At 34.8% G+C, this 72,089-nt stretch overlaps 4 protein-coding genes across 4 annotated transcripts; 3 read left to right on the forward strand and 1 right to left on the reverse strand.

Annotated features, from left to right (window-relative positions):
* The first annotated feature begins 21,614 nt into the window (after positions 1-21,614).
* LOC120178246 (uncharacterized serine-rich protein C215.13-like) lies at positions 21,615-22,265 on the forward strand. The gene is made up of 2 exons (XM_039184164.1): positions 21,615-21,644; positions 21,888-22,265. The coding sequence occupies exons 1-2, from the start codon at positions 21,615-21,617 to the stop codon at positions 22,263-22,265; spliced, it is 408 nt and encodes a 135-aa protein (XP_039040095.1).
* A 4,910-nt stretch (positions 22,266-27,175) lies between these two features.
* On the reverse strand, positions 27,176-28,952 carry LOC120178247 (zinc finger protein JAGGED-like). Its single transcript, XM_039184165.1, has 4 exons — positions 28,924-28,952; positions 28,008-28,099; positions 27,762-27,896; positions 27,176-27,666 (listed from the first exon to the last, which is right to left on the reverse strand). The coding sequence occupies exons 1-4, from the start codon at positions 28,950-28,952 to the stop codon at positions 27,176-27,178; spliced, it is 747 nt and encodes a 248-aa protein (XP_039040096.1).
* A 6,634-nt stretch (positions 28,953-35,586) lies between these two features.
* On the forward strand, positions 35,587-42,842 carry LOC120178248 (50S ribosomal protein L15, chloroplastic-like). Its single transcript, XM_039184166.1, is given in 6 exon segments — positions 35,587-35,670; positions 35,890-36,072; positions 41,912-42,029; positions 42,077-42,148; positions 42,151-42,224; positions 42,535-42,842. Coding segments are annotated over 6 exon segments (762 nt in total). The 3' UTR covers positions 42,766-42,842.
* Positions 42,843-51,710: 8,868 nt separating this feature from the next.
* Positions 51,711-53,814, forward strand: LOC120178171. The gene is made up of 3 exons (XM_039184109.1): positions 51,711-51,936; positions 52,800-53,005; positions 53,328-53,814. Exons 1-3 carry the CDS (start codon positions 51,835-51,837, stop codon positions 53,593-53,595), a joined length of 576 nt encoding a protein of 191 aa, XP_039040040.1. The 5' UTR covers positions 51,711-51,834; the 3' UTR covers positions 53,596-53,814.
* Positions 53,815-72,089: the final 18,275 nt, after the last annotated feature.

Genomic DNA, 72,089 nt, shown 5'->3' on the forward strand with positions numbered 1-72,089 from the left:
TAAAAAAGAAAACAAGGCTTTATAATAATGCGGCATCGTTTTCTTGTAATTAATTTATGATTTCAGTTGCACCTAATTAATGAAGTTGGGCAATATTAAGCCAGACTTGAAGAGAAAATAGTAGCAGGTGGACCCCTCTAAATTTGGGTTGTGCAGTCCAATCAACCCGAATTTATTACCTAAAATCATTATTAAATTATATCTTTTGAAAGTGATAAAGGTTGCCCATCCTCTACAAAAGCTATTAGGGTTGAATTGAACCTTAGCATCAAGCTCACCCCTAACGTCATTGCCTTTTTTTTTTTTTTTTTTGGAGTCAACAAAACTCGACTTAATTTGAAAAATCGATTTTTTTTCGATTCAACTTTCAAGAAAATTTATCTCGAATTAATTTCGAGTTGTAATTTTATAAACTTGACTCGATTAAAAAAATTCAAGTTCAAATTTAGTTATAAAATACAACTCGAATAATAACTTGAATAACTTAATTTTTTTAGTAATTAGTAGATTGATTTTTAAGTTTGAATCAAGTTCTTCGTCTCAGTACTTGACTCGGTATGATATATGTACATCACATATGAAAAAAATATGAAAAATATATATGTATTGTAAATGATTATAAAAACTTATTTAAATTAAAATTAAATAATATCATATTATTATAAATGTTAGTAATACGTAATAACAATATCATACATTGAGTGAGAAATATCATTGGTTTGGGTATTTATAGTGTTCATTCTTCCCTCCCTTGTTGAGTGATAAAAAACAATGAGCAATTTCGCATGCTACTGTAGTCGCTGTCTGACTTGACTCATAGTCGTGGCAATACATATGGTTCAACAATTTAGTGAATCTTCTACCTTTTTTTCTTTTTCACACAAAGTGACAGTGGCATCCGCTGTCTGGCTCGATTTAAATTTTAGAAGATAAATAGAGAGGCTTTGTAAGCTTCTCAATTCACTCTGAACTTCATATATCCTATCAACACTCAAAGCTCTCTAAGCTTCCTACATTTCCTCTGGTTATTCAAAAAGAGCAATACCACCGGAAGTTCACTTCTGTTTCAGTTGTACGAAATTTTGAAGTGACCGTGTTAATCTCGGAGACAATCCGCCTGAAACAGCGATTACACACATCAAGGTAAATTTATTTCTAAGGCAATAGTTAACTCCAAGACACGGTTTCAATTGTTTTGTTATTTTAATTATATTTTATTTATTCTGTCAGTGATAATGCCTCGTTTTGCTGTCTACATTTCCTACAATTTAGAAACAAATTAAATTACTATAAAATGCGACTCTACTTAGCAAACTGATTTTCCAAACTTGATGCATTCAATGGTTCAAACTATCAAAGGTGGTCCAGTGAATTCTGATTTTCTTCAAGCAATTTGATCTCGATTACGTGCTGCTAAATCCATCACCGTCTACTCGGCGGACTACTTCAGTTGTGACTGCTGCTGTTGGTGATGAGACCCCGCCTGATGTCGTTGCCGTTTTTACCGTTGTTGTTGCTGCTGTTGCTGCCGTACTTACTGTCGAGAAGTACGAAAAGGATAACAAGACGGTGCAAGGTCATCTTCTATGATCAAGATACCGTCGTTACTGCCGTCGTTACCCCCTGATCCCTGATTTACAGGCATTGCTAGGTTCATCTCGGCATCCTGCTATGGCGTTTATGCTATCGACCATCCGGGATTCGCCTTTCTGAAGGATTGCATGGTTACATCAATAGCTTTGACGATTTAGCCGACATTGTCATCGAACAATATGCAAAAATCAAAGGTATGGGACTTGTTGTGATTTTGTACTGGGAGAGGTTATTTTCAGAATCTGTTGTAATTTCGGTAAATGTTATTGATCTTCTGAAAGACCTGAAGTGAAAGAATTGACTTGCTTCATATTGGGACAGTCCGTGGGTGGAGCTCTTACTCTCAAAGTTCAAGGATCCACATGGATGGGATGGAATGATCCTTGTAGCTCCAATGTGCAAAGTAAGTTAAAATCCAGTGCAATCTGAAGTTCACATTCTGTATCATGAACTCGCTTTCGAAGTTAAGTTGGTACGTTTGTCACCGATAAGATTGAAGATGATGTGAAGCCTTCGAAACCAGTTGCGAATTTCTTAACCTTTCTATCTAAACTTATGCCAACAGCAAAGCTTGTTCCACAGAAAGGTTTAACCAATTTGATGTTCAGAGACCCAATAAAAAGAAGATGGTTACTCAATGTGTCCTTCGTTCACCCTATATGGAGTAGCTTATATAGTTTCGATGATGCTGATGATGTTGTATTCTCCTGTCTTCTCATTCAGGCTGTGTACAATGTGATTTGTTACGACGGCCGGACGCGGTTGAGAACTGCAGTAGAACTCTTAAATGCCACCGCGGAAATCGAGAAGCAGGTCGAGAAGGTCAGTTTCCGATTAATTAGTTTCATATTCATTGTCTACAAGCATGCAGGTTGCTTGTACATTGGTGCAACATACAAATGTTGTTCCATTTCTCATTGTCTACAAGCATGCAGGGTGCATGTACAATGCTGCAATCTGAATTCGAAACTTGTAACAAAGAGTAGTTGAGGGAACTGGCAGAGTATTTTGCAGGTTTCGTCCCCACTGCTGATTCTTCATGGAGCTGCGGATAAGGTAATGGATCTGGTGGTGAGCCGGTTTCTTTACGAACACACATCGAGGAATGACAAGACATTGAAGCTATATGAAGAAGGATATCACTGCATTCTATAAGTGGAACCTGAAGGCAGAATTTTAACTGTACTTAATGACATTATTTCATGGCTGGATGCTCGGTGCTAGGTTGCCATCTCTGCAACATTCTGGAAGCAGATGCTCGGACAAAATGAAGGAGGCGCCAGTGACCAAAATGCAAAATTCTTGGACTAATTTCTTTACAATATCTATTATTAATAGAAAAAATGATAATAATAATTCGTATATAACAAAATGAAAGAGGCGTCATGTATAACTTAATTCTGCCTTTAATTCGTATATAAGGCATGCAATTCTTTCTTTTTCTTTTTCTTTCTAATGTTTGGTTTGTACAATTGTTTAGCAAAACATGCTTGAGCTTGGCAATCTCGCGCATCAAGTTGCTCCAAAATAAGAGAGATTTGCAGCTCAAGAATATGAGAAAAGAGATAGCCCAATTCTTGCAGGCTGGCCAGGAACCAATTGCTCGGATTCGCGCATCTTTTTGAACTTCTTGTTTGTTGATGGACTCATTGATCAGTTTATTTCATAATAATTTTGATTACCATTTTTTTCTTTGTTGGATTAGGTAGAACATGTTATCAGAGAGCAGAACATATGGGCTGCATACGAGATACTGGAGCTTTTCTGTGAGTTTGTTCTTGCACGAGTTCCAATTCTTGAAAACCAGAAGTAAGTTCAATTGTAAACGAATTTAATAACTTAGGTGTTTAATTTATTGGTTTTGCCTAATGGTTTATTGTTCGTTTCCATTCCAGTACTTCACTATGCTCTTATTTAATGTGAAGCAGTTTTTATTGTTTTTATTTTTCTTTTAAGTTGTATCAGAAGATAGAAGTTAAACACCTAGGCTGAGCAAAGCTAGAGGCTGAAATTTATCTTGTAACATGCATATAAATGCAATTTAGTTTTCAAGCTGATTGTGAGTCGTGAAGTACAGTTCTTAAGTTTCTTCTCAACTGTTGCTAGTTTGATGCATGTGCTATTGTAAATTCTTACGCATGATCAACAGTAACCTCATGCATCCGGTTTCCTCTAATTTGTTATTGATGGAAGGTAGATGCTTCAATAAAACCGAAATGTAAGAACCTAAAAACTCGAGGGTCAAATTTATGATATACGGCTACTGATTTCTATGCCCTAAATCACTTAATAATACATAATTTGATGAATGTTTCAAGTATATATGAATGTGCAAGAGTTGGAGAAACGTAGAACTGCTTTGGAGAGGCAATTGCGTGTCACCCTGTATATGCCACTCATATCTGAGGTCCTGCAGTATTGATCATTGTGGGACCTTTATGCTTCAACAGTTGGACAAAAAATGAGGCCAAAAACTCCGGAAAGCTGCTTCTGAATGGTTGCATTATCATTGCGCAATAGAGTGTGCTTTGATTAGAAATGAAACAATGTGTAATTATCAGGATGTTCTTGTATACCAAGCAAGACATGAGTGCAATGTCTCAGGCTGTGTGAAATAAAAAACAATGTGATTTTCGGTTGTATTCTTTGGTAAGATGCATGATACGTCTGCATGGAGTGTATAGGCTGTGATGAGATGAAGAACCAGAGAATTTGAGTTAATGTTAGAAAGAAAATACATTCTCTTACAGCAAATCTTTCAATTGGATAAAATACACTCTTACAGCAAAAGAGCAACAGCTTCTGATTCTTTTTCAGTTGCTTCAATAATATGTGTGCATGCATGTGTGATAGCCACTCATTTTTTCCAAGTTGTGTTTTTAACTTCCTCTTAATTGATTGATTTTTTTATTAAAAACAATATGATTTTAGAAAATCTCTCGTTTCGAAAATTGGAAAATTCTTTTAGGATAAAAAAATAATATGGTTCGAGGAGTCGCCACCAATCTTTGATTAGGGTGTGATTGAGCACCCAAAAAACGTTGTCATTTTAAATAAAAATTAATTTTAATTAAAACGACAAATTTACGTTCTACGTTACCAAAATCTGGGTTCGGGAGTTGGTTACGCGTGGGGAAGGATTAACACCCCCACAACGCCCTAAATAGGTACATACTCGATTAATTAATGCATTTGTAACGAAATTTACAAATTCGAATTTAACTTGGTTTACGATTCCTTAAAACAACAAAATGCGATATTTATGATATTCAAAAGCAACAAAATAAATTAAATTAGGATTACCAAGCCATTAGAAAGATAAATAATATTTAATTATTTAAAAATATCGAGACCAGATCTTTAGTTCAGTTCTAACGACCTTTTCTTGAAAAATTTAAATAATCGAATATTTCATTTTCTTTCGTTCACAAATTTTACAGTGATAGATCCAAATTTAATTAGGCGATACTGACAGGATACAATTTTAATTTAAAATCGCCAAAACAACTCTCTAGTAAGTTAGGAGAAGCCATTCCGATAGTTTTAAATTAAAAGAGTATTACCCTTAATCCGATTATGTGATTAGGTTAAGTCATGTAAACGAGGCTAACATTCTTTAAACGTTACACCTAAATATGTACATACTAACAACATGCTCAGAATACTATGTACATGCATACATTTAAAATAAATCTAAATTAGCCCTACAAACATGCATGAAAAAGTAAACAAGTGGCTAAAATATAAAGAAAATAAACAGTGAGCTCTTTTCATAAAATTTCATTTCCAAGTACTGAAAACATAATATAACCAAATTGCTACATATGACTAAAATAAAAATTTCTGAAACTACATATACAATGTAAAAACAACGCTAAAATAGCCATGATATAATACTGGACCAAAAGGAAACAAGCTAAAAATTATGAGGCAAAATTAACATTACAATAAAGCTCAATTTAGGGACCAAAATATAACATGTTGAACCTACTGAACCTTACACGTGATTACCCCAACCATATCAAAACGTGGATTCCCCTCAGCTATCAAGACGTTGCCGTTTTGGTGGCTATCTAAACGATATTGTTTTGGCATTTTAATATATGGTATCCTAGGGTAAGTTTAAAACCCTAACTTCACTCTCTCCTTAGCCCTAAACAGATAAACCCCTCGCCCCCAGTCGTTTTCCATTTTCTCTTAAACCAAACCCCCTTTACAACCCTAAAAACCCAAGGCCTCCACGGCCTCCGCCGTTCAACAGCTCCGATGAGGAGCCACACAAGCCCTGATGATAACTCTAAGCAGACATTTACCTAAAACCCAACCCTAGCACGAGGCTCAACCCCTCGAAACCCACTCTGTTTCGATCTCTACCCATGCTCAACATCAACAGCACCATCTAAGCCTACGAACATGCCACAAAGACAACTATAATCCCCGAAAGCCTAAGATTAACCCCTTCTAATAACAAACCTAACTCATACGACACTAGTAGTCTCAAGGCATGAAGTTCTTACCCTCAATGCTTCAATGGGATTTGACTTACAGTGAGGATGATGATGTTTTTCCTCGAATAATAAGGGTAAAAATCTCTCTCTGACTCTGTTTTTGCTTTGCTTGATGTATTTCTTTCGTGTCTTTCTGTTCTGGTTGCTATGGATTGTTTTGCTTTTGATTTGGGTGGTTGCTGATGGATTTGATGTGTTTGTTGTTTTTTTTTTTCGTTCGTAATCACTGATGGCTTCTAGCTCTCTCGTGTTCTCTATTTTGGTTTTCGATGATAGTTGGTCGATCCCCCTTTTTTTATATGTGTTTCCTGGTTATATCCCTCTCCTTCCTAATGGTTGGTATCCTCGTCCTTATTTCTAGTCAGTATCTTAGTTTTTTCTACTTCATCGTGTTCTGTTTCTCGTTTTTTGCATTTTCAGGGCATGAGCTCAGTCATGGCGAGCATGGGCGATGATAGTGGTGGCCTCAGTTTCGGTGGGTGGTCGACAGACGTGGTAGATAGATCCTCGTGCTGGTTTAAGCTCCTGGGAGGATTGAGAGCCGTTGGATTGTGAAGCCAGATCCAACGGTGGAGGCTCAACTGCGCATGGAGATGGTGACAAGAAACCCTAACGGGCTACAATATTAGGCTTCAATCATCCAAGTCAGGTTGATCTATACCGGGCTTGGGCTTGTTGTATTTTAATGTAGGCATGTAAAAATAAAAATAAAAATAAAATATTTAGTGCATTTTTAATTGTTTAATTATTTAATTACTTACTGCATATATATATATACACACACTAAAAATTACATAATATCACACTTATACTAATATTAATAATAATAAGCTCAAATCAACTTCGAATAAGACCCTGGATAAATCGAGCATCTACAGCTGCCCCTCTTTGCTCATTGTCATGTAACGAGTATAGAGGAAAGATCAATAGATGATCAAATTTGTCCAGTCATGAAAAATTCAAAAGATAAATCCGCTTCACTACAACTTCAGGATAAGTGAGACTTGAAAAATTCTTCGAAATCGAGTTCGCTCCGTATCGCTTTAGGGAGTATAGAACTTGAACAATCTTCTACAAATAGGTTCACTCCCTCTTTCTTTAGGGAGTATAGAACTCGAAAATCTTCTTAAAATAGGTTCGCTCCCTCTTTCTTCAGGGAGTATAGAACTCGAAAATCGTCTGCAAACGGGTTCGCTCCCTTTTTCTTCAGGGAGTATAGAAATCAAACATCTTCTGCAAACGGGTTCGCTCCCTTTTTCTTCAGGGAGTATGGAACTCAAAAAATCTTATAAAAATGGGTTCGCTCCCTCTTTCTTCAGGGATTATAGATCTCGAAAATCTTCTGCAAACGGGTTCGCTCCATTTTTCTTCAGAGAGTATAAAACTCGAACATCTTCTGCAAACGGGTTCGCTCCCTATTTCTTCAGGGAGTATGGAACTAAAAAAATCTTCTAAAAACGGGTTTTCTCACTCTTTCTTTAGGGAGTATAGAACTCGAACATCTTCTGCAAACGGGTTTGCTCCATTTTTCTTTAGGGAGTATAGAACTCGAAAATCTTCTGCAAACGTCACTCCCTTTTCCTTCAGGGAGTATAGAACTCAAAAAATCTTCTTCTTACGGGTTCGCTCCCTCTTTCTTCAGGGAGTATAGAACTCGAACAATCTTCTGCAAACGGGTTCACTTTCACATTCTTCAGGGAGTCTGGAACTCGAACAATCTTCTGAAAATGAGTTCGCTCCCAATTTTTTCAGAGAGTATAGAACTCAAAAAATCTTCTTCTTAGGGGTTCGCTCCCTCTTTCTTCAGGGAGTATATAACTCGAACAATCTTTTGCAAACGTGTTCGCTTACTCTTTCTTCAGGGAGTCTGGAACTCGAACAGTCTTCTGAAAACGGGTTCGTTCCCTCTTTATTCAGATAGTATAGAACTCGAACATCTTCTGCAAACAGGTTCGCTCCCTCTTTCTTCAGGGAGTATAGAACTCGAAAATCTTCTGCAAACGGGTTCGTTCTCTTTTTCTTCAGGGAGTATGGAACTCAAAAAATCTTCTGCAAACGGGTTCTCTCCCTCTTTCTTCAGAGAGTATAGAACTCGAAAATCTTCAACAATCGTGTCTACTCCCTATTCTTTCAGAGAGTATAAGACTCGAACAATCTTCAACGATCGTGTCTGCTCCCTATTCCTTCAGGGAGTATAAGACTCGAACAATCTTCAACAATCGTGTCAGCTCCCTATTCCTTCAGAGAGTATAAGACTCGAACAATCTTCAATAATCGTGTCTGCTCCCTATTCCTTGAGAGAGTATAAGACTCAAACAATCTTCAACAATCGTGTCTGCTCCCTACTCCTTCAGAGAGTATAAGACTTGAACAATCTTCAACAATCGTGTCTGCTCTCTATTCCTTTAGAGAGTATAAGACTCGAACAATCTTCAACAATCGTGTTTGCTCCATATTCCTTCAGAGAGTATAATACTCGAACAATCTTCAACAATCGTGTGTGCTCTCTATTCCTTCAGAGAGTATAAGACTCGAACAATCTTCAACAATCGTGTATGTTCCCTATTCCTTCAGAGAGTATAAGACTTGAACAATCTTTAATAATCGTGTATGCTCCCTATTCATTCAGAGAGTATAAGACTCGAACAATCTTCAACAATCGTGTCTGCTCCCTATTCCTTCAAAGAGTATAAGACTCGAACAATCTTGATGCTTCAATCTCTTCAATTATTATTGGGAAACCTCTAAATATTTAAGTCATAATGCAATGTCATGATCCTATTCATGCCTAAAATGTATGCAAGTATGCAATTCAATGCATTTTCTTCTTCGAAGGAACACTATCTCCTTTGATTTCAATGGAACTCGGTTTCGTCTTGGGCATAGAACATTTGACCAGTTCACCCCAGTTAACAATCTCTATACCATAACCTTCAGCTTGACATGGCTTTGACTTCTTTCTTTCTTAAAACCTGCCAGTATCCATGACCACTTCTTGATAAATGACAATCTCTTTGGTTCATCTATTAATGACTGGGATTTTCTATGAATCCCAAGGTTTTAGCTTCCCACAACCATACAAGCTTACATGTTAAAACCATTATTAGCTTCAGAATACCTGCATTTTCCAAAACCTTTTGCATAACAATACAAAACGATCTCATGTACCATAAGTTAAGCTATGCGTTTTAACTTTTTCCAAAATTAAATGCTTGTAGCAGGGAAATTGAAAAGGCAAAATGTCTCTTTATTTATATAAATGCAGAGAATTTTTAGGCAACTACATGGCAAACTTTTGATTTGAAAAACAAAAGGATAGGCGTCCTCAAATATCAATAATGCAAATGCTTTTGAACTGGCATGCCATTAGAATGACTCGAGTGTAGCTTCTGTCAAAAAGACCTCCAAAATTGTGATGATGCCTAAGAGTGTGAAGCTTTCTATGAACTCCCAAATCTCCCATTATTGGATGTCCTAAACCAGTATTGAATCTCATATGCATTCAATTTCTCCCATGGTTGCTTCTATCGAGACTCATTAATCTTTGGTCTCAATCCTGATCACCAACTGCTATTGTTGTTACCCATGTTAGGAGCTTTTTCTACTTCCAAAAGCAATTCAGATCCTCCACCATGCATGAACTCTGAATTTAAAACTCAAGTCGCCTTTTACGAGTTTTCAACTCGAGACCTCCTTTGGTTGCAAGACGCCCTTTTCGAGTTTTCATCTTGAACCCTCCTTTTTGCTTCATTTTTTTCTTTTCTTTTTTTATTCATTCTTTTCTTCCTTTTTCTTCTTTTTTTTTCTTTTTTTCATTTTTTCATTTTTTTCATCTTCAAGCAAAATACCTCTTAACTGTGTCAGAATTCACTGGATAGGGTAATTCTGACCCATCCATCTCAGTTAAGACTAGAGCTCCCTCAGAAAAGGCTTTCTTGACAACATAGGATCCCTCCCAATTGGGCATCCATTTCCCTCAGAAATCCGTTTGAATAGGTAATATCCTCCTAAGCAATAAATTTCCTTCATAGTATTCTCGAGGGTGAACTTTCTTATCGTGCGCTCGTATCATCCGCTTTTGGTATATATGACCATGATAAATAGCTTTCAATCTCTTTTCTTCAATCAAATTCAATTGGTCGTATCTGTCCTGCACCCATTCTGCCTCATTTAGCTTCACCTCCGATAAAACTCAAAGCGAGGGAATTTCCACTTCAATAGGGAGGACATCTTCCATCTCATAGACTAAAGAAAACAGAGTTGCCCCAGTTGATGTTCATACAGAAGTACGATAGGCAAACAGAGCAAATGACAACTTCTCATGCCAATCTTTATAATTCTCGATCATCTTCTCTATAAGCCTCTTAATGTTCTTATTAGCCGCCTCCACTACCCCATTCATCTTTGGGCGATAAAAATTAGAATTGTGATGCTTTATTTTGAATTGCTCACATACAGATTTCACCATCTTGTTGTTTAAGTTCAATGCGTTGTCAGAGATAATCCTCTCCGGTAAGCCATATCTACATATGATTTTTTTCTTTAAGAACTTACTGTGGAGTGGGTAACATTATCATAAGAAGCTGCTTCTACCCATTTGGTGAAGTAGTCTATTGCTACCAGAATGAAATGATGACCATTTAAAGCCTTCGGTGAAATTTTCCTAATAACATCCATGCCCCACTTAGAAAACGGCCACGGAACTGTCATCACATGCAACAGATGAGGAGAGGTGTGAATTCTATCTCTATAAATCTGACACTTGTGATACTTTCGTGCATAATTGATGCAATCAGTTTCCATAGTTAACCAATAATACCCAAATATCATAATCTGCCTGGCCATTATATACTCATTAGCATGGGTACCAAATATTCTTTCATGTACTTCTTCAAGAATCATTTTGGCTTCTTTAGTGTCCACACACCTTAATAAGACCTGATTCATGCGTTTCTTATATAGGGTCTCACCATCGATCACATACCCTGCTGTCATTCTTCTAATGGTCCTTTTGTCATTCTCAGTCGCCTGTTCATGATAACTTTGATACCTTATATATTGCAGGATATCATAGTACCAAGGTCTTCCATCTTCTTCTTCTTCAATGTTAAAGCAGTGGACTGGATACTCATAAGCCTTCATCTCAATAGGCATTATATTTGCATGCTCGATCATCTTAAAGGTTGCTGCCAAAGTAGCCAATGCATCTGCCATTTGATTTTCTTTTCTGGGGAGGTAATTGAAAGTCACTTATTCATATTCTTCAATAAGTTCCAGGATTAATTTACGGTATTGCACCAGTTTGGGATCTTTTGTTTCCCATTCTCCTATGAGTTGGTAAATTACCAAAGTTGAGTCCCCATATACCTTCAGCATTTTTACTTTAAGTTCAAAAACCACTCTAAGACCCATAACACAAGCCTCATACTCAGTCATATTATTTGTACAATCAAAATTAATCCAACTGGTAAAAGGATAATGCTCTTCATTTGGTGAGATTGCCCCAATCCCATGCCCCAATGAGTTTGAAGCACCATCAAAGTTCATCTTCCAGTATTTACTGGCGGATGCAGTTGTTTCTTCCACATAAATAGCTAATAAATCCTCATCTAGGAAATCAAAGTTCAAAGGTTCATATTCTTCAGACGCTCTACTTGCAATGAATTTTGCTATGCCACTCCCTTTAACCGCCTTTTGGCTTATATACTGGATATCAAATTCGGACAACAGGATTTGCCAACGGGAAAATATTCCAGACAATGCAGGTACACCCATTAGATATTTCAAAGGGTCCAACTTGGATATAAGCCAAGTAGTATGATACAACATATACTACCTAAGCCTTCTGGTAGCCTATATTAAAACATAACACAGTTTTTCAATTGGTGAGTATCTGGTCTTACATTCAGTGAACTTCTTACTGAGGTAATAAATAGCCCTCTCTTTCTTCGCAGTCTGATCGTGTTGTCTCAACACACACCCCATTAAATTTTCATAAATTGACAAATAAAGAATTACAGGCTTGCCTGAGATGGGTGGTGCTAGGATTGAAGTATTCGACAAATATCTCTTCACCGCCTCAAAACCCTCTTGACAATCCTCACTCCATAAATGAGAATAAGGAATTTCCAACAGTATTGTCCACTAAAGTGTCTATATGTGGCAAAGGAAAATTATCCTTTGGACTAGATCTATTAAGATCTCTATAGTCGACACACATTCGAACTTTCCCATCATTCTTTGGTACCGAGACAATATTTGCTACCCACTCAGGATATTTGGCCACCGTAAGAAACCCAGCATCAAATTATTTCTTCACTTCTTCTTTAATTTTTAGAAGCATCTCAGGTCTCATTCTTCTCAGTCACTATTGTACGTGCTTACAATCAGGCTTTATTGGTAGTTTATGGACAACCAATTCTATATCCAAACCTGGCATATCTTCGTACAACCAAGTAAATACATCCTTGAAATCTTGAAGTAATTCTATCAAACTCTGCATTCCCTCAGCAGACAGGGTGGTACCAATCTTTACTTCTTTTCTATCCTCATCCATACCCAAATTCAAGATCTTTGTATGCTCTTCGTGAGGTAGAATCTGTTTATCTTCCCGTTCCAACATCTTTAGCAATTCAGAAGGTAGTTCACATCCCTCATCATCATCACAACCTTAGATTTCCCCTTGACATATGGGCATCTCGAAATCAATCTTCGGGTTAGGGTCATACGCATTTGTATCATTGATATCTGAGTTCTTGAAAGAATAACGGAAAAGATGATATATATACATATATATATATATATGGGAGAATCTTTTCCCATATAAATAAATAGAAAGGAATAATATATACATATACAACCAAGAATGATATGCATGGGAAAATGTTTGTCATTTTGAAATTAACATAACACATCTTTTATTGAAACACAACTTAACCCTTTACATCAAATCACTTACTGTCCCAGGGTATGAACAATAGGGAAAAGTTCTAGCGTATTACTCTGCAAAAGATTTGTAAACTACAGGCAGTTCTTCCGCAGTCCAGTTGTTCAACACAAAGCCCGGTGGTGCTTGGTAAATGCCCATAACTCTCATTTCTTCGAACCCCTCATCGGTTATAACATTAATGCTTTAATCCTCCAAGGCACTCTCAACTACCACTTTACTGCTTTCCAAAGTCCCTTGAAACATATGCCCTCCTGACACGAAAGTGCTGCTTAATGGCGGGAATATCATGGGTTCCCAGCTTGGGTCCTCACCAGTCAATTTTACTTTCCTTAATTATTGACTCTTCTTGATGTTTCTCAGTTTTTCCTTTAAAGTTGGCTGATACCCTAAACTAAATATGTCTCTTTTAGTTATAGGGTAGATCAGACCCACCGGTCCTTGCAATTTACGTTCTAACCTTTTACCAATTTTCGCTCCTCTTCAAAGGGTCAGTTTAAGTCCCATTTTGGTACAGTTTGACAATCTAGGCTTCGGGATTTCTTTCCTTCGGCCACGAACATTGCATTGACAAAATCTAACAATCTAAAAGAACACTTGACAACTTGTTCTTCCACTTCAACGTATGAAGCCGTAGTTAAAACCGAAGCGATAATATCTTCTTCAGCGTGAATTCATATCAACATTCCATCTATTGCGAACTTTAGCCTTTAGTGCAAAGTTGATGGAACTGCCCCGACCTGATGAATCCATGGCCTTCCCAACAAGTAATTGTACGTAGGCATGATGTTCATCACAAGAAATTCCACTTCATATATTGTTGGACCAATAGTCAAAGGAATATCAATCTTGTCTAACACTTCTCTTCTCATTCCATCAAAAGCTCGGACCATACTTTTACAGTTTCTCATCAAGGTAGTTTTTTCAAAGTCACTATGGGCATTACATTTAACGCTGACTCGTTGTTTATCAATACTCTGGATAAAATATGCCCTTTGCACCTAACCGTAATGTGCAGAGCCTTATGATTACCAATCATCCCTGAAGGGATCTCATCCTCAGAAAAAGATAAAAAGTTATCGGCTTGTATGTTGGCAACTAGTCGGTCTAGTTTCTGTATAGGTAACTCCTTCGGGACAAAGGTCTGGTTTAGAACTTTTAACAAAGCATTGCGATGAGCCTCTGAACTCAAAAGAAGCAATAAGACAGAAATATGAGCAGGCAGCTTTTGTAGTTGTTCAACAATGTTATATTCACTATGTTTCAAAAATTTCAGAAATTCCACTGCTTCATTCTCTGTTACTGGTTCATTGATAACGAGTTTGTCTTCCTTTATCTGCACATCGACACACTTTTCTTTCTCGACAACAATCTTCTTCCCAGGCTCTTTGAAATAACACCTACCACTCCTAGTTAAGTGTCCTACTTCATTTATTTCTTCTTGTTACTTTGCCACCTCTCCTATTCGACAATCATACCTCTAGGTCACTTGTTTATCATCTTTGTATGGGAATAGAGATGGAGGTGTGATAATCACCTTTGGGGTCACCCTTCAAGACACTCGATTCTTGGGAGTAATGATGAGATGACAACTAGCACTATAGACCTCTTTGGACGACCCCTCAGAGGCATAAACTTCTGCTTCTTTCTTAGCCACTTCTTTGAAGAACTCAATTTCTTTACTATCCATAATCTCTTGTACTAGCTCTAAGAAATCAAGACACTGTTGTATATTATGTTCTGTGCAATTATGGTAGTGACACATCTCTTCATTGTTGAACAATTTACACGGCAGGCTGGTTTTTAATAGTCATACTTTAACCATTTGGTACCATACCCAAGACATGGGTGATACCACCTCATTAACATTCCTTATAGTTCTCATTCCTCTCTCTTCAGCGACTGTGTTAATCCCAGCTCCTGCATGGTTTGGCAATGGATTCTGGGCTATGCTTGGATGTTCGCTGTCACCAAAATTGATGGCGTTTCTTTTTCTCAGAGCTTGGACGACCTTTTTGAACGCAGGACAATTTTCAATGGAATGTTCGGGAATCCCCACATGGTATTCACACTTAATGCTAGCATCATACCATTTGGGATAAGGGGGTTGTATAGGGTCTACATGATAAGGCAAAACTATATGTCGATCATATAACTCGTGGAATAACTCTTTATAAGTCATAGGAATCAGATCAAATTGAGGTCTCTCTTTCCTCATATCCCTTGCTCCTTGTCTATTGTCGATTTGGGGTGGTGTTACTGTTCCCTGAGGTCGGGACATTGTGATGTTATGGGAATCATATTGCCTCATGTTGCTGACTTCGTTTTCCTTTTTCTTCATCGGCGGTTTCTTGTTGGGCTCTCCTCCCTCGAACTTTCCGCTTTTAATCATCATTTCAATCATTTCTCCCGCCGTAACTATATCAGTAAAACTTCAAGAAGGATTATCAATAAAGTGCAAAAAAAGGGAGCTTTCAAGGTATTGACAAAAAGCAGGTTTGTTTCCTCCTCTACCAATGGTGGGTGGACTTGCACTGCTACCTCCCTCCACCTCTGAGCATATTGTCTAAAACTTTCATTATGCTTCTTCTCCATTGCTTGCAACACCATTCTGTTAGGCTTGACATCCTTCACATGTTTATACTGGTCAATAAATGATTTGGCCAGATCTTTTCATGATCTAACATCAGCTCTTCTTAGTTGATTATACCATCGCAATGTTAAACCTGTCAAGCTTTCTTGGAAGCAGTGGATCAGTAGCTGATCATCCCCGATGTAACCAATCATTTTCTTATAGAACATCGTAATATGAGATGAGGGACATCTGGTACCGTCAAATTTCTCGAAGTCGAGAGTCTTGAATTTTGAGGCAGGATCAAATCAGGAACTAAACTCAATTCCTTAGCGTCAAGTTCATACAAGGTGGTGTCTTCTTTCATAGCTTGGACTTCGCTGGCTAACTGTTTATATTGCTCTTGTAATAGCTTGTTTTCGTTCTTTTTAGCTTCTTCATCAAGGTCTGGGACCTGATGATATGGATTTTCTTCGGGATGTGAACCAGATCCCGGTTGCAGATTCTCAGCAGCACTGACATGATTTATGTGTACTTTGGTAGGGACAGACATTCCTTGGATATTCTGAGATTGTATTGGGGTGAACTCTGGAGGATAAAGTGGTTCTTCAGTTCTTAGCTCAGGGCCTTTTCCATGTTCCGGATTTCTCCCTTCCAACATACTTGCCAACTTAGAAAGCATATCCTTTTGAGCGTTGATCAAGTCTTCTTGTATTTTCTTTAAATCATCTTGCAAATGTAGTTGAGTTTTTTCAATTTGAACAATCTTATCTTCCATGGCTCTCTTCCTTGTATTATAGTGATGCTTGGAATTTCCCAGTATTCTGTAATGTATCCCTTATTGTTAATTTTAATGTTTTGAGGATGAATGTAAACTATGTGGAAATAAAATGATAAAAGTGCAAACAAAAATGCAAAACACAAAACTTAAATTGCAAATAAAATGTGAATGCATACAGAAAAACATTGATTCATAAGACGTGATCAGTCTTAGAACAACTTTCATTTAGGACAAAAGTATCATCTTTACAAGAAAAATCCATTACAGAAAAGGCCTAGCTCTAATGCTTAACTCCATTATCTTATTGACAAGCCAATCAACCCTCTTTTCCACATCTGATGCTGGATTTGTGTAGCTCTGGATGAATCTTGCTTGGATGTTTATCTTTCTCAATTGCCTCGCTACACCACTCAATTGATTCATGGTTTCATTGATTACGTGATTCATACTTGTTCTACAGTCTTCAAAGCGATCGTTTGAGTTCTGCCATTGCTGCCTGGTACCTTGGACGATGCACTCAAGACCAGCGATTTGTGTCTGGCAGCTTCGTAAGGCAACCTCTAAATCATGAATCTTTTTTTACAAAGTAACGTTCTCCTCGAGACTAACCCTTAGATCTGTTGGGTAGCACTGACTACTTTCTGCAAATAAGGAACTTTCAAGCTGTACAATATAGGCATTGTACTCTTCATTCTTTGCCTTGGCCCGAGCTAACTCTTCCTCATGCCTTGCTTCCATTTCCTGCATCTCTTGATTGAGTACCTCTATCAGCTCATTCTTTTCTCTGCATCTTTGTATCCAGAGGAACACTTCATCTTGTTTGCCTTGGAGCACAATCTCTCGATGTTGTCTTTTTAATTTCAAATCCTCCAAAATTTCACGTAACTCTTGTAGATCGTTTTGCTTTAGACTGACTGGAGCAACCTCTAGCAGTACCGATATATAGTCTTCAGTTAGACTATCGCCTTTCTTCCTCTGAGTTTCCTCGGACCATGACCTCATTTCTGCGTTCTTTATTTCCTTGTTATGAAAGCTCTTGTCTATTTTATGACTACCTTCTACTTTGATGACCACGTCGCGAACCAACACCTTTCTTGATGAATGATAATGCAATGCAGAAATAATAAATAAAACACAGAAACACGAACAAAAATAAAAAGTGTTAGTATATACAATGAATAATCGAAGAATAAAAATAAACAATATAAAGATAGAAAATATATACATCTTAAATCTTATTCACATGGTATCTACCCAACATGATATCTACCTAATCATGCTCTAGTATATCCTTCCCAACATGGTATCTACCCACATGCTTTGTTGCACAAAAATCCTAACCTCATGATATCTAATTCACATGCTTCGTACGGAAATATAAAACCTAACTGCATGTTTTTCTAGTTCTCATACTTTTTACAAAAATAAATTCGAGGAAAAAGTTAGAATGAGTTTCCCTTTCGTGTCTGCGGACAGAGATACAACATAAGGCGAACAGAGTTTAGGTATCACTAACAGGGTCCTCGATTTGTCCTTTGCTAGTGCCCCCTTGGACTTGCCAGACCCTCGATCCTCACCCATTATAGGCTTAAAACGGATCGAGTTCAATTCAAGAGGATACATTTCCCTATGTCCATGAGAGGAAACTCAATGTTTCACTCGTAAATATAAGACATGTACCCTAGAGGTTACTTGCTAAAGCCCATACGGAGAAAAGTAATTTTTCTCACTTAAGAGTAGCGTTCACCCTAACGGGACAGAGCACAATTAGAAGGCTATAAATATCGAATGGTTATAGAGATAGTAAGGGGAAACTCATAATCCTTTGCCTCGATCCAAAATGATCAATAAACTAAAATGAAGGTCAGAAAACTGAAACATGGAAATCATACGTTAGTACAACTATTTATTCGTTAACCCAAATCACAAACTAAAATGCAAATAAGAAATTTAAAACAAACAAGGGATCAAAAACCAAATTAAAGCGAACTTACAACTTTCGTTTGCAAATACAATTAATCGACTATCGACCTGACTCTCTAAAAAAAAGTCCCCAGCAGAGTCGCCAAGCTGTCGAAACGATTTTTAACGTGGTAGGGCGAGACTTTGAAAACCGCGTTATTTTCAATTTCCTCTTAATTGATTGATTTTTAATTAAAAACAATGTGATTTTAGAAAATCTCTCGTTTTGAAAATTTGAAAATTCCTTTACGATAAAAAAACAATACGGTTCGAGGAGTCACCACCAATCTTTGATTAGGGTGTGATTGGGCACCCAAAAAACGTTGCCATTTTAAATAAAAATTAATTTTAATTAAAACGAAAAATTTACGGTCTACGTTACCAAAATCTGGGTTCGGGAGTCGATTACGCATGGGGAAGATTAGCACCCCCACATCGCCCTAAATTGATACCTAGTCGATTAATTAATGTCCTTGCAATGAAACTTACAAATTCGAATTTAACTTGGTTTACGATCCCTTAAAACAACAAAATGTGATATTTATGATATTCAAAAGCAACAAAATAAATTAAATTAGGATTACCAAGCCATTAGAAAGATAAAGAATATTCGATCATTTAAAAATATCGAGACCAGATCTTTAGTTCAGTTTTACCGACATTTTCTCGAAAAATTTAAATAGTCGAATATTTCTTTTTCTTTCGTTCCCAAATTTTACAGTGATAGATCCAAATTTAATTAGGCGTTACTGACGGGATACAATTTTAATTTAAAATCGTCAAAACAACTCTCTAGTAAGTTAGGAGAAGCCATTCCGACAGTTTTAAATTAAAAGAGTATTACCCTTAATCCGATTATGTGATTATGTTAAGTCATGTAAACGACGCTAACATGCTTTAAACGTTACACCTAAATATGTACATACTAACAACATGCTCAGAATACTATGTACATGCATACATTTAAAATAAATCTAAATTAGCCCTACAAACATGCATGAAAAATTAAAGAAGTGGCTAAAATATAAAGAAAATAAACAGTGAGCTCTTTTCATAAAATGTCATTTCCAAGTACTGCAAACATAATATAACCAAATTGCTACATAGGACTAAAATAAAAATTTCTGAAACTACACATACAATGTAAAAACAACGCTAAAATATCCATGATATAATACTAGACCAAAAGGAAACAAGCTAAAAATTATGAGGCGAAATTAACATTATAATAAAGCTCGATTTAGGGACCAAAATATAACATGTTGAATCTACTGGATCTCACACGTGATTACCCCAACCATATCAAAACGCGGATTCCCCTTAGCTATCAAGAAGCTGTCATTTTGGTGGCTATCTAAACGACACCGCTTTGGCATTTTAATATATGGTATCCTAGGGTAAGTTTGGAACCCTAACTTCACTCTCTCCTTAGCCCTAAACAGATGAACCCCTCGCCCCTCCAACCGTTTTCCATTTTCTCTCAAACCAAACCCCCTTTACAACCCTAAAAACCCAAGTCCTCCGTGGCCTCCACAGTTCAACAGCTCCGATGAGGAGCCACACAAGCCCCGATGATAACTCTAAGCAGACATCTACCTAAAACCCAACCCTAGCACGAGACTCAACCCCTCGAAACCCACTCTGTTTTGATCTCTACCCATGCTCAACATCAACAACACCATATAAGCCTACGAACCTGCGACAAAGACAACTATAATCCCCGAAAGCGTAAGATTAACCCCTTCTAACAATAAACCCTAACTCATGCGACACTAGTAATTTCAAGACGTGAAGTTCTTACCCTCAATGACTCAACGGGATTTGACTTCCAGTGAGGATGATGATGTTTTTCCTCGAATAATAAAGGTAAAAATCTCTCTCTGACTCTGGTTTTGCTTTGCTTGATGTATTTCTTTTGTGTATTTCTGTTCTGGTTACTATGGATATTTTTTGCTTTCGATTTGGGTGGTTGCTGATGGATTTGATGTGTTTACTATTTTTTTCGTTCGTAATCACTGATGGCTTCTAGCTCTCTCGTGTTCTCTATTTTGGTTTTCGATGATAGCTGGTCGATCCCCCTTTTTTTAGATGTGTTTCCTGGTTATATCCCCCTCATTCCCCGATGGTTGGTATCCTCGTCCTTATTTCTAGTCAGTATCTTAGTTTTTTCTACTTCCTCGTGTTTTGTTTCTCTTTTTTGCGTTTGCAGGGCATGGGCTCAGTCATGGCGAGCATGGGCGACGGTAATGGTGGCCTCGGTTTCAGTGGGTGGCCGACAAACGTGGTAGACAGATGGGAGGATTGAGAGCCGTTGGATCGTGAAGCCAGATCCAACGGTGGAGGCTCAGTTGCGCATGGAGATGGTGACAGGAAACCTTAACGGGCTGCAATGTTGGGCTTCAACCATCCAAGTCAGGTTGTTCTGTACCAGGCTTCGGCCTGTTGTATTTTAATGTAGGCATGTAAAAATAAAAATAAAATATTTAATGCATTTTTAATTGTTTAATTATTTAATTACTTACTGCATATATATATATACTAAAAATTACATAATATCACACTTATACTAATATTAATAATAATAAGCTCGAATCAACTTCGAATAAGACCCCGAATAAATTGAGCATCTACACCATGCTCTTGAAATAATACTTATTTATATGCTGTTAAAGAAAAGCTGCTAGGATCTGTTTTATGCCCCTATAATTGCAGAAATGGTTTAGGGAGTTATATTCATATTTGTGCCTATCCACTTTGACATGCAACCACCCCATCCAAAGTACAAAAAGGTGCCATCTTAATGGTAAAGTTATCTTCAAGGATACAATATATTATTTTTTTTGGATAATTAAATTTTATTACCCAAGGAAGCAGAAACTGCTACAAAAATCACCGATCACAAGAATCAAATGTATATCCTAATAACATAAGAAGACCGGTTTAGGCAATGCCCCAAGTGTTACAAAGGATAGTATTAATACTATCATACCTATTAATATTTTTCCCCCTCAATTTAATACCTACGAAATCTTTGATACAATTGAATAGATCTTCGGTTGTTCTTGATTTTGCTTGAAAAATTCTTCGATTGCTCTCTTCCCACAAAACATAGATTTTAGCAGTCCAAACAAGTTTAAGAATAGTTGTGATGAGGGACTTTCCTTTCCAGTTGTTGCTAGCCCAGTCAATCATGTCATCCTAAGAAGTAAAATATTTGATGATCCCATTTTTGTATAAGATTTTCTCCCGTAAATGAGTGGCAGTGGGACAATCAAAGAGCAGGTGGGAGCGTGCCTCCAGTGCTTCACTGCAGAGAACACATGTAATCAGATAATCAGAACGGAAATTTTAGGTTTCCCAATCATCAAAATCTCGACTTTTGTATTATGTGTCAGCTACTCTGTACTCTGTAGTTATCGTCTTCCACATTACTGAGTTTTGTACACATGTTTCCTATTGCCAATCTCTATCTTGTAGGGTTTTGTTAATTTTATGGAATAACTTGATCTTTGATGCTATTCACAGGCTGGATCGCAGCAAGTTTGTGCTGAAGCTGTTGTATCTCAAACTCCCAGTAAACAAGCCTCCTTTACTTCTTCACCTTCTAATGAGGCAAATACTATTTCGCCTACTAATGCTAAGCAGGCATATCAAAGCCAACAATCTCCCAGCCACGTGAGCAAATCGAGTACCAGTGAAATTGAGCCATCAGCTAAGAATGGTACTACTGCTGCTCCAATTAGGGAGATTAAAACAAAGACAAATTCTCGACCATCCGAAGTCTTGGAAAGAGCTCGAGCTGCCATTGCCTCTGCAGACCGTGCAACAGCAGCTGCAGGCGCAGCTGCTGAGCTGGTGAATGTGAAATTTGGTTCACTGAAACTGGAAGGAGCTTCATCATAATGATTGGATGACCGGTGTTGGTTGTTCAATCGCATGTGATTGTGATTTTCTTGAGCAGCATCTACTACTAATAAACTATATGGAAATGCTGAAATGTGCTTGAGGGAATTTGTAATGCTTCTACCATGGTATTATTTGTAATATTGGACTTTCCTTATTGTCCAAACCAAATGCTATTTGCTGCTCGGGGAAAACAAATTGCAGTTGTGGACAAATCTTGGGACTCAAATTGCTGTTGGTAGACTTGCTTTATATACAACAAAATTTCACGTGATTGAGCTGAACCCCCGTCTTTGATTTAATGAGAAGTTGTAACAACACAGGTTATGTTAACTGAGAAATTTGAAATTATTGAAAATTAAGCACAGAAGGATCCGCTAATTAAGAAAATTGATAACCTAAATCCCATGTAGAATTGCTAAATTTCAAATACTAAAATGACAAGAAGTATAATAGGAGGACTGATTTTACATTTAAACCAAGAAAAATTCTCTATCCTTTTTCCCTCTCACCAGCCACGGTCTCAGACCCTGCAAATGCTTAAAGCTTTAGCCTTTTAGTTCTACAAATAAAACAAAACAAAACAAAACAAAATAATTAAAAGAGTAAACTACATGTTTAGTTACTCGATTATCATTTTTGTTTTGTTTTGGTCATTCATTTATTTATTTTTTAAATTATACTTAACGTTGAGTTTTGGTTTTATTTTGATCACCCACCATTAATAAATTAACAAAACTGTTGATGTGACATTTTTATATTTTTAATGATTACATGACATTACCTTATGGTGACATATCAATATCGCAGTTAATTTTTTAATGGCGGTTGACTGAAATAAAACAAAAACTAAATGTTATGTATAATTTGAAAAAAAAAATTAGGTGACCAAATCAGAACAAAAGTTATAGTTGAAGTACTAAACATGTAGTTTATCCTATTATCAAAGATATCTTTGTTTTGTGTTTCTACCACTTACCTGCGTCTTGTTTTTATGTTATAGCAGTTTTTTAGGTGGGAATGTGAGGACCTTTTGAAACCATCAATAAGGTATCATTTTTATAGCTTTTGAACCTTGTCTTATTTATGTAGGAAACTAACACGAGTTTATCTTCATTTTAGTCTGATTCGACCCTTGACGTTGAGTGGTTGCTGTAAGTGGTAGATTTAAAAATATTTTTTTGCGAATGTATATATATATATTAACTATTTAAACTTTTGGTATAAAGTAGGAATAAATAAAATTTTAAGGTGAGTATCAATAGTAAAATAGATAATTAATATAAATAAATTTATATTTAAGAGTGGGCACGTACCCACCCTGAACTTGGTTTGCATCCAACACTGGTTGATGCACCCGATCTCTCGTCCGTGATTAAGGATAGATCGAATGGATAGGTGAAGACAATCGTCCCTTCTAAAAATTTTAAATTTTCATATATTTTAATTTTTTTCTTTATATTTTTTTGTTGTTGATAATATGTTTTATTCCTTAAAATTTATAAATTCATCTTTTTAATATAAAATTCGACGTATGTCTTAGTCCGTGGCACTATACTGCTATTTTTCAGGAATTAGATGACAAAGCTGCAGCATTTGGCGATGTCTCTTTTACCAAGAAACTGCAATCAACTTGCTGGTGCATTGGCCAAAAGATGGCGTGAAGAGATCCGACTTAATTGTTGCCTGGTGTTACCTGCTATTCTGTTTAATCCGTTGTCTGTTGTTAAACCAGTTCAAGTATTTACCTAAAAAAAATAAAAATCTTAAGTACTAAATTAAGAAAATGTGTGGAGTTGAAGTACCAAATGAGTATTTAAGCCTAAACAAATAAACTAATAAACAAAGCCGTACAGCAGCTTTAAACATTCTAACTCTGGTGTTACATGGTAGAACTAACGTAGGCTATATAGTATAGGCGTCTGCTTGCTCTGCCCCTCTTATGTTTTTTTCTTGTTTGCACTCGCGTCCTCTTATTTCAGTATTTTGACAGTTGAATCCAACTTTTTTTAGTGCAATACTCAGCCCTAAACATTTAAACCCCCACATGCCTATCTAATTTCAATGAATATTTAAAATTTTAAAGAAACAAAGATAAAACATCCATAGAAAATATTTAAAAAATATAAGAATTTGAAATTTCAAAACCGATAGACAAGGTGGAGGCACTAAGTCCCCTAGGAGGCCAACTGTCAAGTGTATCCCTTATTTAGTAAAAAATGTGAAATTTAGTTTAATAGATTAAGAAAAAATGGAAAAAATAATTTTTTTACATATTTATTAATTTTAAGAAAAATATATTAAAATTTCGGATCTCCGTTCTTAAAATTTTCGATCCGCCACTACCAATAGACTGTTTTGTTTATAGCCACGGCTCTCTTTCTCTCACAGGTGCGAACATGAGATATAAAGGAGAGAGAAATGTACGAGGCTGAAAGGTCGACATAGATCCTCCGCATGCGGGGCTTTGATCGATGAGGTAAAGCAACAGTGCCTCAGCAGTGCTTTCAGATTGTGTTACAATACCTATCTGGGTTTCTTGTGGGTTACCTTCCACGGTGATACTAACTTTACCCATCAGAATCTTGTGGGAGAATGTGCCCAAAACAATTATATCCTTTTTCTCGCCCGCTTCCGTAACCTTCACCGTGTTTAAGTATCGACCACCTAACACTCGAGGACAAGACGACAGCCGCTCCAAAAACCATGATTCCGACGTACGTTTAAGACAATTGTCATCTACAATGGATTTGAGACAATATTGGATTTGCCAAAAACAAGACTTTACTTGAAACACACGGAACCTTAATTTAAAAGGCTACGGTTGCTTTCCTTTTTCTTTTCCCTGATGGATAATTCTCCTCTCCTCCCTTGATGCTGCAATTGCAGATGAGCGTGTATTAGTTTATCTGAAATGTAAAGGAGTGGCGGCGGACAGTTTGCAGTCACACGGTAGGGCTAATAAACTAGGGTTTAGGGTGGCCTATGTTTTGAAGCCGATCAAACCAGTTTTGGGATGCCATTACTGGCCTTCAACCTCATAAACCTTGGAACTTGGCGGCATTAAAGTGTCTGAGTAGCTATTTAGCCTTTAGTTGCAGGCCATAGGGTTCTCTCTATCGAGCTTTGGAACCATTGATCTTTAATGGAAACAATCGAATTCCTATTTTTTGAAGAAGAAAGTGAACAAGATTCTTATGCACTGAAGGGGGCAGAGAGGGAACAGTTGAGTTTCTATTGGCACAAAATGGGCAATGACTTAGAGAGAAGGTGGCTGAACTGTTTCGCTGAGAGTTTCCTGACACAAAATAATCAATCCTATCAACGAAAAGTCTGATTAGCACTGAATACATTTCCTTTTCTTTTTAGTTGATTAAATGTTGCGTAGTTAATATTAATGCAGCCCTGCTGATATACTGCCAATCATACATATGAATACATCCCATTGTGGCCCCGACTATAAATGAGAGAAAATAAATCGTAACCTAATTCGAGTTCGATTTAGTTAAAGTTCAGTTAATATTTGAATTAAATATATTTGATTTGAGCTCAAACTCAATTCGAGTTTTTAACAAGTTGAGGTGAACTAATTGATGCTGAACTCAAAAAAACTTGCCAGCAATTTAAGAAAAATAATATATTATTTAAATCAAATTTTAATGATATTAACATTTAAAATTATTTTTTAAATGAAATATATGTTTTCATGTAATTAAAGTTTATATTTAAGTTTGAGTTCAAGCTTCAATTGAACTAAGTATGAGATTATTTTAAATTAAAGTTTTTTTCTTCAACTTGATTTGAGCTTCAAATTTTTTTATTTCGAGTTTGAATTAAACTTAACAATTTTAAGTTTACTAATTTTCGAGTCAAGTTTAAAAAAAGTTTTTGAATTAAATCAAATTCAGTAATACTCGAATTTGACTCATTTCATTTACAGCTTTGAACTCCGTCCCTTCTCATTATCACACTTTCTTCATCAAATTTCTCCACCAAATATACTTGAATCTATGTACTTCATTTTGAAGTTAGTGGATGAGAAAAATTATGACCCTAAACCCTAGCAATATATATTAAGAACAATAGGAGAGGGTGAAAAAACATTAAAGAAATCGAAATGTAAAAAGAGGGATGGGATATTTTTTCAGTTCAAATACAACTTTATGTCCAATGGGGATTAACAATACAACCCCATTTAGTCCCTAGAGCTCAAAGTCAAACTAGTTGAGAGTGTCCACGTGCTGAAAAAGCTGCCATAATCTCTGTACATAAAACCAAAACCTTTAGCCTCTCTCTTCTCTACTGTCCATTAAACAGATGCTTTTGCTTCGGCAAACAAATTACTATACGAGTTAGATGGGATTTTTAATTGTTTCGGTACTCTGATTTTAACACATCGTCTTGATTAATCTGAATTAATTTAAATCGTATATTTAGTTTTAGTAGGTGATTCTATTAATAGGAATTTTCTATATATAAAAAGAATCGAATTTGAGATCTTACTTAAATGATGTTAAAATACTTATCACTTGAATAATTGACGTGTTTTATACATATTTATTCGAGAAAATCAATCAAACTATCATGAATAAAACCCCATTAATAGTCAACTATAAATTACAGAATGAATAGACCATCCTGAGGCATGATTGAATTTTGCTCGGACAATTTCAATAAAGAAAAAACAGAAAATTCCCATGTCAAAATCCTCCAAAGCCTTCAATTTTTCACATAAATAAATACTAGCAAGTAAATTTCAATCAGTTGATCCAAATCCAATCCATACCGCAAACAACATCTGACACCGATTTTATTAAGCGAAAGAAGACTTAATTTACAAATTCATGACCCGCAACACCTTAACATGAGAAAAATCCTTTTAAAGTAGAAGATAAAGGAAGAAACAATCTTTAGAACCCGTCTTCAAACGGGTTCGTAGTAGGATAATCCAAATGTTGCTGTGTCACGTCTCTAAAACCGGCACCACCTACTGGTCTTGGTCCGACCAAATCTGATCTCCGAATCAGACCATGACCGAACCTGTTTCCAGCCGGGGTTCCAACGCAAGTATAGTTAGAGTCGGATGCGCCCAGATAGTTTAGGCTTTGCTGATGATATTGTGAATGTGACAATGAACCGTTTGTTCTGACGACTTGACCTAAATAGTAGTCGTTCATATCGTGAGTCAGGTGTACATACGGTTGCGGCGGCTGTAACGCCGGTGGAACCAACCGCGGCGAAGAGCCAGAAAACAATGTCGGTGGACAAACCGATATAAACGACTGTGTCGGATCACTGGGATGGTAGCTTGAAGGAGCATACCCTAGATGCCCGGTGGTGGTCAAGTTGTCGTTACCGAAGACCAGCTGCCGAGCCCGGTTCAGTGTCTCTGTCTCTCTTTCTGACCACCAAAACAACAGCATAAATTATATCAAATCAAACAAACATGGAAAAGCAGACAAGACCTTGAAATTCAGCAAACTTGACATGACTTGCCTTGGCGGTGGCGGTTCATGTGTCCCCCAAGAGCTTGAGATTTGCAGAACTTAAGCGAACAAAACCTACATTCGTAAACCTTCCCGCACTCATCATCTTTCCCGTCCTTAGCGCGGTTTTTCTTTGTCCTATAGCCTGCTTCATATAAATGAAAACTCAGCCCTAATCCACCTAAAATTGTCGTGTAAATAAAATCAACAAAAATAATTGAAGCTTCTTTCAAAAAAGGCTTAGATTATATAGTACCGGAGGAGGAGCCTTCCTCAGAGACCTGTTTACCATCCCTAGTGTACTCATCGGGCAAGAAGTTGAGGTCTAGAGGGTTCTTCTCAGGTCTCCTGTGAAACCAAAAAAGAAGAACATAGTCACACAAAACCCAATTAATTAGGAGATTTGGCGGAGAAAGAAGAAGAAAGGAAGTGGCCTTTCTTCTACGATCCACCAAGATTTAACACTTTATCCTTAGGATTCATACAACAAAAAGAAAAGGAGAAGATAAGACCTACATGGGTGGTACCGACAGAGAAAGTAAAAGATGAAGTAAAACTAGAGCTTTTAGGAAATTAGGACTTCAGTTGGAGACTGAACTATAGAGGCTGGTTGAATGAAGCTTTGAGGGCGGAGAAAAAATGGAGCATTGAAAGTTCTCTATCAGTTTCTCTGCCACTCTCTTTATCTCTCTTCTCTAATTGACACAACAATAAGGGACAGTGGCTCTCGCACAACTCAAAAAAAGGTGCTTGTGTTAATTGATTCAAACCCGTTCAGTCATTTGTTGTTGCTGGTGAATTACGTTGGTTCGAGAGAAAAAGACGTCTTTCCTACACAAACTAGTTCCATGGTTTGAGGGCCATGTTTTTCTTCCCATCCAATTAACTTCGTTTCCACAAGTGGACCTCATTAAACGTGAAACACATACACTAATTGATCCTTAACATGCATGTAAGAAAAAAAAATATCAAACGAGTCGATTGATTAAGTTTTGCGATTAATTGGTTCCCTATGTAGCTTTTAAGGGCTTCCTGGGTGATATCATTGTACCCTTATCTTTGCCATGGAACAAGGAACTGTTACTATCAAGGTCTCATTAACAGGTTTTCTGTGATCTAAGTTCGATGTGGACTGAACCCCACAAAACGTTGTTTTATTCTATGGAACTCACCTCCTTGCTTGATGATCAAGGTCCTTCATAAAATTGAATAATTTACTTATTTATTTGTTACGTGTATAGAAATTAATTTATATCTTATTCTAGCATGTAGCTAGGCTGCTATGCCTCTGTCTCGATATTACTTTATGTTTTCCCTCTATTCTGTAAACCCTCCCTCGTAAAAATCACTGAAATTAAGGTCATCTGAAGAAATGAATGAACAAGAAAAAAAATCATAGATCTTTTATTTTACTTTCCTTAATATGGTTAAAAATAAGGGTGTTAAAAAAAACTTGAATCCGTTAATTAGTATAACCGTTAATTTAACAGGTTAATTAATCGAACCGTTAATATTAAACGGTTTCGATTTAATCAAGCTGCTAAAAATAATGGTTAACGGATAAAGTTATGGTTACAAGTTTTGATAAAAAGTTAACGTTAATAAATTAAATTTAAAATTATATTTCTAATTTATTATATTTTTACACAAATAACTTAATATATTTTCTATTATTTATAATTTATATATATATATATATATAATAAAATTTGTATGCAAATAATTTAATATATATATTTATCATTTTTAATTTTTATTTCTTTGAAAATGTATAAATATTCTTACACCAATATAATTATGTGTTTATTGTTAGGTACTAAGATATTTGAAGATGTACATAATTACACCGATGTAAGTATACATTAAGTGCTACACTTTTTTATTTTATTCGCTTATATCAGTGTAAGTATGTGTTAAGTTATATATATTTTTTGTAGTATGAATAATGAAAATTTTTGACAAATAATTGTAATAGGTTAACCGTAGGTCAATCTGTAACTGAACCGTTAATAATGGTTAACCGTTAGCGGTTAACCGTTTCTTAATAATTAGACCACGATTAGAAAAATCTCATAACCGTTATAACGATTAACCGACCGTTTAGGCTAAATGGTACGATTAAACGTCCATGAACAACCTTAGTTAAAAATCATAAATCTTTTATTTAATGGACCCAACTTATGGTATTATCTAGAGAGAACAACCAACCAAATAACTTAAGCGACTTTGAAATAATTAAATCATTAAAAAAATAAAAAGAACAAAGATACTTTAGTAATGTTTCCTACGTGTAATGTTAAATTAAATTGAAATTAAAATAATTACTCATATTAAAAATCTGGGTAAGTTACAAGTTTGGTAACTGAAGTTTACTCTCTACTATTCATTATATTTTAAATCTTTTCAATTTCCTTATTAAACTTAATACATTGGTTTTTTTTATCACTGAACGTCACTCTCTCCTATTTTGGTCATTCCATCGTTAAATTGTTAACAATATTAAAAACGACGTCGTTTTTAAAAAATAACATTTTCACCAAAACGACGTCGTTTTGCATTTATATAACAACCTATTTTAACGGTCGAGTGGCCAAAAAAAACTCAATGTATTAAGTTCGGTGAGGAAATTGAACACATTTAAAGTACAGTGAGTGAAATAAGAGATATAGTAAAGTCAAGTTACCAAATTTGTAATTTACCCTAAAAATCTAATAACATAATATTAAAAACAAAACACAAACATTAAATTTTATTGTAATTTAACTTATATACATTGAAATCACCAATCAATCTTAATAGTAAAAAATAATTGTGTAGAAGTCTTGGGTACAAATTGTTACGTTTACAAGGCGTGTATGTATTGTTAATGACTAAGAAAGATTTTGAGCAAATATTACCTTATAATCACTCAGACTAATACAAAGATTAACATATATTAATATATACACAATTCAACCAAAACAAAGGGACACATTGACTATTGATGGAAGTGTGGTCCAATTCCCCATTGATTCAAAGTACTGTATAATTGGTACAATCCAATTCACTTCCACTGTTCATTTAAAGTACTGAAAATCAATTAAAGTTGATCCTTCCCTAATATAATTAAATAGCTGGAGACAAACCTTTACTCCTTTAAAAAGAAACAATATACTCTTTTGACTACTTCAATGGTGTAACTATGTCAGAATAATCCAACATGGAACTGAAACTAGTAACTATTATATTTTATTTTGATTTCAAAGTATATTACGTGCTAGCTGTCTTTATTTTACTTAAAATTTTAATATATATATATTTGTATTGATTTGATTATGTTAGTATAGTAATGATTATACTTGTAATTATACCCTAACATGTGAAATAAATTACAATGATAGAGACGGTTGTCGTAAATTAGCATTAGGATTACATTCAAGTCCATTATAAGTGAAACTCAATGACTGATCTCGTTATTAAAAAATGTATTATACTTTTTTTTGAATAGTTGGGATAAATTAAAAGATAATATTTATTTATAATATTTTTAATCGTTGACGACACATGTATACCTTACATACATAGCTACTTGAACTCAGGAACCGTTGAAATTATTGAATGAGTTCTATTTAATTATACTATTAAACAAAATGTTGAATAAGTTCTATGTAATTATACTATTAAACAAAATGTTTTAATTACTCGAGCTCAAACTCATATATATATATATATATATATATATAACCCATTAACATAAGCCCAAGCCCATGACTAAAAGCCTAAGCTCATCTACCAGACTACCAACTTAAAAGCCACAATGAAATACCATTTCGATTGAAACTTAACAGTTAACAATCTAGTGTAACACCCTCAACCCGTACCCGACCCGAATACGAGTCTGAGGTGTCACATTAATTTTTAGACTTTGACTCTTGACAAAATTCAAAGAAAATTTAAAACTTTCATTAAAATAAAAGCGGTTTATTTACATATATTGATCAAAATAATCAAAATCGATCAGAGCATATTCAACTCAATCACTTAGTACATGCCAACTATATTCGAAATATCCAAACACATTTAAATCATCTATTTTCTGATCTGAAATTTTGTAAGGGAGATGCTGATCTGTCTTGCTCTTCTTCGTTTCTCTTCTCGCTTCTGTAACCTACGTGTGAAACAATCACACGCTAAGTCTATGACTTAGTGAGACAATAAACATATATGCAAACTTTAACTAATAATCATACATAACGATTACTATTATCATTCATACAATTCATACACTCTTACAGGTAACAAATACATACATATGTGTATGTCATTATCATTCATATCTCTTATCTCAAATTCCTATGATCTCTTATATTCATATCATTTATCTTGAAAACTTGTTACTATATCATCATGTTCATGCTTAGCACTATCATTGATTCATTTTATCAATTTATTATGTAATTACCATTTGTACAATCATATATCACACATAACATTTCACAAGGAAACAAGCATATCATCATATCAAGTTTATTAATATTATCTCTTTATTAGCCCATGGTACACATGTGAGAACTAAAGATATGTGAGTACATAGAGGTTGTGCACTATGCTGTCACCACAACTCGTATAATTCCCTCAAGGGGCACTGAATATTTATCCCGAATGACCACTGTTTGTCCCGAAGGACCACTGATAATCCCTCGACTCTTGGCATGCCAACTATACCCCTAGCTCTCATATCACATAACATGGGTATTATCTTTTATACCATTACACATCTTCACATAGCCACATAGCTTTTCACATAACATTTCCATTTGCACATGTAATTACTTAACTTATTTTCACATAGCTCATGTTCCATATTCATATCTCATAAGCACGTAGCTCATATTACTTATATTCACATATACATTCACATTACCAATTCACATGGATATTTTCTCATAGCATATCACATATCTTCTATTATTTCTCACGTAGTCACATAGATCCATGGCATATAACATAATCCAAATTGCATATAATCACATAGATCATTTCTTAGATGTTCATGTAAACCTAAATATCATATCTTGTTCACATATAATCATATATACTTCATATAGTACATAGAAACACCTAGAACACTTCCACGTAGCTTATATCCTATCATCTACCTTATGTTCCGTTTCTTTGTATTCCTTTAGATTACATAAATTATGTCATATTTCTAAACATATATCATTTAATAGTATTTTATTTATATATTAATTTAATCTGTTTACTTAATTCAATTCCATATATTCCTTATAACCTTTTCATACAGCTCTATAGATCTTTAGCATATAACTTATCTTATATATTTGTATCATCCCTTTATATCAAGTTTCCTGATTGATATACAATTCCCATTTCATTATATAATTCAATCTTATTTAGGTCCCTTAACTCTCATTAAATCAAAAAGCTCTATTATCCTAATTCTCATAATGGATCATACCACTATGTACTTGTCCAACTCATGTTTCTATTATGCATATACTGTTACACATGTTTACCTAGTTCCTATCACTTCTCATGATCTCACTTTCATCATATTTTTCCTATTATTACCTATTTTATCTCATATTCATGTATTAATATAGTCTTATATTTCATTATCATATAACTTATATTTGTTCTCCTATGACTCTTCATAGACATCTATTTCCCTTTCCATATATCACTTGACTTATCTTCTATATTCCTATAATTTCATAACTTATTTTATATTCTTTCATTAACACTTAATAGTGTTTTTACATAAACCACATAGTACATACAAAAACATATCAATTTATATAATCAAACATACGTACACTTCATGTTATTAACATACTTATAATCAAGACTTAATGAGCTATTACTATAGGAAATAGACTTATCACAAGTCTAATTTCCATATAATTTATAAAATAAGATGCACTCACCTTGGCCTCACTAAGTTCCAATCCTCTTTTATGATTTCATTTCTTCCGATCGAATCTTAACTTGATGGTTATCCCGGGACTTGTTCGTACTCGATATCTACATATTTATACATTGATACATATCAGTATCTAGTTGATATACCCTAATTTATCATTTCTTAGACCAAAAGAAATGTCTATTTCAATTTTCCCTTGAAGTGCATCGATGCATTCTACAGTGTACTGATGCATCCCTTAACATGTGCATCGATGCACTCCTTATGCATCGATGCACTAATTGCATTCGATGTTTCCATTTTTAAGAGGTGCATCGATGCACTTCCTGTGCATCGATACACACTGAACAATTTCTGGAGATTTACCCTTGATGCATCGGTGCACATTGAATATGCATCGATGCACATTGAATATGCATCGATGCACATAGCCCAGAATTCATTTTTAAGCCCGCAAATCTACTCAAATCAACTCAATTGCTTCATCTTTCATCCCCTTTCATGTTCTCAACTCATATACACATGGTTAAACCAATTTATATCCATATAAACCATCTTTAACTTCAAAATTCTATTCCTTATATGTAACTCAAGAATTAAACCAACTTTGCAATATGTTTTGATTCCAATTCTATGGCTTCTAACTTCTTAATTAGACCATTGACAAGTCAAATTTAACTTCCAACTCTAGTTATGAACTCTATTTTAAGATTTCACCCAAGAACCTCAAATCTTTAATCCCTCCTAACTCCATCATACTTTGATTTTAAGATAACTTAAGCTTTCCTTAAGCTTAGTTATCATCTAATAATCAAAACCCAACCTTAAAATCAACAATTAATCCATAAACAAAGAAACTCACCTTTGAGCTTGGAGATACGGAAGGAGAGGAAGAAGAAGGAAGAAGAAGGAAGAAGAAGAAGTTCTGGAGAAATCTTTCCTTCCCACGTAGTTCTCTTATCTTATAAAGAGAAATAAAAAAATCTTCCTTGTCAAATGACCATTTTGCCCTTTAATTCCCTTAATAATTACTAGCAAATTTCAAGAAATATTTCCAGGTAAATCATTGAACTATTCAATTCTTCTACTTTAGTCACCAAGTTTTGAAACTTTACAATTTGGTCACTAACCCGACATTGAGGATGTTAGAATCTTGTTATTAAAATGAGTAAAAATTAAAAAAATAGTAATGAAATATAAAAATAAAATTGAATGGTCAAAATTAAAAGATGAATAAAATTGAGTGACTAAAAATAACTTACATTATTATTAATCTTTTAATATTTTTTTTACAAATATAATTCTGTATAAAAAATTTATTTTGTATAAGTGCATTTAATTTATAAGAAAAGTATTATTTGCTTGCTTCTGATTTATTAATAATATTTTTCTTAAAATGACTTTTATATATAATTTAGAAGAATTTTTATTTGGATAATAATTTTTTATTAATAATATATTTTTATCAACAATGATATATATTAAATCTCTTGTATGTTCTATCATTGAAATCTTCTCTATGCACCAATTGTATTGATAGTATGTTAAATATATAATTTTTTATTAAATTTAAATAAAAATAAAAATAAAAATTTTATATTTATATGAATATTATTAATTTATTATTAAAATAAAATTATTAAAAGAAACATCGTAATAACAATTTTTTTATTAATATATATAGCGTTTAAATACTCTAAAATCACTAATATTTAAATTCGAATCATTTAGTTATTAAGATAACTATAATTTAAGAAAGATACAGTTAAATGAATGATTCGTACACATCATCATAATAATAATTTAATAAAGATATAGGTAAATGATTTTGTATTTTTCAATCAAGTGCTGACAGATCTTATCCGTCGATCATAATGATCTGGCTTTCATTTTCAACTACTTCACTGCAATGGCAGTCATGCTCTTCCTCACTTTCCAAATCCTCCCATCGCAGTTTTACCCTCTCTTCGTTCAAGGTTCTTCTTCTTTCACTGTATCTTTGATTCATCCTATATATACTCCACACAGGACAACTTTGTTGAATTTTCTCTCTCTCTTTCACTGCAGGGAAATCCGAGGAATTTAAAACCAAACCCATTTCACATTATTTATATCAGGACCAAGCAGCTAGAGGTAGAACCAAGCAGCAAAAACCCAGGTGTCGGTCACAGCTTCTAACGTGAGGTTCCGGTTGGACAACCTGGGACCTCAGCCTGGTTCAAGAAAGAAAGGGGAGAGAAAGGGGAGAGGAACATCGGCCGGGCAAGGTGGCAGCTGCGGTTTCGGAATGAGGGGTCAGAAATCACGGTCTGGTCCGGGTGTTAGAAAGGGATTTGAGGGAGGCCAAATACCATTTTATAGGCGTATCACCAAATTGAGAGGAATTGTGCCGGAGGTAACCTGTTTTATTTCTTTCTTTGTTTATATGAACTTCAACTTGTCTGCTTTAGCCTTACCTTGGAACTCTGCATTTTTTTTGGAAATTACTCTGAACTTGAATTTTTCTAGTTTCATGTAGCATTGTTGAAAAATAAAGCGGCGGCAGAAATAATGGGCAGCAATTTGGAAACATTACTAGACGGAAAATTTGGCCATCAAATTGTTGAATTTATGTAACGGATAAATGATAAATTTAGTCATTGTAATTTAGGGTATTTATAAGATTAATCTTTAAGTTTCAACTATAAATACCATAGCTCATTTAGCTTCAAAATCATCCTAAAGCATTCTAGTTTTCTTCTAATACTAGAGAATTTAGAGAGTTTCTTGAGAGTTGTTTTCTCCTTTTTATCAAGAGAGAATTATTATTGTTCTCTCATTGGTAGATCGAGAGAGGTTGTAATTCCTATTTTCTCATAGTGAAATTCTTCTACCGTTGCCTGTGGTTTTTACCTCATATTATTTAGGGGGTTTCCACGTAAATTTTGTGTTTCTTTTATCTTTATTTTTATTTTCTCAAATTATCAGTTATGATTTTGTTCTATCCGATAGCCGTCTTCCGCAACAATTGATATCTGAACCAGATTTGAGTGTGGAATATTTGCTTATTGTCTTTGTGGTTGCCACCTAAAGGTGGATACTCCAACATAAGAAAGTAAGAAGATATTACCCATTCTTTGAAGGTTCCAGAGAACTATTCACGATAGTGAAATAGTGAGAGTTATCCGTAATAGAAGCTATGGCAACGAAATTTGATATTGAAAAATTCAATGGGAGAAATTTCTCACTGTAGAAATTGAAGATGAAGATCATCATGAGGAAATACGGTTGTCTAGTAGCTATCAATGAAAGGCCGGTGGATTTCACAGATGACAACAAATGAATCGAAATGGAGGGGAATGCTATGACAAACTTTCATCCAGCATTAGCAGATGAAGTATTGTCAAACATCGAGGAGAAGAAGACAATTAAGGAGTTATGAGATCATCTCACCAAACTGTACGAGGCCACATCGCTGCATAATAAAATTTTTCTTAAGAGAAAATTGTACACTCTTCAAATGCCAGAATCTACTTTAGTGACGAAGCACTTAAATACAATGAACACTTTATTTTCTCAGCTTACATCCTTAATCTGTAAAATAGGAGAACAAGAACGTGCTGAACTTCTACTTTAAAGTCAACCTGATTCGTATAATCAACTCATCATCAACTTGACAAATAGTAATGTCACCAGTCTAGTCTTTGATGACGTTGTAGCTGCTGTTCTACAAGAAGAAAATCGGCGCAAGAACAAGGAAGATAGACAAGTAAATCTGCAACAAGAAGAAGCGTTGACAACGATGAGAGGGAGATCAATAGAACGTGGCCAAAGCAGCAGTCACAAATATGATAGATCGAAGTCGAGGAGCAAGAAGAATTTAAAGTGTTACAACTACGGAAAGAAGGGTCACTTGAAGAATGATTGTTGGAGTCTAAATAAAAACTCCAATCCATAAGGCAATACCGCAAACACTTCAGCTGATGGAGATACTTTATGCTGTGAAGCGTCAACCACAATGGAATGTAGAAAACGATTTGCAGATATATGACTCATTGATTCAGGAGCAACATATCATATGACCTCAAAAAGAGAATGGTTCCATCATTATGAACCTGTCTCAGGAGGATCTGTGTATAGTTGCAATGATCATGCCTTAGAGATCATTGGCGTGGGAACCATCAAATTAAAGATGCATGATGGAACAATTAAAGTTGTTCGAGATGTGCGGCACATGAAAGGCTTGAAGAAAAATTTATTATCCTACGGATTGTTGGATAATAATGCAAGCAAGATTGAAACACGAAAAGGAATCATGAAGGTGTTTCGTGGAGCGCTTGTGGTGCTGAAAGGCGAAAAGATAGCTGCAAACTTGTACATACTAAAGGGAGAGAGTTTGGTAGAAGCAGAAGCCTCTGTTGCCTCATGTAGTTCTGATTCTACAATGTTATGGCATCAGAAACTTGGACACATGTCATAACAAGGAATGAAAGTCCTTGTGGTGCAAAAACTACTTCCAGGCTTAACAAAAGTATCACTTACTTTGTGTGAGCATTGCATAACAAGTAAGCAACACCAGTTGAAATTCAACACATCAAATTCTAGAGGCAAAAATGTTCTAGAATTGGTTCACTCTGACGTATGGCAAGCACCAGTTACATCCCTAGGCAGAGCAAAATACTTTGTCTCATTTATTGATGACTACTCCAGGAGATGTTGGGTGTACCCTATTAAAAAGAAGTCAGATGTGTTTCCAATTTTCAAAAACTTCAAAGCGCGGGTGGAACTTGATTCTGGAAATAAGATCAAGTGTTTCAGAACAGATAATGAAGGAGAATACATAAGTGAAGAATTTGATGACTTTTGCAGGAAAAAAGGTATCAAAAGACAATTCACAGTGGCGAACACTCCTCAACAAAATAGAGTGACAGAGCGAATGAACAGAACCTTGTTAGAAAGAAGAAGAGCAATGTTGAGGGATGCATGCCTAGAAAAATCATTCTGGGCAGAAGCAGTCAATACTGCCTGTTATTTGGTGAATCGAGCTCCATCAACTGCAATAGAACTAAAGACACCAATGGAGATGTGGACTGATAAACCAGCTGATTATTCAAACCTCCATGTATTTGAAAGTATTGTGTACGTGATGTACAACTCCCAGAAAATTTCAAAGCTGGATCCAAAATCCAAGAAATGCAAATTCTTGGGGTATGCTGATGGATTAAATGGGTATCGTTTGTGGGATCCCACTGCCCACAAAGTAATTATCAGCAGGGATGTTATCTGTGTAGAGGATAAACTACAAAGAAAAGAATACGATGATAGCGCTAAAAAGCCAGAGACTACACAAATACATGTGGAAAAAGAGGTTGAAGAAGGAGATTCTTCTAAAGTAGAACCAGCACATGATGAAAAGAACCAGAGAGTTATGAAGCTCCAACAACTCGTCAATCAGATCGTGTGAGAAGACGTCCGAATTGGCACTCAAATTATGTTATATAAGGAAATATTGCATACTGTCTTTTAACAGAGGACGGTGAGCCATCAAAATTCTAAGAGGCAATAAACAGCTCGGATGCTTCACTATAGATGATGGCGATGCAAGAAGAAATTGAAGCCCTTCATAAAAATAATGCATGGGACATTGTGCCACTACCATAAGGAAGAAAGCCAATTGGTAATAAATGGGTCTTCAAAATCAAGCGAAATGGTGACGATCAAGTGGAGAGGTATCGTGCAAGACTGGTGGTCAAAGGATATGGTCAAAAAGAAGGTATTGATTTCAATGAAATATTTTCTCTTGTAGTTCGACTAACAACAGTTCGAGTAGTTTTGGCAATGTGTGTTATCTAGAGCAACTAGATGTTAAAACAACTTTTCTTCATGGAAATCTTGAAGAAGAAATTTACATGTTCCAGCCTGAAGGTTTTGAAGAAAAAGAAAATAAGAACTTGGTTTGCAGGTTGAACAAATCTCTGTACGGTCTAAAGCAGGCGCCGAGGTGTTGGTATAAGAGATTTGATTCCTTCATTTTGTGCCTTGGATACAACAGACTTAATGCAGACCCTTGTGCTTATTTCAAGAGGTCTGGTGATAACGATTTTTTTATATTATTTTTTGTATGTGGATGACATGTTGGTTACAGGACCCAACAAATATCATATTGAAGAATTGAAGGCACAACTGGCTAGGGAATTTGAAATAAAGGACTTGGGATAAGAAAACAAGATTCTAGGGATGCAAATTTACCGAGACAGAAGTAATAAGAATATTTGACTTTCACAAAAGAATTACTTGAAGAAGATCTTGTCAAGATTCAATATGTAAGATTGTAAGCCAATTTCTACCCCTCTTCCTATTAACTTCAAATTATCCTCCAGTATGAGTCCTAACAATGAAGAAGAGAGGATGTAGATGTCTCGAGTACCGTATGCATCAACAGTGAGAAGTTTAATGTTCGCTATGATATGCACAAGACCAGATATTGCACAAGCAGTGGGAGTGGTTAGTCGGTACATGGCGAATCCAGACAAAGAGCATTGAAATACAGTAAAGAGAATCCTGAGATACATCAAAGGGACCTCAAATGTTGCATTATGTTACGGAGGATCAAACTTACTTATCAATGGATATGTCGATTCTGACTATGCAGGGGATTTGGATAAAAGTAAATCTACTACAGGATATCTGTTCAAAGTTACTGGTGGAGCTGTAAGCTGGGTTTCAAAATTGCACTCAGTTGTGGCTACGTCCACAACATAGACAAAATATGTAGCAACTACACAAGCCAGTAAAGAAACAATTTGGTTGAAGATGTTATTAGAAGAGCTTGAGCACAATCAAGAGTATGTCTCTTTATTTTGTGACTGTCAAAGCGCATTGCATCTAGTAAGGAATCCAACATTTCATTCAATGACAAAACACATACGAGTTCAGTACCATTTCATTCGTGAAAAGGTGAAGAAGGGACAGTAGATATGCAGAAGATCCATACCAAAGAGAACATAGCAGATTTCTTGACAAATGCGATAAATGCTGATAAGTTTACATGGTGTCGATCCTCTTGTGGCCTGTCAGAGACATAAGCAACATAATGGTACAAGATAGAAAGAATGGTGTGAAGATATGATTGTTCCAATTAAATCTTCAATTGGGAGATTGTTGAAAAATAAAGCATGGGAGACTGAAATAATGGGGCAACAATTTGGAAGCATTATTGGACGACAAATTTGGTCAAATTTGGCCACCAAATTGTTGAATTTATGTAATGGGTAAATAACAGATTTAGTCATTGTAATTTAGGGTATTTATAAGATTAGTCCTTAAGCTTCAACTATAAATACCATAACGCATTTAGCTTCAAAAACATCCCAAAACATTATAGCTTTCTTCCAATACTAGAGAATTTAGAGAGTTTCTTGATAGTTGTTTTCTCCTTTTTATCAAGAGAGAATTATCATTGTTTTCTCCTTGGTAGATCGAGAGAGGTTGTAATTCCTATTTTCTCATAGTGAAATTCTTCTACCGTTGCCCGTGGTTTTTACTCTATATTATTTAGGGGGTTTTCACGTAAATTTTGTGTCTCTTTTATCTTCATTTTTATTTTCTCAAATTATCAATTGTGATTTTGCTCTATCCGATAGCCGTCTTCCGCAACAACATTAGTCTAAATTCAATCAAATAGTTTCCCATGCGATATAACTTCTGTAAATGGTGACTTCGGGTTTGAGTATTACCATGATTTGATGGTAGCAATTAACAGTTTGAATAGATTTGTATAAAGAGATTAGAGCATTGGGTGGTATTTAATCACACTTTTTCATGAGAATTTGGTAGGACACATTTTACTATGTCCGAACCGAATTATTGTATCATGTATGAATTCTTGTGGTAATGAAGCTGGTACTGGGCTGTTTGTAAGTAAAATCATTTTCTTCATCTCATGTAGTGACAATTAAAAGCTTATCTCTAATAGATAATATAATGCATAAACGCGTGCAGGTGCTGGGTGAATTTGGCCAGCATGTGACTTGGTTGCATAGAGGAGTCGGTTGTATTGTTTTTGGAAGTCTCGGGTTGCTGATTGTTTGATGGTAATCTTTCGGTTTGATAAGGCTCAAGTTTGATTGGTGGAATTTTACAATTGTGTTTGAAGCTACTGATAATAGTTGGATAAGATATTCTATTTTGATGGTTCATTGTTGCATGGCTGCGGATTTTTTGTTTCTCTTTCTTTGGTTATGGCTTCTTCGTAGACTGGAGCTGTTTTTTCTCCGTTTTTCCCTGTGTTTGTCTGTCATTTAAATTGGGGTCTCCTGTTTGATATCGTTTACAAGATTTGGGCACCTCTAGATCACATTTTCAAGGTGTTTGGTATATAGTTGTCGCAATGAAGTTATCGCTGACTCGTTTTTGTTCAGGTATGCATGTTGGATTACCCAAATACATTCCGAACTTAAAAGACATCGAAACTGTTGGATTTCAAGACAAAGACAGGTGTAGTTGGAGACTTTAAAGGAGAAGGGTTTGATCAACCCATCAGGAAGAGAGAGGAAACTCCCTTTAAAGGTATATATGATTCCAGATTTATATTGCAACAACTCTAGTAATGAGAAGTGTAATGACCCCCACAGAACTTGTTTTCTCGGTGTGAAATTTCTGTTTTCTCTCATGCATGAAGGCATTAATCGTAACGAAATCGATTCAACCTTCTTGATTACTAATGGAAATAACAATGCAAGAAGTGGAAATGTGGAATATGTTCATTGCAAAATCCCAATTGTTAATTAGGAGGGAGAGGATTAATCCAACATGTGAAATGATGTTGCTTTTAACATAAAATATGGATTGTTATTGATTAATTAATGTGTTGATTTAGATTCTGTGCGATGGAGAGTTGAATGTAAAGCTGAACTTAAAGGCCCGTGCCTTTTCAGCATCTGCAAAGGAAAAAATTGAGGCTGCTGGTGCCTGGTTGTTCTCTCACTGTACTGCCGGGCGAAAGAAGTGGGTTAAGCCATCGACTGCGAAGAACCTCGCTCGAGCCGACGAATACTTTGCCAAGAAGAGGGCTGCATCATCATCCTCATCCGAGCCAGCGTCTGAATGAATATCATGTAATTGATCTGCTCTGTTTTTGATACAATGTTGAGAGCAATGAAAAAAATTGCACCATATTCATCTCCTTCGCTCTCCTTTTTGAGTTGTCGTTTGACTCGATTGCACAGAAAATTTTACAAAAATTTCAAGTAGTGTTTTGAATCAGTGGAAAGGATTATTTTTTAGGGTACGTTTGGTTCATAGAATGTAAGATTATATTTGGGAATAAAATTATCAGAATACAATATTACTTCGGGAATATTGTATTACTCTGTTTAGTTTGCTTACTAGGAATGTAAGATTATAATGTTTGATTTGAGGAATATAAGATTATTTAGATGCATATTTTACCAAATTATCCTTTTATATATATTTTTTAACAAATAAAACTTTAATATTAAATTATAAATATTTGAATGAAAGTTTATAAAAATATTTTAATTATTACACTATATAAGTTTAAATAAAAAAATATATTTAACATATAATTAATATGTCAAACTTATAATTTTAAATAGTTATCATATTTATTTATATAAAATATAACATAACATGAAAAATAATATTGTGATATCGAGTAGACAACTACATTATTTTTTAATGTATAAGATATATTTTTTTAATTACTTAAAATTAAATATTATTTTAAATATTTACATTTTTACAATATTCATCTCATAAAATTATAAAATAATTAATATATTAAATATTAAAAATATTAAATAATTTTAACTACTCAAATTTATTAATATTTTATTAATTAATTTTTTTGTATATTATTATTATTAAATTTATAATTTAGAGTAAAACACGAAGAATAAGAATTGAGAATAATCTATATGAAAAAATTATTATTTCAATTGTATATCTTTCCAAAATTATGAGAATTATTCATTACCTAAGAAACTAAAAGTAATGATATTCTCATCATTTTTAACTCAAAAATACTACTAATAATAATAAATTATTACTTGATAATAATTTTTTCCGTGAATCAAACAACCTGCATTATTAGAATTCATATTGTCCACCCAAAAATGGCATTTGAAAGAGGAACTAAAGTATTTCGTCTTCTACCCTAGAGCTGGAGACGTGACACTCAAGGGGAAAACTACCGAGATAATGCATGTGGGAATGTTTAATTCCCAAAATAATGAACTCATTTGATTATTTCTCCAAATGGGGTGTTTGCTACAGGATAAATGGAAAGCATGGGATCTCTCGGCGTCTTTAGTGTGTTGCAATTGTTGAAGGGATATCTCGGCATCTTCATCTTTGCTGCATGTGGGAGCTGCTGCTGCTGAAGCTGGAGGCCTAAACATGAGCAGCTGTTGCATGTTGGACCTGCTGCTGCTGAAGCTGGGGGGCCTGGACGTGTGCAGAGAAGGCACATGAATCTTGGTATGCATGCAATGGGATCTCTCGGCGTCTTTTTCTTATTGCATGTGAGATGTCTCAGCGTCTTGTTCAATTGCATGTGGCAGGAATCTTGCATGCATGCTTTCTCCTAAGATCTCTCGGCGTCTTCTTGGGGGATTTCTCAGCGTCTTCTTGAGCAATATGTGATAGGTCCACCAATAATGCATGTGCGGGTCGTTTATAATAATGCATGCACGAGTTGTTTATAAGAGGGCTCGAGGGAATACAATGTGCACATGAGTTGGGATTGCAATTACAGAAGCAAAGAAAGCAAAGTGTGAGGACATCGTGGTAAAAAACAATTCAGGTAATTTTAAAACTACAGCCTTAGATCCCATATTCTTCTTCTTTTAAAGGTTTACTGTTTCATCCACTGGTTCATTCATTCATTTCTTAGTTTATGGTTAAAAAATCATGTAATTTTATGATTATTGTCATGATGTAAAATTTTGATTTATATGTTGTTACATACTTTGAAATAAGCTTTGGACCATTTTGGAACATTGTAAAGTTATAGGGATCATTTTGGAACATTGTAATGTTATAGGGACCATTTTGGAATATTGTAATGTTATAGGGACCTTTTTGAAAATTTTAAGGAATTTAAGGATTAAGATGTAAATTATTAAAATTTGGTATACTATGCTGGAATTTAGTATTAGTATTAGTATGCTTAATTGGTTTAATTTGACGGAATTTATAAGTTTATAGATTAAATTGCAAAGTTTGAAAATGTTGAGAACCAAATAGTAAGTAGGAAAAGGTTATTGTATTAAATTAGAAAGTAAGGTTTGAAAAGTCATGTGAGTGGAAATGATAAGTAATATGTCAAACGAAAATGGAGTAATAACCGATCTAAGTTGAACCTGCAAAGGTTGATCGTTTTATTTTTGAAGTTTATTTTTTTATTAAAGTAGATAACTTCCTTACTATTGTTGAAAATTTGAATAAAACAATAACCGGTTGTTATAATGAAAAACACGTAAGTTATCTCTAGTTTCCCATGTGAACTCCGTTTATTTTTTTCCAACATATTAAGTTGTATTTGAGTGTAATATTTATTTATTTTTGTCTAGATTTGTTGAAACATGACAGAAAAAAATGTTCTTTTGAGGCTAGATGGTCGACACATTTCGAGTCATTTGGGAGAACTGGTAATATGATCGAATAATTTTTTTTATTTGAGAACGGTGAATTAATTCTAATTACATGGATTAACAAATTGCAGGATGACGAACAACGAGTCATTCGTACAAGACTTATCAATAGTGAGATGACAAATCAACGTATTATCGATAATTTGAAAATAGTCGATTTTTATGATGTCGTTTTTGTAAGAGAATTTTGGTTGGTCACCGGTTTGATCAGTGCATTAATTGAACGGTGGAGACCAGAAACTCATACTTTTCAGCTTCCGTGTGGTGAATGTACGATCACTTTGGAGGATGTGGCTTTACAACTCAGTGTTCTTACAAATGAAATGACAGTGGTGGGAAATACTGATCTTAACGTGTTTGCAATATGTGAGCATTACCTTGAGAAGGTATCACACAAAGATTTAACAAAAGGGTCACGACTGAGTTTATCCTGGTTGGCAAATGAGTTTAAGCTCGATCCTCATTGTAGTGAGCAAGACATTATATATGCAACTCGAGCATATATATTACAGTTGATAGGCAGAATCTTGATGCCGGATAAATCCAGTAATCTTGTCCATATATAACATCTTTTGTTTTTGAATAACTTCTTTATAACCCGTTAGTATAGTTGGGGATCGACAATATTGGCGTTCTTGTATCGCGAGATGTGCAAGGCACCATTACTTGTAAATGATGCATATACGACTGAAATCGGTGGATGCACGATGTTATTACAATTGTGGGCGTGGTACAGAATTCCATGGTTAACACCGATTAGTCGAACTCTAGTTGACTTTCCTCTTGCCGGAATGTAATTTCTTTGATTTAAAATAGTTGATCTTAAATTAATTAAAGAATATTTTGCAAATGAAAAATAATTACAGAATTTTATTTTGATTGATATACAGATGGAGGCATAAAATAGAAAAAATGGGGTTGGCGCACAATAACGTGAAATAGTTTAGATTTAAGATTGACATCAAATATAAAGTTGAGGTATATATAAAATTAATTAGCGAATTTATTTTTTATTATGTTTATATTATAATATTGTTATTTATTTATTTTGTTGATTTTTATAATTATTTAATTAAATAATAACTATATAATTTTGTTTTGTAGTTTATTTGGAGGCCGTACGATGATAGAGAAATTATGTCGTGTGTACCGCAACATGTCTGGGAGGGTTGTCAATATTGGTGTGCTGCTATACCATTGATCCATTTCGCATTTGTGGAGTTCCAATTTTTCGATAGAGTGTTGAGGCAGTTCGGCTTCCACCAACCTATTCCAGTCATTCCAAAGAATCATGATACTCTCCACAAATTAGATGGGCAGGGTAGGGTCGGTGAGGATTGGTCGGTGAGGCATGGAAACCATATCAATCAATGGAACAACATGGGTTCATACTTGCCAACGTTCACTCCCATACAAGCAGATGAATTTAACTTCTAGAGTTCAAATTACCTGAATTATTTTTGGGAACATGGAAAACCGTTCTTGACAACGAACAGAGAAATACGACAATTTATAAAGTATACGAAAAAATTTGGTAAATCCGAGAAACCAAGAAGGACTGAGAGTTCTTCTCACCGTGGAGCAGAACAAGAGGCAATGGATAATATCCCACCAGAATCTTTTGATCACACAATATCATCTAGTCAAGTGGTTGGTGATTCTGGTGTTACGCCCTACACTCCTCGACATGTTCCTCATCAATCACTCATGTTCTCTCCCATTTTTGCGACAACAAATGATTTTGATCAGATGACATCTACGATGACAAGTACGAGCATTTGTCCTCAGATGGGATAGCATAGTGGTGGTGGGCATATATTTACAACACCGAAACCTATGTCCTCGATGAATGAGCAGGTTGGTTATGATGAACAAAGTCCTGAACAAGTGCAACGACCACAACGAAACTGGCATGTTCCTCGACATTATTACTCAACAACACCCCGACACCGTCAAGAGTTGTAATCATTATTCGAATTATTTGTATCAAATTGAAGTAATTGAATCGAATATCATTACTATTAAATTGAGTTTTTTACTATTAAATAATTATTAGTAATAATTATTAAATCATTATTAGTAATTTTTATAATTTCATTATTTCAAATAATTACTAAATCATTTGTATCAAATCATTAAATATTAATAATAAAACGTTATTACTAATCATTACTAAATCATATCATTACTAAATCATTAAATTAATAATAATTAGTAAATCATGATTAGTAATTATTATAATTTCATTAGTAGTAATCATTACTAAATCATTATCATATTAATAATTAATAATTCATTATTAAATTTATAATTAATAAATCATTAAAGTTAAATCATTATTATTAAATACAATAAGATTACTGTTGAGGCCTGTACCGAGGAAGGTTTGGACAATTTCTTTTTAGAATGACCTTCACATCTACATAATCCACATCTCTTCGGTTGGCCTTTCTCTCTAATATGGATATCCATACTGGTATGAATACGAGTAGATTCCGGTCGACCCGTCAGACTTCTACAAAGTAGTGGATTTGGCAACCATTCATCATGATCTCGATTCTCCCAATAAGATTCATTTGGGATCAGTCTGAACTCATGGTTGTATGTATTTAATATCCTCTGTAGGTGAAAGCACTCATCAACATAAATGTATGAATTGATTCTTGTATGCATACATGCAGCGACTGCATGAGCACACGGATATCTCCATGCCTGAAAGCGACCACAATCACACCATTTTTGTCGTAAATTAACAGTAAATGATTCTCGATCTGCTCTATCGTTGCGACGTATACATGAGATGACAACAAAAGTATGTCCAATTCGATCGAAGTCATGAACAATCATTGAGGTTACCATACGCTCATTTTCTTCCATTGTTTCTACCATCGTCGGAGCCCAGATTTTACCTTGATTTATCAGACACTCGATCTCTTTGCCTTTATCAGACCAAACTTTAGCCAACCTAAAATATGTCTCTTTCACCACACTCGCTATTGGGAGATGACGTGTACCTTTTAGTACTGAATTAATGGTCTCGGCAAGGTTTGCAATCATGTGTCCGTATCTTCGACCACCATCGTATGCTTGCGACCACTTCTCCTGCTCGATTTTCGACGCCCAGTTCCAAACGCGCTCATCTATGGCCTTCAAATCCTCCAATATCTTGTCAAAATTTGGTTGGCGTAGTTTATATCCCGTTTCAAAATAGATATTGTGTTAAAGTCAATTTATAAACAAACACATAAATGGGTACAAATGCTAAAAATAAAACTTACCCATGCTGACTATCTCCCAACGAATACGGCCGTTATAAAACTTCTCAATACAATTCTTACCAATATAAAGGATACATATGCGAGATATGCGTGAGGATGTGTCCAACAACTTCCCGGTCGTTCAATTGATGCCAAAAGGCTTGTTCCTCGATCGGATATCAAGGAAACTCCTTCTTCTCGGACGACATACTTACGTAGATAAGTCAGAAAGAAGTCCCAAGCCTCTGTCGTTTCTCCTTCAACAATGGCGAATGCAATTGGGAATATATTTCGTTGACCATCCTGCGCAACTGCTATCAATAATATATGTCTGTATTGACCGTATAATCACGTACCATCTACTTGGACCATACGTTTGCAAAATGGAAAACCTTCTATGCATGGCTTGAATGCCCAAAAGAGTCTATGGAATATTCTCTTTCCTAGAACAAGTTGACCTTCTCGGTTGTATGCAGGCATGGTCTGAGACTTCATGATGGTTCCAGGTATGAATTGTTTCATAGCTCATAACAAATCAGATAACTCATTGTATGATGTATCCCAATCACCATTTATCAACCTCCTTACCTTCTCTTTCGCATGCCAAACGGATTTCTATTTTACATTTTATCCGAACTGGTCTCGAATAGATGCAGCTAACACAGAGCAAGGGATCCTTGGATTTTGTTCAACCAAAACCTTCACATATTGACAAATTACATCAGAGTCCAGTAGTCGGTGGTCTTGTTCGATAGAGTTTTGCAAACATGTGTGTGGACCATTATACCTTGTGGTGACCCAAGCATCTTGCCTCTGCATTTTGGACACTCTGATCAGCCACTTACACTTAGGCCCATATTTAACACACTTCACATACAAAGTTTTCTGGTTGGACTCTACAACTTTGCAATCTACATGGCCTCTTATGCAATACTCTTTAATCGATAGTGTAACTTCTTTTTTCCTCTGTATTGCTTCCCAACTGATAATTCACCAGAGTTATCAGACGATTCAATCATGTAGCCTGAAGTTAAATGTGGCATCTCCGGGAATTCAGGTGCCCTCATTGCTTTATAATCAATCTCATGCATATGAGGGGTAGGTTGATATGGTGTCGGATATTCAACAATATTGATATCAGATTCATCACCATCGAACATGGCGTCATCCTCAGCCAAAAGAGGTTCCTCAATTCTTCATCTTCACTAGAATCTTTAAGTATTTCTTCCCAGCGGTTTTCAGCGTCATACTCTGCGACTCCAGATGTTCCACCAACTTTATTTGCACTTTTCTGCATCGCCACAAAGTTGCTCATCGACCAATATGTCGGGTTATCAAAATGACTCTCGAAACCCATTTGAGATGAAGTTCCAACCGCATTTCTTGATGACCCAAGCACATTATATATATTACACAACTCAACAAATAACTCAATAATTGGAAGGTTTGTTGAGTCATGTAATTCAACCATAGTTATAATATCATCATCTTCTTCAAGTGGTACTGCAGCATACCTGACCGGAATGAGACATACTATAAATTTGTACCTCAAACCATCAACTTTAGCACGGATTTTTCTTTCTATCCTCGCCTTCATCTCTACAAATGTGATGTCCCTTTTAAACATCATATTTATAGGTGTTTTAGACTGAAATATAACCCCGATCTCATTTTCCATCATATGTCCATTGTAATGGACAATCGTGAAAATTTTGTTGCTCATTTTCTCTACATGTAAAAATATAGATATTCAAAATAAATTACATTCATAATTATAATGGATAATTAATAACCTGCAACCACCAACCTACCAGGATGTTATTGAATAATTAATAACCACAAACCACTAACATACTCGAGTTATTACTCAATAACAAAAGCATAAATATAGTTCATTCTTTAAAATCAAAAAAAGTATCTAATTAATTTCTATTTAAAAATTAAAATAATGGAACAATTATAAAAATTACATAAAAATTACTAAATATTCGATTTATTTCTTCCTTTGTTCAAACATTTTTCTCCTTCTTTCCCAAAATAACTCTCGAACATGTAAGCTTTTCTTCTATTCTTTTCTAACTTCTCCCCGAACTCACACTCACTCTCCCAGACACCACTATCCTCCTATTTATAAATCATTTTCGGTGCATTAACAACACCATTATTGCTTCACATACATGTAGTGATTTCCATCCCCGACCCCCATGCAAAATTTTCTTTGCATTATTACGTGCATTATTGATTCGCTTTTATAAAATGTATGCTAATCTCGTCACCTTTCTTTGGTAATGCTTTTGTTTTGTTTAGTGCTTCTTTATAGGGCCCGACCCTACACTAAATATAATTAACGTCATTCCTCATTGTTACAACCCTATATTCCCATGGTTTCGGTTTCCTGGTTTTGCTACAAACTCCATGGCTGCCAAAATACATGAAGGATGCCGAGATATCCAACAAGCATGGAAATTGTGTTGAAGACGCCGAGTGCTCCAAGTTTGCTTGCAAAGACGTCGAGAGATCCTATTTTGCATGAAACTTGTGTTGAAAACGCCGAGACATCCCTCGAACAAATGCAAAATTGCTTAAAACGTCGAGCAATTTGCTAAAGACGCCGAGAGATGCATGTTTCCTGTGTCATTAGCCCCATTTGGGAAAATAATCACATTACAACATTATTTTGGGAAATAAAGTTTCCCACTTGCATTATCGTGAAAGTTTTCCCGAAACTCAAGTGGTCTTAATATACAAATGATAAAAGATTTAAAATTAAAACTCTTTCGAAATTTGAATCCATTAAACTATTTTAATAATAAAAAAATAATGTTATTCTTCATAAAAAAAATTAAATTTAAATAGTTTCGTCAGATGTATACATAATCAATAATTAAAAAATTTATAATCAATTATATAATTTTTAAAATAATATATCAAATTAAAACTCATAATAAATTAACTTTAAATTTTCCGACCGCACGTCAGAACTATTGAAAGAACTCTAGTTTAAGATCGGTACTAAATGGCGCGTGCTTCCACGACGAGGAGAATAAGCGTGGGTTTAAAAATTAACACTTTTGAGAAGAAAAAAGAATACCTTTCACTGCTTTCTACAATTCTACTACAGTGTTTTCAAGTTGAAGAACTTCTGCTCCAATTCACACTTTTTGCATTCCCCCACTTGATATTAGCAGCTAAATAAACGAGGCATTGCCCCCAACTTTTCAATCTTCCTTTCAGTGTCCGCCGGAGATGGGAGAAGGAAAGGGCTCAACCCTCGTCCACCTTCTGGTGGTAGTCCTTAGCTTGGTTGCATTCGGCTTCGCCATTGCTGCTGAGAGAAGAAGAAGCGTTGTAAGCCCATTTTTCACTATTTGTTTCTCCTTTTCATCTTTGGCTTGGTGCTTATGTATTTTTTGTCTGATGTTTTATTTCATAAGGAAATTATGCTTTTTGAGGTGTGATATGTAGAGATCTGTGGGGTTTCAGAGTGAATTCTTGCTGGGTTTTGCTTGGATGGTATGTTTGAAGTCTCAGATTTTCTGCAACTATTTCTTTATTCGAGGATTCCACATGTAGAACATGTTGTTGAAGATCTATTATTTCTAATAGAAAGTGTTAATGCCCTCCTCCCCTGTCAATGACCTTTGGTTGACTATATTGTAAACATATTTAAACAAGAAAGAATAACAGAATAATACACCAATTTGATTGCTCATACTTGTACTGAGAAACCAATACTAAATCTCCTTCAAGAACCATATGCTTCTTGATACATTGACTGCCAGATATAAGTCTGTCGATCTGAAGAGGCGCTTGTATATGCACTTATCCTGCCGTTTATTACTGTATAGTGCTTCTTTCAACCTTTTTTATACAGTAATAACTAGTGCGGTTTCTTGATAAGGCGGAATATTTGTAGTGCATGGGTACCTAAAATATACCACAATGATGAACACTTAATCTGCAGCTGAATTCCTTGTTTAATTTGAAATGGTCTGAAATTTGGTCGGCTTTTAAGTTTTGTTTAGGTTCAAGGTTCAAAATTTATGGTTTAGGGTTATTTCTACATGTGTAGTTGTTTTATTTTGTGAGGCGGGAGGGCTGGATATGATTGTAATTGGCAACTTCCTACCTGCTTTCTTGGAGATATTTTATGTGCCTGGGTCATTTGCTTTGATTTAATTTATGGCCTTTTAACCTTTACCGCATTGCAGGGCACAGTGGTTAAAGATAACATATCAAATGCTACATATTGTGTCTACAACTCGGATGTTGCCACCGGCTATGGAGTAGGTGCTTTCTTGTTTCTTCTTTCAGGTGAATCCCTGTTGATGGGAGTTACAAAGTGCATGTGCTTCGGGAGACCATTAGTACCGGGTAGTGACCGAGCTTGGTCTATCATCTATTTTGTTTTGTCATGGTAAGTATTTCGGGTCTGCATACCACATCATGTTCATCATCCATCATTCTTTAATGAGGTCCTCATCTCCGATTGGTCACCCTCCTAGTTTACGCTCCTTGCCTTCCTGTTTTAATGAAATCCGAGTGATGATATGCCATATTACTTCTCCACCATTTGACCAATATGATTTATTTTTTAATCTCGTCAATCGCCTTTCCTGCTCGGATTCTATGATGCTTTCTGCTCATATCAGATCATATACAAATTTATATATAGGCTTACCTTCCGTGTATCCTTCATATTTCGAGATTTCAGTTCTTTCGTGCACCTGCATTTGCAGGTTGACCTTCTTGGTTGCAGAAGCATGCCTAATAGCTGGTGCAACAAGGAATGCTTATCACACCAAGTATCGTGGGATGATCTATGCCCAGAATTTCTCTTGCGAAACGTTGAGGAAAGGCGTCTTTATTGCAGCAGCGGTGTTTGTGGTTGCAACAATGGTTCTCAACGTGTACTACTACATGTATTTCACCAAGGCAACCACCACAATGCCGGCTCACAAGGCGAATCGCGGGAATCCAACTGTTGGGATGACTGGTTATGCATGAACTAAAACTACTCGATTGAAGATTCTAGGAAGACGAGTTTGGCTTATTATTATAGTGTGAGTTCTGATTGACATTACAATAAACAATTGTGTTGTTATGCTTGTGCTTTTCTAGTGATGGTATGGCGCAGGTAATGAATGTTCTGTGTTAATAGGACAGTGATGAAGCGATTGATGTGCTGAGAACTATGTACGTAAAGATCAAAGAAATGCATATGCTTGATCTCAGATGTCGGCCATGGCTTGGCCTACTGATATTCCACGTCTACTTTGTGGGAGAAATATTAGCAACTTGTTTCATATGGAAAATTTATTCTGCTCTACTAGTTTAGCAGATTAAAAAGTTGCAAATTATAGAAAATAAGTTGTTTGCATCCAACGGGAGTCTATTTGTTACGTGTTAAGTTAACCTGGTCGTGTGGCATTTGTTTTCTTCTTCAGATTGATGCTTATCGATCATATAAGATTCAAGTGTATCAGGAAAGTATTCAGAAACCTTTACTTCAGAATAACCTAAGATTTTAGAAATAATGTAACACTGACAGACCGATGCGGGTAACCCGATCTGATCCGAGATGTCACATTAGGGCCACCGGAGCGACCCATAATAAAAATCCCAATTTTTTTTAAATTTTTTTGTTAAAACAAGTAAAATCATAAAACAATTTATAATTGAAATACAAGTTCAGAAAAAAAACCATTCATATATTACAAACAGAATTAAAATCATACAAGTTTCAGACTCGGATATAAAAATAGAATATAACCTACATGCCCTCTAATCACATGCATTGTATTCCGCAAGCAACATCCGTGGAACTCTTTTACTGATGTCGATAGCTGCACATGTTCGATTCTTTTAACCTGAAATTGTGAGTAAAATAGTGAACTTTGAGAAACTCAGTAATACAGAACTACTAAATGATGCTGAAGGACATGCAAATAATAGACAAACATAAAAATTTCCTTATCAATTCAAACGTCTACAGGTTTTCGGGATGAGTTGCGGTTCCACTGATATTTCTTCGAGTAATAGACATGAAGATTTCATATCAGAGGAAACATTCAGAGGACCAAGTTTAGGAGATCGAAATAGGATGTCTAGTGTGTTCCAACAAAACAGAGTAATGTATATTGATCCTTTAAAAACATTATTAATTTAAAAAATATTTTTAAACTACAGTAATACCCTATAACCGAACACCTTTATGCAGTTTCCCCAGAACTGCATCCATAAGGACTTACCCTAAGCACACAATAAAGGAGCCACCCTAAGGGAGTACTTTGGGGCCTATGAGCCTACATATGAGTCTCCTTAGGTTCATAAGGAATTACCAGTTTGAATGAGTTGAACCTGCATACTCCAGCATACCCATACAGTCCCCAGTAGAAATCATATTTAGCAGTACCCTATAATATCAAAATCATGATCCAATAGTATATTGTAAAAATGATCATGTAGTTATTTAAATCACATGAATACCCTCCACCCATACACCATATACAGTCCCATGATTTACCCAAAGGAGTGCTTTGGGGCCTGAGAGCCTACCCAAGAAAGTTTCTCGGGGCCTCGAAGCCTACCCAAGGGTCACCTTAGGTCCATAAGGAATTACCATCTCGATCGATCTGAACATATATAAGGAATTACCAGTTTGTTGAAAACATTTTTGATATTTCGATATAACAAATTAAGTTAAATGAATTTTAAGATTTTACAAATGATTTTACAAATTTATATTCGATTCAATTAACCGAATATCAAATTATTACTCCAAGTTTTTCAAGACCAATTTTAATCCTTACTAAATGTGTAAAATTGTGATTTGTACTTAAACTATTTTTGAAACAATTTTCACAAAGTATTTTGAACCAAAAACAAGCCTTAAATCAATTATTCAAAGGCATGCACCGATGCATCAGTCCATGCATCGATGCATCGATGAATTAATTGAACATCGAATGCTTTCCATGCACCGATGCACTCTCTATGCATCGATGCACTCTGAATATTTTCAAAACATCGAATGCATTTGATGCATCGATGCACAATCCATGCATCGATGCACCAGGCTATTTTTCAAACATCGAATGCATTTCATGCATCGATGCACACTTGGTGCACCGATGCATCAAGTGTTCCAACGGTCAAAATATTTGAATTTTACACTGATGCACCGATGCATCCTCCATCATGCATCGATGCATGAGACACTCCACCTAGAAAAATTAATTGCTTTCACACTTAAACGGCTATATGATCTTCACTAATCATCCCCAACGTTCAGAAGTGATTCAAGGTGTATTTAAACAAGTTCTGAAGCCCTTGATCAACAAGAAATCATAGAGAATCAAAGAGAAAGCATCAAACCTCAAGTTTGAGCATTTCAAGCCTATTTTTCATCCAATATTCATTTGCTTTCAAGAACACTTTTGTACTCAATTGTATTTATCTTTGAGTGTTCTTTTCTTTGTTCTAGAATTGTGCAAACATCTTACCTTGTGAGGTTTTCTTGTAAGTTTGCAAATTTGTAATCTTCTCTTTGGGAAAAAGAGTGTTCTCAAGAGTTGGGGTATACTCTTGAGGGATTTTGTAAGGTTATCTCTTTGGCCTCAAAAGAAAGAACAAATTAGTGAATTTGTTGGAAAATCCTTAGTGTGGATAGCTAAGGTAGTGGACGTAGACTTTTTTTGAGAAAGTCGAACCACTGTAAATCACTGTGCAATTACTTTCAATTTTCTGCAAAAGCTTCCACGAAATTTTTAATTGCCAATTCACCCCCCTCTTGGCCGATTCCGTCGATCGATTAACTTAACAATTGGTATCAGAGCCTCACTCATTTGAAGGTTTAATCGCCTCTTGAGTCGATTCGGGAAGAGTTACATCGATTACAAAGTCATCAATGGCCTCCACTTCAAATTACGACTCCGGTCTCGATTCGATGCCCGTCAACAAGCCTCCTTTCTTCAATGGGGCTAATTATACCTATTGGAAGAATAGAATGATGTACTTCATTCAAGCAAGTGACATGGGAGCATGGAGTGCCGTAGAAGAAGGATACATCAAGCCTCTCACTCATCCAAGGTTGTGGAGTGAAGGAGATACAAGAATGTTCCAGCTCAATTCCAAAGCCATCCATATTATTTTTTGTGCTCTTGGACCAGATGAATACGGAAGAGTTTCATCATGTACAACCGCCAAAGAAATATGGGACAAGCTTCAAGTCACACATGAAGGTACCGATGAGGTAAAGAAATCAAAAATTAGTATTCTAACGCATAGCTATGAAAATTTCAGGATGAAACCAAATGAAGACATAAAAGCTATGACGGATAGATTTTCAACGATTGTCAATGGTCTCAAATCATATGGAGAGATCATCTCAAATGAAAAGCTTGTGAGGAAGTTAGTCTACTCCCTCCCAAAATCATGGCAATCAAAGAAGACGGCAATCATTGAGTCTAAGGACCTATCATCCTTAACTCTTGAAGAACTTATCGGTTCACTCCTCACTCATGAGATGATGCTTGAAGATGAGGTGAGCCTTGATAAAGTTGAAGAGACACCAAAGGAGAAGGAGAAGAAGAAAAACATTGGAGTTGCTCTCAAATCCACAAAAGATGAGAGTGATTCTAATAATGATGATGATGACGAGGAAATGGCATTGTTTGCCAAACGGTTCAGAAAAATGATGAGACCTTACCGAGGAAGAAAATTCAAACGAAACGAAGGCCTCAAAAATGAACCAAAAGAGAAGGACCCAATCATTTGCTATGAATGCAAAAAGCCGGGGCATGTCAAATATGATTGCCTACAATTAAAGAAAAAGGGTCAATCAAAGAATAAGCACAAGGCTCATGTGGCTACATGGAGCGATGAAGAAAGTTCCGATGAAGAGGAACAAGAAGTAGCAAACTTGTGCTTGATGGCATTCGGGGAAGATTCTAAGGTAACCTCTAACTCATTCGATTTTGATGATTTATCTTATGATGAGTTATTAGAGGAATATAATGGGTTGGCTTCGGATTATGAGAAATTATTTTTAAAATATAAAAATGATGTTTCGAAATTGAAAAATGAAAACAAACACATATCCAAAACCAACAATGATCTTGAAAGTAAAATCAAAGACTTGCAAATCAAACTAGAAGAGTTTGAAAAGAAAAATTTAGATTTGCAAAATTTACTTTCAAAGATCAATGATGATCATCAAAAGAAAATTGATGATCTTAAAACTTCTTTTGATAAAGTTGGAACAAAACATTTTGAAAAAGGTGGAAATTCAAAATCCAACTTTGTTAGAAAAAGTTTTAGAAACTACAATCATAGAGGTCCCCAAAGAACCTCTAATGGAAAAATCGTTAGAAGTATGTGGGTTCCTAAAGAACTCATTACTACTAAAGATAAAAATATCCTACACAAATGGATACCTAAGGGGACTAGGATTTTGGAAACTAATGAATATGGACCCAAAAGAATTTGGGTACCAAAAATCAAAAGTTAATCTATGTTTGTAGGGAAAGGAGCATTGCTACAAGGCACGAGAAACAAATTCAAATTCATGGTACCTTGATAGTGGATGCTCAAGACATATGACCGGAGACAAAAGCCGGTTAACGCCAAAAATGGAGGAGAAGTGACTTTTGGAGACAATTCTAAAGGTCACATTGAAGGTATTGGTACAATAGGTAATACCTCTTCCATACAAATTAAGAATGTTTTATATGTGAATGGATTAAAGCATAATCTATTGAGTATTAGTCAATTATGCGATAAAGGATTCAATGTCTTATTTGAAATTAATGGTTGTAAAGTCATTGACATTGCATCTAATCAGATTATGCTTATTGGTCATAGAATAGGAAACATTTACATGGTGCATTTAGATTCTATTGATATGACTAATTTATGCCTAGTTGCTAAGGATGAGCATGATAGTTGGTTATGGCATAGGAGACTAGGTCATGCTAGTATGAGTGTTTTGCAATTGTTAATTCAAGGAGACTTAGTAAGAGGGTTGCCTAGGCTTAAATTTGATAATGATAAAATCTGTGATGCATGTGCTAAAGGAAAACAAAAGCGAGTTTCTTTTAAATCTATTAATGATGTATCAACTAGTAGAGTATTACAATTGATCCATTTAGATCTTTTTGGGCCAACTAGAACTACTAGCTTGGGAGGAAAACAATATGCATTTGTCTTGGTAGATGACTTTTCTAGATATACTTGGGTTCTATTCTTAAGTACAAAAGATGAAGCATTAGAAAATTTCATCACATTTTCAAAAATAATCCAAAATGAAAAAGGTTATTCTATCACTAGTGTTAGAAGTGATCATGGAACTGAATTTGAAAATCTTGGATTTATTGAGTTTTGTAATTCTAATGGTATTAGCCATAATTTTTCAGCACCTAGAACCCCTCAACAAAATGGAGTTGTTGAGAGGAAAAATCGAACTTTAGAAGAAATGGCTAGAACCATATTTTGTGAAAATAATTTGCCAAAATATTTTTGGGCGGAAGCCACAAATACCGCTTGTTATGTTGTAAATCGAGTAATGATTAGGCCAATTTTAAAGAAAACTTTATATGAAATTCTCAAAAATAAAAAGTCTAACATTAGTTATTTTCATCATTTTGGATGTAAATGTTTTGTTTTAAACAACGGTAAAGAAAACCTTGGCAAATTTGATGCTAAAAGTGATGAAGGAATTTTTATGGGTTATTCCTTAAATTTTAAAGCCTAACATGTATTTAATAAAAGAACTTTAGTTGTAGAAGAGTCTATACATGTTGTTTTCGATGATAATCCCCTTCCGAGGAAGGATTCTTGTGTGAATGATGATGTAGGTGTTATAAATACAAATGACGTTAGACATGAAGTTGGAGAACCATCATCAAAAGAAGAAACGAAAAATGAGGAAACTCATGATCCTCTTGAGAATCCAACCATTGAATAAAGGGAAGTATCTTATCCAAGAGAGTACAACTATGTCAAGGATGGTGAAATTATAGGTGATCCATCAAAAGAGGTAACAACTCGATCTTCTCTTAGAAATATTTGTAATTATGTTACATTTATCTCATGCATAGAGCCTAAGAATATTAAAGAAGCATTAAATGATGAACATTGGATTATGGCTATGCAAGAAGAGTTAAATCAATTTGAGAGAAGTAAAGTATGGACATTAGTTGAAAGGCCTAGTAATAAATCTACTGTAGGTACTAGATGGGTATTTAGGAATAAGCTTGGTGAGAGTGGTAATATAGTGAGAAACAAGGCTAGACTTGTTGCTCAAGGGTATACTCAAGAAGAGGGCATATACTATGATGAAACATACGCTCCCGTAGCTAGGATGGAAGCAATTAGAATGCTATTAGCATTTGCATGTTTTCATGAATTTAAATTATATCAAATGGATGTTAAAAGTGCATTTTTAAATGGTTTTATAAAAGAAGAAGTGTATGTGGAACAACCTCCAGGTTTTGAAGATTCAAAATTTCCAGATCATGTTCTTAAATTGACAAAAGCTCTTTATGGTTTAAAACAAGCTCCTAGAACTTGGTATGAAAGATTGTCAAATTTTTTAATTGAAAAAGGTTTTTCAAAAGGAAAGGTCGACACTACATTGTTTTTAAAGCATAAAGGTAAAGATTTATTAGTAGTTCAAATTTATGTTGATGATATAATATTTGGTTCTACTAATGATGTTATTTGCCAAGAATTTTCTAAGCTAATGCAAAGTGAGTTTGAGATGAGCATGATGGGGGAGCTCTCATTTTTCTTGGGACTCCAAATCAAGCAAAGAAAAGATGGCATCTTCATTAATCAAGCTAAGTACGTCAAAGATATGCTCAAGAAGTTTGGACTGGAAAATGGAAAACCTCATGACACTCCAATGAGCTCTTCAACAAAGCTTGACTTAGATGAAGGAGGTAAATGTGTAGATATTAAATTATATAGATCCATGATTAGATCATTGCTCTATCTAACCACAAGTAGACCGGATATTATGTTTAGTGTTTGCTTATGTGCTAGATTTCAATCATGTCCTAAGGAATCACATTTACTAGCTGTTAAGAGAATCTTTAGATACCTTAAGGACACTCCTAGTTTAGGACTTTGGTATCCTAGAGACTCTAGCTTTAGCTTGCATGCCTTTTCTGATGCGGATTATGGAGGATGCAAATTAGATAGGAAAAGCACCTCCGGTACTTGTCAATTCCTTGGAAATATGCTGATTTCTTGGTTTTCAAAGAAGCAAAATTGTGTTGCATTATCTACCACTAAAGCGGAATACATTTCAGCCAGTAGTTGTTGTGCACAAGTTTTATGGATGAAACAACAACTTTTTGATTATGGAATTGAAGTAGGTACCATTCCTATCAAGTGTGACAATACTAGTGCTATTTGTCTCACTAAAAATCCCATCCAACACTCTAGAACTAAGCACATTGAAATAAGACATCACTTTATTAGAGACCATGTCACTAAGGAAGATGTAGTTCTAGAATATGTTGATACTTTGCATCAATTAGCGGATATCTTTACAAAACCCTTAGACAAGGAAAGGTTTTGGACACTTAGAAGAGAATTAGGTTTAACTGACCTATCTTCACTTAGTGTTTAAAATAATTTAGCACTTTTAATAAATACTGAAAAATGCTTATAATAATAATTTTTGATTGCATTCTTGCTATTAGTTAGGGGGAGTTTATGATTCTTAATGAAAATTAATTTTATGTTCAAATAAAGTTTGAAGATTAATTTGATTGATTGAACATAATTAATTTTTTGATATATGAGTTGCCATTACCATTAGAGCCAAATTATTTAGCATTTTAAGTGTTTAAAACAGATTTTTGACATTTTTGTGCTTCATGCACCGATGCATTTAACAATGCATCGATGCATCCTTGAATATGCATCGATGCATAAGACCATGCACCGATGCATCCGTCGGGTTTTAGGTTTTAAAAGCTTCATCTTCTTTATTTTTCAAAACCTAAACTCTAAACTTCTCACGGCCGTTCGTCCCCCCTCTCACCCTAAATCTCCATTTTGCTCAAAACCTTCGGGAAATCATCGGATTCTTCAAGATTTTTATCCTACAAACCTGCTACAATCATTAAATCGCTCAAAACATCTCCACATTCCCCTCAATCCGAATTTTTCAAGGTAATTTTTCAAAAACTCTATTTTATTAATTTTTGAACTTAGGACTCGTTTAGATTAGTTCTAGTTTGAAATAATTATCGGGCATTGGTTATATGATGATTCTAAACTAGTTTCTACAACGAATTTCATCAAAAACACATAATTTTTCAAAATTAAAATTTCGAATTTAAAAAAAAATTAAAATTAAGTGATAGTTTTGGTTTAATTGTGTTGTTTTCATGAAAACTATACATATTATGATATTATTTTAAAATAGTTTTCAAAACTTTTCCCATTAGGATTATGTTAGAGAACCTTGAATTATTGAGGACTCATTTGAGTTTTGGGATTGATTTTTGTGAATACATGTGTTTTTAAATTGCAGGTGATATTTCTTTTCCGATTTCCCTAACCATGTCTAATCCCAAACGCCCTAGGTCATCCTCGAGTCGGTCTCACCAAAACCGTCCTCCCACTCCTAGACCTCAAAATCCATCCAATATTCCTTCATCCCTCATTAGTACTTGTTTTAACATGCCTGAAAACCGTAGGGATGAATTGTACTCTAGGGACATGAACTCCTTCCAATCCTATCGTATTAGGGAAGAGCGTATTCCTTCTCTACAAGCTATGATAAAACTTGAATTTGAATACCTCTCAATTCTTCGCCGATGGAAGTTTGATAAACTCTTTTCTCTTCAACCCATCGTCTTTCACCAACTTGTCCGCATCTTTTATTCCAATGCGGTTTGTATTCAGAACACAACTCAGTGCGGTACTATAGCGATTAGATCCTATCTTTTAGGACAATATATCACTATTACTTCTGAATCTATCGCATCTTATTTTGGTTTAGATGACGAGGGTTTATTTAATGAGAAGGAAGATGTGGAATATCCATATCTCCCTAATGCTAGTGTCAGTACCTTTAGGTCTCACCACGATCGATTTCTTCACTTAATGATCTCTTGGTGGTTTAGACCATCTGCAGGTCGGTACTCCACACTACGTACTACAGACTTATGGTGGATGCACTGTATAAAGAACAAAAAGAAAATCAATTTTCCACATATTGTCTTTAGCGCGCTTGTCGATATCATAAACATCATTCCCTCAAAGCATGTAGAAACCCTACCTTATGGTTGTCTACTAGCAATTTGTTTATCAAACTCGGCCTAGATGTCTCCCTTGACAATCCTATCCCGCTCTAAAACCCAATCAATATCACATCCTTAAAGAAATCGGATTGGAAATTGGATGAGAACACCGGACTATGGTCTTTTCGACCCGGTAAGCAAACCCCGGGAGCTAGTTCTTCACGAGCTGCTCCTAGTTCTTCTCGTGCTCCTCCTCCTCCTCCAGCTCCTGACGCTGATGATGATCCAGAGCTTCAAAGGGTTATGAGAGATATTGACGAGGAAGTACCAGCTTGGCAAGATGATCAAACACCACCTTATTTTCGATCTTTTCTAGAGTCGTTTGATCTGCCTCCATTGAGTCTACGATTTCTGAGTTTTAGAGGGAGATGCGTGATCGTATGGATGCTCTGACTCTTGAAGTTCGAGCTCATTATCCTCCTCCTCCCGATCCTCCGATGGAGTAGACTTGCTTGTCATGTTTTCTTGTTTTTAAAACTTGGATTGATTTTGATTTTTGTGCTTTGTTTGGTACTTTGAACTTGATTAGTTGTTGGATGTTTGTTTGAGGATGCTTGAACTTATTATATATATTTGGTTTGACATTTTAACGCTTTCTGTTTATTAATTTTGCATCATTAGAAATTTATGACCAAATTATGCCATTTCACATTTTATTATGAATATTGTTTATGAAAACTAATGGCTAATCTCTCTTTTGATTGTGATCTTAGCAGCTTATTATTAATAAATCAATTGGCTAACGTTTTATAGAGTCTTTTTGATTTAACAAAAAGGGGGAGAAAATTTAAGATGTGCTATAGTGCGGGGGAGTAAGTTTTTGATGTGCTATAGTAAGGGGGAGTAAGTTTTTCAAAATCAATTTCAAAAATAATTTCTTAAACAAATCTTAAAATTACTCAAATATTTTGTTATATCAAAAAGGGGGAGATTGTTGAAAACATTTTTGATATTTCGATATAACAAATTAAGTTAAATGAATTTTAAGATTTTACAAATGATTTTACAAATTTATATTCGATTCAATTAACCGAATATCAAATTATTACTCCAAGTTTTTCAAGACCAATTTTAATCCTTACTAAATGTGTAAAATTGTGATTTGTACTTAAACTATTTTTGAAACAATTTTCACAAAGTATTTTGAACCAAAAACAAGCCTTAAATCAATTATTCAAAGGCATGCACCGATGCATCAGTCCATGCATCGATGCATCGATGAATTAATTGAACATCGAATGCATTCCATGCACCGATGCACTCTCTATGCATCGATGCACTCTGAATATTTTCAAAACATCGAATGCATTTGATGCATCGATGCACAATCCATGCATCGATGCACCAGGCTATTTTTCAAACATCGAATGCATTTCATGCATCGATGCACACTTGGTGCACCGATGCATCAAGTGTTCCAACGGTCAAAATATTTGAATTTTACACTGATGCACCGATGCATCCTCCATCATGCATCGATGCATGAGACGCTCCACCTAGAAAAATTAATTGCTTTCACACTTAAACGGCTATATGATCTTCACTAATCATCCCCAACGTTAAGAAGTGATTCAAGGTGTATTTAAACAAGTTCTGAAGCCCTTGATCAACAAGAAATCATAGAGAATCAAAAAGAAAGCATCAAACCTCAAGTTTGAGCATTTCAAGCCTATTTTTCATCCAATATTCATTTGCTTTCAAGAACACTTTTGTACTCAATTGTATTTATCTTTGAGTGTTCTTTTCTTTGTTCTAGAATTGTGCAAACATCTTTCCTTGTGAGGTTTTCTTGTAAGTTTGCAAATTTGTAATCTTCTCTTTGGGAAAAAGAGTGTTCTCAAGAGTTGGGGTATACTCTTGAGGGATTTTGTAAGGTTATCTCTTTGGCCTCAAAAGAAAGAACAAATTAGTGAATTTGTTGGAAAATCCTTAGTGTGGATAGCTAAGGTAGTGGACGTAGACTTTGTTTGAGAAAGTCGAACCATTGTAAATCACTGTGCAATTACTTTCAATTTTCTGCAAAAGCTTCCACGAAATTTTTAATTGCCAATTCACCCCCCTCTTGGCCGATTCCGTCGATCGATTAACTCAACACAGTTTGACCGAGCTGAACCTATATACTTCAACCTACCCAGATAATGTCCCAATAAAGTAGTTCAAGTAGTAACCAGTAGATCTCATGATCCATAAATCAGGAACGATTATATTTTCCAATGAAAACATGTAATCAGAGAACACACATCATGTAGCCATAGTTCATTTAAAAGTAAATCAAAACATCAATAAATTTGTAATTTCGGAAAATCATGCTTTAAAACAAGTAAAACATTTACATGTCACATAAAGAACACACTAGAGAATCTAGTTATTCTTCGGAGGTACTTGGCAAACCGGAAGGTATTCTGAATATTTTGCATCAGATTTACTTAAGATTTCAAGTATGACATGAGTGATTCCATTATTCAAACAAACATGGGTATTTCATATATTTTGATTCTTGGAGATTTCTCAGTAATTTAATTCAATAAGGGTAGAACGATGATTTGTGGAATTCAAGATTATATTGCAATAATTGTCAATCATTCGGATCATGATACTTCACTATTATTCACTTCTTAATACTAACTGCACTAGCTGAAATGATCAATATCAGGATCATCATTGATCAGTTCTTGAGGAAACGAATAGGTATTCCGTTGGTATTTATTTCATTTATATATTGTAATAGTATCCAAAATGTCCGATGACTTGGGTCGTGGTCCATAACCTTTAGGGGCAGTACATCATTTAGGTTCATCGGTGTTCCCATAGTCTATCCAAAGACATTCACTTAATCCAAGTCATAAAGGTATATAGGTCATCTCGGTATTTGAGGTTATTTTAGTCATTTTGGGGTCCAGTCACATTAGTTATTTCAAAACTTGAGGATAATCCATCATTTAAATACTTTAGTTACGTGTCGCACTTCCAATAATCTAGTCTTCAAATGATCATTCAAAAACAATGAGATCGTCATATTAAGAATTCCAAATGTAGAAGTTTAGTTTTTGGGGGTTTTAAATAAATCGGGAATTTAATCGGTCATTCTAAAAATCTACCAAAGATATCCACTTATTTTAAAGTCATTAGAAAAATGGGCCGCTTCAATAGTCAAGGTTAAATCAATCATTTTAGCCTCCAAGGTATTCTGGATCCTTTAAAGTTTGGGGTATTTTAGTCATTTGAACATCAGGGGTTATTGTAGTTATTTCGCAGCTTGAGAACATTTCGATAATTCTGATCAATCCAAACATATGTACATTTCAATACTGATTACACTAGTTGAACTGGTCACCATCATGTCACCATTAGAACAAATCTTGAGGAGATGAACATGTATCCCAAAGATATTATTTATTTATGTATTGCAATTGTATCTATAGAAACCGACGAGCTTTGGTCGTATTTTGAGTCCTTTAGTAGCATTTCAATGTTTAGATTTAAGGTGTTTTTAGGGTTTATCCAAGGTCGTTCATTTATTCCCAGTCATTTTCACTATCAGGGTAAATCATATCATATTAGTATCTGAAGGGTATTTTTGACATTTTATCGGGATCAGTATGCGTTTAGCATAATTAATATTTATTACAAGCCCAAATAATATTTATTTATGCATTAACCAATACCTAACTTGTACCATACAACATGTAATGGGTAGTAAAGTATTACCTCGATTTACGAGTCATATTAATCGACCATTTAAACTCCACTTGATCGCCCTCAAACTTTTATTCCACATCCCATAATGTCTCGGATACATAACAAATGAATTTACGTTAGAAACTGAACTTAATCGAAAAACCAAGTTGAATATGAAGATAAACACTGAAAAATAGCTTACCGAGTGAAAATTTGGCGAAATGGACTTTGGATTCGGACTCAGGACGTCGAAAAACATAAAATATGTCTTTTCAGAAAATTTGACTGTTTGGTCAAAGTCAACGGGTCATAGTCAATGTGTTGACTCATATGAGTTGACTCGGACAAGTTGACTCAGTCCTGGTTGACTTGGTTCATGTCAAACAGTCCCGATTTAGACTGGGTTAGGTCAGTTCAGCCCACCTGGACTATTTCTAGAAGAAACCAGAGTTGGGGGATGAGCCCCACGCACACTACCGTCACGTGGTGGTGCGTACGACGGTGACGGGGGTCGGGGATGGTAACTAAGCATTCCACAAGCAGCCAATCATCACTTACAACACCAATCAACCTGGGAATCAGTCACATACCACAACAAATAACCAAATATATAATATCGAGACTTACCTACGGCGTACGAATGGAGCAGCATCAATGGACGACCACCCTGGTTGGAAGGAGCAGCGTCAACGGCGGTGAGACGAGCTGATACCTTGAACGACTGCAAAAAGCTATTAACCTAGGCGACGAAAGGGGTTTCGATGAAGCTTCCAACTTATCTCCCCTACGAATGACGGTGGTTGGAGGAGACTGGCTGGCAAAGGTTTGTTCGCCGTGACTTGGCGCTTTGATTGGGAGTGGCGGTGTCTCCAACCGATGAGTGGCGGCGTTGAAATAAGGAGGGCGAGTCGGCAGGTTTCCCTTTCTCTTATGCGATGAATGGCGATCTGTTTGGTGGTTCTTCAGTCGGGGTTTGGTCGCGGGTTATTGTTGAGGCGAACGACACGATGACCGTTACGGATGACCGGAGGACGGTGGTCGATAGTGGGTTGGTTTGGGGGCTTGTTCCACGAACATGGGTCTTCAGATTTGGTTTTTTTAGGTTATATCTCAAACCAAACTATTATAGAACCTATTTTTATTAATTAAAACACTAATAGAAACATAACCTAATAGCTATGGCATAGGTGCCCATAATCTTAGGGTCATGGGTTCAAACATCCTCAGCCACCAAATCCTCATTATTTTTATTTTTCAATTGACCAGAAAAATAGAATAATCCAAGGTTAAATCCTTAAACTTCTCATAAGTTTCAAAATCGAGTTAAACTTTTAAAATTTGCAATTTGGTCCTCAACTTTCTTTTAATTAAATTTTGGGGTGTTACATATAATCAGAGTGATTCCATTATTAAGGTCATTAGGGGTATTTTGGACATTTTAATTTCTTGGAGAATTCTTAGTAACTTAATCCAATACGGGTGAAACGATGATTTACGATATTCAAGGTTATGGAAACGATCCAAGCATGTCGGTCACTCTGAATATTATTGCAATGCATAATAAAATAAATATCATCGAAATACTAGTTTAGTTCCTCAAGATCCACTCAGCGATGACTCCGAAGGTGATTAGTTCAATTAGTACAATTAGCATAGCTTTCAGGGTTATTTCTAGTTTCACGGATAAATTCTTTTCTTTTTTACATCCCAGGAGTACTTTTGTAATTTTTTATTCGTGTATTTCTGGTATTTAACCTTTAACAAAAAAAAAAATCAAAATTAAAGTAGCCTGGTCGTATGGCATTTGTTCTCTTCTTCTTTTCGCCAAAGTCAGTTTTTTTTACCTCATCTTTTTTAGTCAATATTGTTTGTTGGAACCACCATTTTATGAATATTTTTTGGTCATTGTAGATTATGATGAACTTGTTGTATCATCGTTTATTACTTTCTTGATCTTATACTTTCTTGAAGCCTCTTTAAAATTCATAAAATTTTATTTCAAAATCTCTCTTTTTTGAATTGGAGTTTGAGTGGCCATATAAAAATATTTATTAAGTAGTATTTTAAGAAGATGAATAACAATTTCTTGATATTAATATTATCGAACAATTATTGATAAAGATCAGATATTAAAATATAAAAAATTAACTTGAGTTTTGTTAGTTGTAAGTGGATTAGATCAAACTAAAGCAACTATGCATCGACTATCACTGTATCACACGAGGAGATGAGGGACAAGTCCCTTCATGACAGAAAAATAATTTTTCCGAGGCTTTGCTTGGCAAGAAGGATTAGTGTTAATCCGATTTCTAAATTCGAAAACTTAGTGTTTTATACTTAACCATTGGATTAGATGTTTCTCTGACCTTCATCCAGACAAACACAAGGGTTCCTTTAAGGACGTATGTAAAAATTTATGTTAGGAGATGCGAACTTAATTAGTTATATTGAAAATTTTATGGAGTGCGGAGTTATAAAATTTTATGTAATGCGAAATTAGATAATCAATAGAAAATACAAAAAAAATATCTAAAATATAAGATAACTTGAAAATTCTAAAGAGTGTGACCGCACCCCAACACCCCTCGATCCATCTCTGTTTCCTCTCGTGCATGCCATGCCATCTCCTGCATACAAGATTTTATGTTTTCAGCGGTTGCATTCAAAGTAAAACAAGTTTATTTCAAAAGAATTGGTCTTTCAATACTTCCTTCACATGTAAGATGGATGAATGATTGATAGATTTAAACGTAACGAATCTATGTGGCTCCAACTCTTCTTTTTCTCCAAGTACTCGTACTACTGGACAAGGTAATAACTGAAATAAAATTTGAATCGGTTTTGAGGTATTCTTTTGCGATGTACGTTGAAGAACACGATTTTCTCGCGGTAAACAGGATCATCAACGGATGGTTTTGATGATTGTTATTGGATTAATATGTAAACTTATATTAATAATAAATGATTAATTATGGATAGATCATTATATTATTTTTATATTTATTTATTAAGAACAATTTAGTTAGTGATGTGTAACAGTGTGTCATATTAATAGTATGTACGCTCTAGAATTTTTCAAAAACATAATAATTACAACTACTTATAATCAGGGACGGAGTCAGAATTAAATATTGGCAGGGGTCGAAATATTAGACTATTTAAGAAAAGTATAAAGACTTATTAGGTATTTAAACTCGAAATTCAGCATGAACTAAACGATCATAGTAATTAAGAGATTGTTGTTATCCTTGAGGTCACAGTTCAAGCACGTATGTTGGGGTATGAGCGTTCATTGTCAAATAGTTGAAAGTCTTTGTACATATATTACCTTGTATTCGCCCTAAATTAAAAAAAATAACTCAAAACTCAAAAGATAACTTCTAATTTGTCTAATATTTAAACTTACAATGACTTAAATTGTAATTAGATCAAAAATTTGAGAACACAAACTTATCATTTTTTAGTTCGACCCATACTTGATTGAATATTTAATAATTTTTTTATTTATTAAATTTAAATATTTATTTTTACATGAGCCAAAATACTATTAAACTAAAATTGTATCGAATATATAAATTTTAATAGGGGTCAGGACCCCTTGAGCCCTAAGGGAGCTCTGTCTCTGCTTATAATTCAATAATTAAAACATAAATACGATTAAAATTTAATTATTAATGATATAATTTACCTTAAAAGTTAATAATCATTACCCATTATATCTTTTACAACACAATTATATAGAACTTTCATATACAAGTATAGATGTATAATTGAAGCCTTCTCTTTCAAATTAGAAAATAATTCTGTAGGGAAGGTGGTGGTCAAAGTATACAGTGGGGGAGGATGGGTCATTTCGTGATGACTAAGGTGATATGACAAAGATGTCCCTGATTCATTAGACCAACTTTCCTCACACACACTCATCTCAGAATGAACCATCATATCCGATTATGATTTCAAAAAATGAAAATTTTTATATAATTTTTGTTAATAAATCCTTTTTATTCAAATATTTTACAACTTGATGTTATTAAATTTTTTAATAAATTCGTCTTTATTATAAAATTATTCGTTCATCCACACTTGTAATTTTTTAGATTATATTATTATTTGAAGATTTAATGCAAGCCACTTGATTAATTTATTATTAATAATTCAGCAACTCTTAAGTTAATAAATAAAACTATAAAATAAAATTAGAGGACCAAACATTTTCAAATTGAGACATTAAAGGTACCAAGTTGAAAAAAAAAGTGTTTTGGGGTTTTCAAAGTGAAAAATCACAGGATTGCATCAAAGTTTGATAATTTGATCCTTAGATTTGATCGTAGGGACAATTTTCAGACACATCTCCTTGTTACCTACTTCAATGTACCACATATGTCTCCAACACCATGGCGAGATTCTCGGTCAACTTCCTCTACCTCTCCATGTTTTCACTAATTAATTTGTCCACTACTTTTTAAGTTTTTTTAATTAATTTTTAATAATTTGCAAGTACAAATAATTCATAGATTTATGTTTTATTAAAATCATAATCGGATGAAATAAATTATTTATATTCAAAATATATTTATCAAATGGTTTATTTTAAAATAAATACCTAAAATATGTCAATTTTTTTTATCTAAGTATCTAAAATATTTGTTGGTTAAAGTAAATATTTAAAAGTATTCATATTTTTTTATCTAGATATCCAAAATATTTTGTAATTAAAGTATGTACTTAAAGTATATAATTTTTTTATCTAGTACCTAAAAATTCACATATGACATTGATTAAAAAACACTTTACGTAACTAGATGAAAAATGTTATATACTTTATATAGTTACTTTGATAAAATATTATTTTACTTAGCTAGATGAAAAATGAATTCTTTAAGTACCTAATTGGATAAAATAATACTTTATAATAATATGTGACAAAATAAAGGATTTATAAACGAATCTTTCTATTATTAACTAGTAATTTCTAGTCGTTTTATTTAAAATTATATAAAAGTAAAAATAAATGAAATACCTTTACAATAATATTAATTTCTATTTAAAAAGTTGTTTTTCAATTATTTTTCAATTGATTTGGCATTTAATTAACTCGCAATACTAACTTAATATATATATATATATATATTAAATTCAGGGACAAAAACAGGATTTTATGTCAGGATACTACAACAAAATAGATTTGTAACGGTGTTTTTAGCTGCTTTTTGATAGTAAACACCATTAAGTTTATACATATATCATTAATGCAAAATGATTTATGATCATCCCTTAGATGTAAAATAGAACTAAGCTTAAATAACTCCATCATGTCATCCTTGAATCTAATGCTCGTCTATTGTATTTGAGAATCAATAGCATAAATAAATATAATAGATAACGATGCCCAACTGAGATGATATTTCATTGAAATCGAGACCTCTCTCTTCCTCCTTTATACGAAACATTCATATTAAGAATCTCTATATTATGTTTATCACAAAAAGACATTACATTTTC

The sequence above is a fragment of the Hibiscus syriacus genome, unplaced genomic scaffold, assembly GCF_006381635.1.
Source record: "Hibiscus syriacus cultivar Baekdansim isolate YM2019G1 unplaced genomic scaffold, ASM638163v2 tig00112344_pilon, whole genome shotgun sequence".
Classification (NCBI taxonomy): domain Eukaryota; kingdom Viridiplantae; phylum Streptophyta; class Magnoliopsida; order Malvales; family Malvaceae; genus Hibiscus; species Hibiscus syriacus.

What these genes read in the sequence shown, in the direction of transcription:
- LOC120178171 (XM_039184109.1), top strand. Translation starts at nt 51,835, where the DNA reads ATGGGAGAAGGAAAGGGCTCAACCCTCGTCCACCTTCTGGTGGTAGTC. An exon ending in CTGAGAGAAGAAGAAGCGTT is followed by an intron (nt 51,937 to 52,799) that starts GTAAGCCCATTT and finishes ACCGCATTGCAG; the next exon opens with GGCACAGTGGTTAAAGATAA. An exon ending in ATCTATTTTGTTTTGTCATG is followed by an intron (nt 53,006 to 53,327) that starts GTAAGTATTTCG and finishes CTGCATTTGCAG; the next exon opens with GTTGACCTTCTTGGTTGCAG.
- LOC120178247 (XM_039184165.1), bottom strand. Translation starts at nt 28,952, where the DNA reads ATGAAGGACCTTGATCATCAAGCAAGGAG. An exon ending in CTTGATCATCAAGCAAGGAG is followed by an intron (nt 28,100 to 28,923) that starts GTGAGTTCCATA and finishes TTGGTTTCACAG; the next exon opens with GAGACCTGAGAAGAACCCTC. An exon ending in CATGAACCGCCACCGCCAAG is followed by an intron (nt 27,667 to 27,761) that starts GCAAGTCATGTC and finishes TTTGGTGGTCAG; the next exon opens with AAAGAGAGACAGAGACACTG.
- LOC120178246 (XM_039184164.1), top strand. Translation starts at nt 21,615, where the DNA reads ATGAGTGGCAGTGGGACAATCAAAGAGCAG. An exon ending in GTGGGACAATCAAAGAGCAG is followed by an intron (nt 21,645 to 21,887) that starts GTGGGAGCGTGC and finishes TGCTATTCACAG; the next exon opens with GCTGGATCGCAGCAAGTTTG.